Here is a 72,089-nt window from a genome sequence, read left to right as displayed (position 1 = left end):
AAGCACAAACTGGACTCAAGAATGTCCAGTTTGTGGGAGGGAGAAAAATTAATCAGCTCAGATATGCAGATGACACCATTCTATGGCATTAAGCGAAGGGGAAATAAAGAGCCTCCAAATGCCTGCAGGTGGTGACTGCAGCCATGAAAGTAAAAGATGCTTGCTCCTTGGAAGAAAAGCTATAACCAACCTAGACAGCACATTAAAAAGCAAAGACATTACTTTGCCAACAAATGTCCATCTACTCAAAGCTATGGTTTCTCCAGTGGTCATGTATGGATGAGAGAGTTGGACTAGAAAGAAAGCTGAGCACCGAAGTATTGATGCTTCTGACCTCTGGTATTAGAGAAGATACTTGAGAGTCCCTTGGACTGCAAGGAGATCACACCAGTCCATCCTAAAGGAAATCAGTCCGAGTATTCCCTGGACGGACTCGTGTTGAGGCTGAAACGCCAATATATTGGCCACCTCATGCAAAGAACTGACTCATTGGAAAAGACCCTGATGCTGGAAAGAATGAAGGTGGGTGGAGAAGTGGATGACAGAGGATGAGATGGGTGGATGGCATCACCATCTCGATGGACACAAGGTAGAGCAAACTCTGGGAGTTGGTGATGGAGAGGGAGGCCTGGCATGCTGCAGTCCATGGGGCCACAAAAAACTGGGCACAACTCAGCAACTGAACGGAACTGAATGGCAGAAAGAGAAGAGTAACAAGAGCCTCTTGATGAAGCTGAAAGAGGGGAGTGAAAAAGCTGGCTTAAACCTCAACGTTGAAAACACTAAGTTCATGGCATCCATTTCATCACTTCCAGTCAGATAGATGGGGAAGAATGGAAACAGTGACCGACTTTATTTTCTTGGGCTCCAAAATCACTGTGGATGGTGACTGCATCCATGAAATTAAAAGACACTTGCTCCTTGGAAGAAAAGCTAGGACAAACCTACACAGTGTCTTAAAAAACATGTACATCACTTTGCTGACAAAGGTGGACGTAATCAAAGCTATGGTTTCACCAGCAGATCTGTCTGGATGTGAGAGATGGACCATAAAGAAGGTTGAGCACCAAAGAACTGTTGCTTTTAGAACTGTGGTCTTGGCAAAGATTATTGCGAGTCCATCGTGCTGCAAGGAGATCAAACCAGTCAATCCTAAAGGAAATTGACCCTGAATATTCACTGGAAGGACCGATGCTGAACCAGAAGCTCCAATACTTTGGCGGCCTGATGCCAGTAACAACTCACTGGAAAAGACCCTGATTGGGAAATACTGAGGGCAGGAGGAGAAGAGGAGAGACAGAGGGTGAGATGGTTGGATGGCATCATTGGCTCATTGGACAGTGGTTTCAGCAAACTCTGGCAGATAGTGAAGGACAAGGAAGCCTGGGATCCTGCAGTCCATGGGGTCATAAAGGGTCGAACACTTCTGAGCGAATGAACAACAGGACGTTGCTCCAAAGAAGACACGTGGATGTTCAGTAGGCATTTGAAGAGATGTTCAACAGCGTTAATCATCACACACATGCAAATAAAAACCACAACGAGATACAGAATGGCTGTCATCAGAAAGAACACAGTTATGAAGTCTTGACCAGGATGCAGAGTACAGGGAACCTTCACAAACTGTGGTCGGAACGAAAATTTGTGTAGCCGATATGGAAGGCAGTATGGAGATTCCTCAAAACACTAAAAATAAAATTACTGTGTTATTCAGCAGTTCCATTAATGAATATATATGTTTGCATAAAACAGATAAACCAATAAGACAAGACATGCGCATCTGAATATTCATAGCAGCATGACTTTCAATAGCCAAGGCATAAAAACAGTCTACGTGTCCAGCAGTAGATGAATGGAAATATGGGCATACAGTACATACGTATATAATCTTTCTCGATTGAATTTGGATGATGTTTGCTTTCCAGAAATTTACTCACATAGCCTAACATGTTAAGCATATAGAGATGACATTTTTCATTCTCTTTTCTACAATCCTTTCTGGGAAAGCATTTATCTTTTTCATAATAGGCTCATTTTAATTGGCTTGAAAGAGTCCATCTGATTTCCAGATAGAAAGACTACACTTTCATGTTCCAGAACCAGAATTTACTTGACTCCATCAAACATACTGTTTCTATTACAATAGATTAATGTTTAAAATTTCCATATTAAATCCCTCCTCTATGTCCACTGTTTAAAATTTTGTCATCAATTCTCAGGTACAATAAGTGTGGTGTGTAATTTCAGTCTTGAAATCTAAAGAAAAACGTTCAACTTTTACTAAAGGAAAAAGAAAAAGCACAGCTGCCAAAAGTGAAGGAAAAAAAAAAAAAACCCACAGCAGAGATGAAGTGATAGTAAGTGATGGATAGATAGGGGAACTGGGGAAATGAACACATTTTCAGTACGTTTCCCATGTTTGTCTACATTTGCTTCTTTTTGTCCCCCTTCTCTACAACGATGGTGTTTAAAAAATTAATGCCCATTTAATTTTTAAAAGTATGTGTTTCCTACTCTATAAGACAAGGAGTTAAAAGCAGCCACATACAAAGACTATGAAAACCTTTTAAAATACAATAGAAAAAATGAGTGTGTGACAAAAACTCACATTGTACGAACTGCTATGCTTGGTAACTCCCAAAACATACCCCCAAACTTACCGAAACCGAAGACAAAGAGCGTTTTAAATGACTTTCAACCGTTGCTATTATGGAAAGGCTTTTCAATGGTAGCATGCCTTACGTGGTATGAAAGTCACCTTTATAACTAAGAGCCCGTTCCTTGATTGCATAATTGCAGTAACGTGAATCTGATGGAGGAGCCACTTACCCATGTTACCCATTTAACCAAGATGGAAGTAAGGTTTCTCCCAATTAATCCAATGATCTAAGATGCTGGGTGCTGAGAAGACTCCTTCACGGATAGACTCGTGACAAACCTGTGTTATATGGAAGTTACCCATCATGGACTTGTATGAAACACTTGAAATTCAAAGACTTCGCCTGATGATGGTTTGGTCAAGGTGAGGAAAGGCTCGTTCTCGGCTATCACCTATTTGATATGAGGGTTTCCCATTTCCAGAGCCTGAGAATTCCTGGCACCCTTGCAGGAAGCACAACTGCCCTGGTGCATCACAGACACCCTGCATGGGGGACCAGGGGTATGGACTTTCCATGGCACCAGGGGCTTCAATGTCAGCACCAACCGGGGAAATCTATGCTTCATACCCTTCACTCTGTGCTGCTTTTATCACAGCTTTATGGATGTGGTTTAAGAAAAAAAAAAAACCACGTCTAAAACGTGCAGTTCAGTAAGGTTTGACACCTGTATATATCCAGAAAAGCATCAGCAGAATTAGGATTAAGACATACAGACTGCTCCCCACATTTGCTTCATGCCCCTGGTCACCTACGCCTCCCACCCATCCTCAGGCAACCATGAATCTGCTTTCTTGAGAAATGACATTGTTCTGTATCGGGATGCTTTTCCTCACCATGGATATTCTGAGATTTATAAGAAACCTGAGTTGAGCACGGCTGAGTTCCTCCAACTAGGCAGGCAGCAGTCCCTCACCCAGCAGGGGGACCCCGGGGGAGGGATTGCCTATGGGGATGAATGGCTTGGTAAGGAATCAGCAGAAGAGGAAGAGGGCGAGATAGCCACCTTCCCTACTAGGAATCAGACTGCCCCCACAACAGAATCACACTGGGATTCGAACATGGTTACAGGAAGATGGGATCAGAGTCACTTTGTCAGGACTCAAGCGAGTGGGCACTAAGACATTAAACGATGCCCAGTTGACAAACCTCGAACCGGGAGAGAGGGAAGCTCCAGGGAATCCCAGGATGGACTACAGAAGCCTTTTGCAGATTCCCTGAGACTGATCCCAAAAGTGCAGAGGGAGTAATGATCTCAAAAGAGAGAATTCTCACTCAGTTGGATCCAGATATCCTCAGTAAGTTACTAAAAGAGGCGTATGTACCAACCTTCTTGGATAACCGGTTGCGACTGGCTCAGACACTTTGTTATGGCAGGGAGGAAAAGGAGAAGAGGCAGAAAAAGACCAGGGAAGACTGAAGTCCCAGCAATGGCTCTGAGATCCACTCTGAAACAGCTGAAAAAAAATGCCCACAGGAAACCAGGTGGAAGGAAAAGCCTTTCTCTTACTGAAGAAAGCGAGGATACCTGTGAGAGTTGCTCTCAGGCATCTAAGCCGCCACTGTCTCCATGCCCAGTCTGCAGACATCCACACTGGAGAACGCTGCTCTCTGAGGCCTGAGCCCCAAGGATCAGACTCTCAAGGCAATCAGGACTGAAGGTGCCTGGGGCTCCCCACACAGGCTCCTGTGGTAATTCCACCTGAGGAACGCTGGGTCATGACAGCTGTGGGGGCCAATCAGTCGATTTCCTCTTAGACCACAGGGCTACTTACTCTGTATTTACTGAAGCCCTGGACCACTCTCTCCCTGATCCGCTTCCATAACAGGACTGTCTGTATGACCCAAACATTATTATTTTAGTTGTGTTCCAAACGCCAATATCCACTGTCAAGGAAAATATTACTTCTGCATTAAAACACCGTGTGAACTAGAAAGTGACAATTCCTGTTTCGGAGAGATCTCCCCCCGTAGGCAGCATGGGGAAAGATCGCCCGTCTAGTCTGCAGGTCACGTTCGAGCACGTGGTCCATGTCCAAGTCATCTTGTATCGCTCACAGTGCCTCAGCCGTCTGGAGAAACGTTCCTTATCCTTCAGGGCATGAAGTTCAGTGAGTGTGAACCCTCTTCCTCACCGCAGCAAAGAGAGGCCCACAGAGCCATTGGGGGGTGCCTTCCAACCATGAGGGAGGCCTGGGGTTGCTCGTGTCACCCAGCCGTAAACCATCCAGAGACGTGGAAGGCTGGGCAGACTGTGCACAGGCTTTGAAAGCTCCTTGCTTAACCGGTCACTGTCCATTTGGAAAACTGAGGCCCTGATAGGAGGGGGAAACACCAGGGCCCAGGACAGGGACAGAGTCTCAGGCCATCCTAGGCTAGGGCTGCACCACACACGCAGGCTTGGCTTTGGGAATTAGAGAGCCAAGAACCCCAGAACATCTCCACTTACCTGGATTTGATGTCTGGGGATGTCCACACAAATATACACGACACTCACACTAACATCAGAAGAAGTGACAATAGGGCATGGGGTCAAAGAGGAATGGATCTGGGGTGGCAACTAATGAAAAAGCAGCAAGACGACGATCACAGACGGGACCTCACACTGTCTTTGGAGCAGGAACGGACCATGACTCTGCCGGCGGCCTCAGCCAGTCTCCCAGGGGTTTGAGGCTGTGGACTCACCTAGGACACGAGCTGCTTCATTCCGGGGCGGGCCACAAGGGCCTCCTCAGAGGCTTCTTCCCCAGAGTGAGGGACCAGGAGGTGCGAAATGTGGCAGAGAGGACACCGCAACACAGACGAAGAAGGGGAAATGGAAACACTAAAGGTACACTTCGGCCACAGGTCCTCAACAAGGCAACTACACAGAATTCAGTCACCGCCCACATTCCGCTCCTACATCAACACCGGAAAGAAGTAAACACAGAAAGTCCCAAGCCTGTAGACAAGTGTTCAGAGCAGCACAATATACAAGAGCCCAAGGTGAGAGTCCTAATGTCCATCAACAGATGAGGGAGAGTCGAGTAGAGTGCCTTCCCAGACTGCAGGGTTCAGTTCAGTTCAGTTCAGTCGCTCAGTCATGTCCGACTCTGCGACCCCATGAATTGCAGCACGTGAGGTCTCCCTATCCATCACCAACTCCAGGAGTTCAACCAAACTCATGTGTATTGATTCGGTGATGCCACCTAGCCATCTCATCCTCTGTCATCCCCTTCCCTCCTGTCTTCAATCCCTCCCTGTGTCAGGGTCTTTTCCAATGTGTCAACTCTTCGCATGAGGTGGCCAAAGTACTGGAGTTTCAGCCTCAGCACCAGTCCTTCCAATGAACAGCCAGGACTGGTCTCTTTTAGGATGGACTGGTTGGATCTCCTGGCAGTCCAAGGGACTCACAAGAGTCTTCTCCAACACCACACTTCAAAAGCATCAGTTCTTCAGTGCTGAGCTTTCTTCACAGTCCAACTCTCGCATCCATACATGACTACTGGAAAACCATAGCCTTGACTAGACGGACCATTGTGGGAAAAGTAATATCTCTGCTTTGTAAGATGCTATCTAGGTTGGTCATAACTCCGTCCAAGGAGTAAGCGTCTTTTAATTTCATGGCTGCAGTCACCATCTGCAGTGATTTTGGAGCCCAAATTAATAGTTGGCGTCAAATAGGATTCAGATGCTCTGCAACAGACAGTCGACGGGGTCATGTAACGCAGTGAATGTTCTCCATGCCGCTCACAGGTACAATTGAAAAAGTCATAGAATTCCATTTCTATCAAAGTTTACTTTATTTCATAGAAAAAATAAGTTTCTACATGTAATTTTAAAAAAACCCACATATTAAGAGAGGGAATGATCAGGGTGGAGAGACAGGCTCCAGGCCTGGTGGTGTCATGGGGGCAGCACACCATCTGCCGGGCAAGGCAAGGCTCGCTGATGATCTGAGACCGACTCCAGGGATATTGGGGGAGGAACTGGCTCCTGTGCCTGAGCTACTGGAAAAGCTTGGTAGCTGGGGTCTCTAGAACCAAAGCTGGATAACACCGGAGGTACAGCTGATTGCAAAGCACCAAGAGGCTCCAGAGCCCAGGCAGTGCCCTGGCCGAGGTTGGCTTAAGCCAAGGGACTGAGGCTGTAGAATCAGTGCCGGCACAGGATTTCTGGGTGATTCAGGCTCTGAAGGAGCAAGAGAGCTGTTTCTTACATGTTCTCTGGATCTACAACTGGAGCCTGGAGGTACTTTTCCTCTCCTCTCAGCTTAAGTGAGAGCCGGGGCGTGAGCATGCTGTGGCTCTGGGTTTGGAGCTGGCGTGCTTACTTGATGCAGATCTTGAACTTGAATGGGAGCTGGGCTTTGAGCTTGCTGTGACTGTGGAGCTGTGGCAGGGATTAAGGGTGCTGTTGGCATGAGATCTGGTGATGTCTCCAGAGCTTCTTCTCCAGCAGGTGCTGTATTTCCCAGAAGAGAAAACACTGTCAATAAGACTGCCAAAGACAGGAACATACTCGCCACTTGGCCCTGAAATCTCAATCCAAGAGGCTCCCTACCCCCGGGAAGTCCTCCGAGGCTGCAGTCCAGGGAAATAGTGATCTGAGCCTCCTCAATGCTCCTGGCCTAGTTCCAGCCTCAGGAGGCTCTGCTCTGTGTGGCCCAGCCCCTCACTTCCTTATTCGTCCCCGTCCTCTTCACCCAAACTGAGTCCTCCTCACCATGCCCCTCTGCCTCCGTGGGCTCCAGGGTCTCCAGCTGCGCCAGTAGATGGCGGACTTGCTGCTCCAGTTCCGAGCGGGGCATGTTGAGCTCTACGTAAGCCAGGAGCATCTTCAGACAGGGAAATTCTGGGGACTGCTGGAAATCCTCAGGGTAAAGGTGTAGCCAGGTGCCCAGGATGGAGGTCATGGCCCTGGGGAGAGTCACATGGGCAGCAGAGTCAGAGACCTGGCCTTCCCGCCACACTGCACTCCAGGGCCGCCCTGTGGGGACCTGGGCCTCTGCGCCTTCTGCCCCTGCCCATCCAGAGGTCACTTCTCCTCCACGGTCCATCTCACCTGGCAGACCAGGCAGAGGAGGCCTGAACTCAGGGGAGGGGCTGCCAATGAGCCTGCTCAAGTGACAGCCCTTGATCCATGGTGTGACCATGTGTCCGCTTCCTGAGGGCAGCCTGGCACGGCGCCCTGTCCCTTTCCCTGCCCCTCCCCCTGGTTTCACCAGTGTGAGGGCAGCCAAGGCGTCTACTCTGGTCACTGCATCTCTGGAACATGTAGGGTTCCCAGGAATATCTGTCCAAGGAGGGCACACAGACTCTCATCAGCCCAGGCTCTCCACGGGCCTCGTATCACTGCACATGTACCTCCTACATCTACAGGCTGCCTCGTCCGCTAGGGACACACCTGCATCTCCTCCAGCCACTGACACTCATCCTTCCCCAGCGAGGGCTCAGCTGTCCCCTGAGTGTCACTGGGTCCACTGAGCACCAGCTGATCACCCCGCTGAGGTTCCACCAGACAGTGAGCGGGATGATCTCCTCACTCTGTGCTCTGGGTCCCAGGATCGGGGGTAGAGGCAGGACTGGGATGGATAGGGGATGGGTGTGGACTCGCATGGGCGGACTCTGACCTCTGACCTCCCAGATGCTCCACCCAGCACCCCAGACCCCTCCACAGCTCTCTTGGCCTCCTTTCCTCTCTTCCAGGAGAAGCTCCCCAGACCGTGGCGCCCAGCTATGCGGGATCCAGGATTCTGCCAGCCCTGCCCAACCAGCAATCCCATTACTCCAGGCAGTTCTCTGGGATAGGAAGTCACTCCCTCTTGAGTCACAATCCACTCACATTTTCAGCTGGTGCAGGGGTCCACCATCCTCATCGCAGTAAGGGAGGATGCATCCATACCTACAGGAGGTGTCACATGGACATACTGCAGACACGCCTGGATGTGATGGCTAGTGTGACAGGGTTCACCCCATTCCTACAACCCCCACCCCGGAAAACTGAAGCCCTGGGGGTAGGACTGCTGTCTGCTCGATGCATTACATGATGCTTCTTCCTAGAAAAGTGCCTGCACCTCGTGTGCCTTACTCTATATTTCAGGAACATATGAGCCCAACCAGCCGCATCCGAGTGCCTGGGGCAGCACTGATCTCTCCCAGGGACCTTGCTCTCTCTCTCCCAGGACAGGGCACCACTTACACCTCACCTTGCAATTGGGCAAATGCTTTGGGCCCAAGTCAGAGACAATGGAGACAGAGGCTTCCTCGAGGGGAGGAACGTGATGTCTCAGCACAACCGCAGCCATTCCAGGGGCCCAGGTTCCCAGAAACCACTTTCTAGCATGCACACACATAGTTCCCCCAGGGGGCTGCTCCTCCCTGTCCTCTCAAGTGCAGAGGGGGGCCAACTGGAGCTCACAGAGGTGGAGACACATTCCCATGACTCACAGCTGGACAGTGGCCAGGTCTCCCAGAGTATCCAGTGGGGGAGGGGAAGTGCTCACCTCGTGAAGAGAAGGTCCAGCACCTGCTGAGGGGTGCCAAAAGCCCTGTAGGTGCCCAGGAATGTGGGAAGGTAGGCAGGGTCACCGCCCAGGAAGGCAGGCACCAGCTTGCCCACCAACGTCTCCAGTCTGCGTCTCTGGATGCTCCACATCCTGCAGGTCTCATTCCTGTCCCCTGTGGACACACTTTCCCCCTAGGGTGGAACACAGCAGAGACAGGAGTCAGAGGCGGCACCAAAGACTCCAGGAAGGCACGTGCTGGAGCTCAGACTCAGTCCCCAAGCCTCCAGGACTCATGACAGGAGGAGGGGCAGCAGTGCCCTCCACAGAGTAATAGTCCTGGCATCACGAGTGGTCTGGCGCTGGGCCATGGTTACGTGTGTTAGCATCTTGGGGCAATTTGTATTGGACAGCTCCCTGTGTGTTAACTGCATCATCCCTGTGGTGGTGACCACAACATCCCATTCTGGGGATGAGAACTGGGGTGAGAGGGGCTGAACCTGGGCTGAGAGGCATTAGGATTCTCAGGCCCACATGGACACCTGGGATGGAGTTAATACAGGATACACCGTGGAAACATGCAGAGAGGCTCCTTGGGGAACATGAAGTGAAATCCTATTACAATCTCCTGAGATTTCCACATGGAGGTGAACAGTGATTTTGCATCTGGACAAGTAGCGCCTGGCCCGTGAGGGCGCCTTGCAGAGATGACAGTCCCAGGTTCCTTTGGGAGCAGGACTCTAGGAGGGACCCAGGGAAGGGCCAGGGTGGCTCTGGGACCCGACCTCCTGGGTGTAGGTTCGCCTTCCAGCTGGCACTCACCCTGTGCCCGCCCTGGGCTCTGTTGCTGGTGTGGAGCTCCAGCCCTTCGTGCAGGGAGATGGAGCAGAGTGCTCCGTGGGCCGGCTCCTGTCTGCAGTCCCGTGAGGAGCCCTGTGAACAAGTGCCCGGCAGCCAGGCAGAAAGTCTCAGGGCATCGGCCAATTGCCTGTGATGCTTCTCAAACCCCTAGACATCTCCCCTCTAGACACAAAGCCATCACTCTCCCTACTGACCTCCACCAAGGATGCAGACACTCAACCACCTGAGGACCTTATCCAGATTGGCACAGAGAAGAGCACCTCAGGGATGCTGTTTCCCCACTGCCACCCTTCCTCATGTGTGATCATGATAGGACCACCAGGTCACCACAGGCCCACCAACCTGTTCCTGCCCAGAAGGAGAACCTCCCCTCAAGTTCCACTTCCCCCCATATGGAGATGAGGGCAGCTGGCATTGCCCAAGGAAGGCTCAGAGTGGTGGCTTGGCCTGGTGTGGCCAGCTCTAGGTTGCCTGCGGTTACCTTAGGTGACCTCCTGGTAAAGGACCAGAGGCATCCGGGTTGAGCACTGAACCGCCTGAAACATCTGAAGAACCTCTCCCTCCAAGGTTTCCTGAAGCGGAAGCCCTGGTCAGTTGAGACACAATTGGAGAACATCCTTCTGGATGAAGTCTTTCCAGCCGAGTGTGCCCAACTGGCTGTGGCGCTGTTGCTAGGAGGTAGCTGCCTGGTGACAGGGTTCCGAGTTCTGTTAGGATGTGCCCTCAAGGATGTGACTTTGCCTCCGGGTGCCCCTTGCTTGAACAGGTATTGACATCTGTGCACATAGCTTTCGGGATACTGAGTACTCATCCCTCATCCCTGCAGTGCCGGGTCTCACACCGTTGCTCCACACAGCTCTTCACACAGCTCCCAGGCAGGGTCTGTGTGCAGATCTGAGACAGACCTGGGTCCAGTCTCACCTCCCGTTTCCTACCTGTTCTCCATCCTGGATGAATCCTTGTGTCTTCCAAAGCCTGGCCTGGTAGTTTGTGTGTGTGTACCTGCACTCACTATATAGATTCCTGAGGAACCCTGTCCTTAAATAGGGAGGGATGGTAAGAGATTTTTAGGATCTAAGGCTTTCTAATTTCTGATGGATTAAAACCTGAATAAAAGAACTGAAACCATAAACCTCCTAGAAATAAGCTGGCACTCTGTTCCTGTACATCAGGCTTGGCAATGAAGTTCGGATGTAATTCCAAAAGCAAAAGAAGTGAAAGGAAAGCAGAACAAGTGAGACTACATCAAACTAAAAAGCCATCAAGAAAATGAGGGAACCATCAATGAAATGAGAATGAAGGATGAAATGGAGAACGTTTTGGCAATTCTCATCTCTCTTAAGGGTTCTTATCCAACATATGTAAGAAACGCACACAATTCTAAAGTAAAGAAGCACACACAACTAATCTCATTGAGAAATGCATGTAAGTTCTGAGTTGTCTGAGAAGGCCTTACAAATACCCCAGAAATGAAGAGAAACAAAACACAAATGAGAAAAGGAAAGATATACCCACGTTAATTCAGAGTTCCAAAACATAGCAGAGAGATAAGAAACCTTAAGGGAAAAATACAAATAGAGGAAAGCAATAGAATGGGAAAGACCTGATCCATTCAAGAGAATTAGAGACACTAAGGGAACTTTGGTGGAAAAATAGGCACAGTAAAGGACAGATATGGTATGGACCTCAAGCAGAAGATATTAAGAAGAGGCAAAGATACAGAGAAGAATTATACCAAAGGGCCTTAATGACCTGTGCAACTACGATGGGATGGTCACTCACCTAGAGCCAGACATCCTTGAGTATGAAGTCAAGTGTGTCTTAGGAAGCATTACTACAAATAAAGCTTGTGGAGAGGATACTTCCTTCCACTGAATTATTTAAGATGTTGCTGTGAAAGTGCTGCACTCCATATGCCAGCAAATTTGGAAAACTCAGCAGGAGCCACAGGGCTGGAAATGTTCAGTTTTCATTCCAGTCCTGCATTAGAATCTTCAACCTTCCACATAACTGTGCTCATTTCACAGGCTAGCAAGTTAAGACTCGAAAGTCTTCAAGCTAGGTCAACACTAAATGAACCAAGAAATTCCAGACGAACAAGCTGGATTTCGAAAAGGCAGAGGAACAAGACATCCAATTGCCAACATCCACTGGATCATAGAAAAGCAGGCAATTCCAGAGAAACATCTACTTCTGCTTCATTGACTACATAGAATAAAGCCTTTCACCCTGTGCATCATAACAAACTGTTGAAAATTCTTCATGAGATGGGAGTAGAAGAAAATCTTACCTGCCTCCTGCAAAAACTGTATACAGGTCAAGAAACACCAGTTAGAACCGGGCATGGAACAACAAACTGGGTCAAAATTGGTAAAGGGGAACATCAAGGCTGTATATTGTCCCCTGCTGATTTAATTTCTAGCCACAGTACATCATGCGAAATACTGGGCTGGAAGAAGCACAAGCTGGGATCAAGATTGCCTGGAGAAGTATCAGTAACCTCATATGCAGATAACACCGCTGTTCGCACATTGTATGATCACTCACCTAGAGCCAGACATCTTGGGATGCAAAGTCAAGTGGGCCTCAAGAAACATCACTATGAACAAAGCTCACGGAGGTGATGGAATTCCAGGGAAACTATCTCAAATTCTAAAAGACGAGGCTGTGAACATGCTGCACTAAATTTGCCAGCAAGTTTGGAAAGCTCAGCAGTGGGCGCAGGACTGGAAAAGGTCAGCTTTTATTCCAGTCCCTTAGAAAGGCAATGCCAAAGAATGCTGACACTACTTCACAATTGCACTCATCTCACACAGTAGCAAAGTAATGCTCCATATTCTCCAAACCAGGCTTCACAGTACATGAACTGTGAGTTTCCAGATGTTCAAGCTGGATTTAGAAAAGCCAGAGGAATCAAAGATCAGATTGCCAACATCCGTCGGATCATCGAAAAAGCAAGAGGGTTCCAGAGAAACATCTACTTCTGCGTTATGACTATACCAACGCTTTTGACTGTGTGGATCACAAGAAACTGTGGGAAACTCTTCAAGAGATGGGGATACCAGCCCACCTGAAGTGTCTCCTGAGAAATCTGTATGCAGGTCGAGTAGCAATAGTTAGAACTGGACATGGATAAACAGACTGGTTCCAAATTGGGAAAGCAGTATTTCAAGGATGCAGATTGTCACACTAGTTCTTTAACTTATATGCAGAGGACATCATGAGAAATGCTGGACTAGATGAAGCACAAACTGGGGAGGGAGAAATATCAATCACCTCAGATATGCAGATGACACCATTCTCATAGCAAAAAGCGAACGGGTATAAAGAGCCTCCAAAATGCCTGCAGGTGGTGACGGCAGCCATGAAAATAAAAGATGCTTGCTCCTTGGAAGAAAAGCTATAACCAACCTAGACAGCACATTAAAAAGCAAAGACATTACTTTGCCAACAAATGTCCATCTACTCAAAGCTATGGTTCCTCCAGTGGTCATGTATGGATGAGAGAGTTGAACTAGAAAGAACGCTGAGCACCGAAGTATTGATGCTTTTGACCTGTGGTGTTAGAGAAGATGCTTGAGAGTCCCTTGGACTGCAAGGAGATCACACCAGTCCATCCTAAAGGAAATCAGTCCGAATAGTCACTGGACGGACTCATGTTGAAGCTGAAATGCCACTACTTTGGCCACCTGATGCGAAGAACTGACTCATTGGAAAAGACCCTGATACTGGGAAAGAATGAAGGTGGGTGGAGAAGCGGATGACAGAGGATGTTATGGGTGGATGGCATCACTGTCCTTATGGACACAAGTTAGAGCAAACTCTGGGAGTTGGTGATGGAGATGGAGGCCTGGCATGCTGCAGTCCATGGGGTCGCAAGAAACTGGGCACAACTCAGCAACTGAACGGAACTGAATGGCAGAAAGAGAAGAGTAACAAAAGAGCCTCTTGATGAAGCTGAAAGAGGGGAGTGAAAAAGCTAGCTTAAACCTCAACATTGAAAACACTAAGTTCATGGCATCCAGTTCATCACTTCCAGTCAAATAGATGGGGAAAGAATGGAAACAGTGACTGACTTTATTTTCTTGGGCTCCAAAATCACTGTGGATGGTGACTGCAGCCATGAAATTAAAAGACACTTGCTCCTTGGAAGAAAAGCTAGGACAAACCTACACAGCATCTTAAAAAACATGTACATCACTTTGCTGACAGAGGTCGCCATAGTCCAAGCTATGGTTTCACCAGTAGATCCGTCTGGATGTGAGAGATGGACCATAAAGAAGGTTGAACACCAAAGAACTGTTGCTTTTTGAACTGTGGTCTTGGCGAAGACTATTTCGCGTCCATCATGCTGCAAGGAGATCAAACCAGTCAATCCTAAAGGAAATCGACCCTGAATACTCACTGGAAGGACCGATGCTGAACCAGAAGCTCCAATACTTTGGCGGCCTGATGCCAGTAACAACTCACTGGAAAAGACCCTGATTGGGAAATGCTGAGGGCGGGAGGAGGAGAGGAGTGGCAGAGGGTGAGATGGTTGGACGGCATCATCGGCTCATTGGACAGTGGTTTCAGCAAACTCTGGCAGATAGTGAAGGACAAGGAAGCCTGGGATCCTGCAGTCCATGGGGTCATAAAGGGTCGAACACTTCTGAGCGAATGAACAACAGGACATTGCCCCAAAGAAGACACGTGGATGTTCAGTAGGCATTTGAAGAGATGTTCAACAGTGTTAATCATCACACTCATGCAAATAAAAACCACAATGAGATACAGAATGGCTGTCATCAGAAAGAACACAGTTATGAAGTCTTGACCAGGATGCAGAGTACAGGGAAGCTTCGCAAACTGTGGTCGGAACGAAAATTGGTGTAGCCGATGTGGAAGGCAGTATGGAGTTTCCTCAAAACACTAAAAATAAAATTACTGTGTTATTCAGCAGTTCCATTACTGAATATATATGTTCACAGAAAACAGATAAACCAGTATGAAAAGACATGCACATCTGAATAATCATAGCAGCATGACTTTCAACAGCCAAGGCATAAAAACAGTCTACGTGTCCAGCAGTAGATGAATGGAAATATGGGCGTACAGTACATACGTGTATAATCTTTCTCGATTGAATTTGGATGACGTTTGCTTTCCAGAGATTTACTCACATAGCCTAACATGTTAAGCATATAGAGATGACATTTTTCATTCTCTTTTCTATAATCCTTTCTGGGAAAGCATTTATCTTTTTCATAATAGGCTCATTTTAATTGGCTTAAAAGAGTCCACCTGATTTCCAGATAGAAAGACTACACTTTCATGTTCCAGAACCAGAATTTACTTGACTCCATCAAACATACTGTTTCTATTACGATTGATTAATGTTAAAATGTCCACATTAAATCCCTCCTCCATTTCCACTGTTTAAAATTTTGTCTTCATTCTCAGTTACAATACGTGTGGTGTGTAATTTCAATCTTGAAATCTAAGGAAAAACGTTCAACTTTTACTAAAGGAAAAAGAAAAAGCACAGCTGCCGTAAGTGAAGAAAAAAAAAATAGCAGAGATGAAGTGATAGTAAGTGATGGATAGATAGGGGAACTGGGGAAATGAACACATTTTCAGTACGTTTCCCATATTTGTCTACATTTGCTTCTTTTTGTCCCCCTTCGCTACAACGATGGTGTTTAAAAAATTAATGCCCATTTAATTTTTAAAAGTATGTGTTTCCTACACTATAAGACAAGGAGTTAAAAGCAGCCACATACAAAGACTATGAAAACCTTTTAAAATACAATAGAAAAAATGAGTGTGTGACAAAAACTCACATTGTACGAACTGCTATGCTTGGTAACTCCCAAAACATACCCCCAAACTTACCGAAACCGAAGACAAAGAGCGTTTTAAATGACTTTCAACTGTTGCTATTATGGAAAGGCTTTTCAATGGTAGCATGCCTTACGTGATATGAAAGTCACCTTTATAACTAAGAGCTCGGGCCTTGATTGCGTAATTGCAGTAACGTGAAACCAATGGAGGAGCCTCTTACACATGTTACCCATTTAACCAAGATGGAAGTAAGGTTTCTCCCAATTAATCCAATGATCTAAGATGCTGGGTGCTGAGAAGACTCTTTCACGGATAGACTCGTGACAAACCTATGTAATATGGTAGTTACCCATCACGGACTTGTATAAAACACTTGAAATTCAAAGACTTCGCCTGATGATGGTTTGGTAAAGATGAGGAACGGCTCGTTCTCAGCTATCACCTATTTGATATGAGGGTTTCCCATTTCCAGAGCCTGAGAATTCCTGGCACCCTTGCAGGAAGCACAACTGCCCTGGTGCATCACGGACACCCTGCATGGGGGACCAGGGGTATGGACTTTCCATGGCGCCAGGGTCTTCTACTGTCAGCACTGACCGGGGAAATCTATGCTTCATATCCTTCACTCTGGGCTGCTTTAATCAAAGCTTTATGGATGTACAGATGTGGTTTAAAAAAAAAAAAAAAACCCACGTCTAAAATGTGCAGTTCAGTAAGGCTTGACACCTGTATATATCCAGAAAAGCAGCGGAATTAGGATTAAGACATACACACACCTCCCCACATTTGCTTCATGCCCCTGGTCACCCACGCCTCCCACCCATCCCCAGGCAACTACTAATCTGCTTTCTTCAGAAATGACATTGTCCTGTATCTGGATGCTTTTCCTAGCATGGATATTTTGAGATTTATAAGAAACCTATGAGTTGAGCAAGGCTGAGTTCCTCCAACTAGACAGGCAGCAGCCCCTCACCCATCAGGGGCACCCTGGGGAGGGATTGCCTATGGGGATGAATGGCTTGGTAAGGAATCAGCAGAAGAGGAAGAGGGTGAGATACCCACCTTCCCTACTAGGAATCAGACTGCCCCCGCAACAGAATCACACTGGGATTCGAACATGGCTAAAGGAAGATGGGATCAGAGTCACTTTGTCAGGATTGAAGCGAGTGGGCACTAAGACATTAAACGATGCCAAGTTGGCAAACATAGAACAGGTAGAGAGGGAAGCTCCAGGTAAATCCCAGGATGGACTACAGAAGCCTTTTGCAGATTCCCTGAGACTGATCCTGAAAATGCAGAGGGAGGAATGATCTCAAAAGAGAGATTTCTCACTCAGTCAGATCCAGATATCCTCAGTAAGCTACTAAAAGAGGCGAATGCACCAACCTTCTTAGATAACCTGTTGCGACTGGCTCAGACACTTTATTATGGCAGGGAGGAAGAGGAGAAGAGACAGAAAAAGACCAGGGAAGACTGATGTCCCAGCAATGGCTCTGAGATCCACTCTGAAACAGCCGAAGAGAAGCGCCCACAGGAAACCAGGTGTGAGGAACAGCGTTGCTGTTACTGAAGAAAGCGAGGATACCTGTGAGAGTTGCTCTCAGGCATCTAAGCTGCCACTGTCTCCATGCCCAGTCTGCAGACATCCACACTGGAGAATGCTGCTCTCTGAGGCCTGAGCCCCAGGGATCGGACTCTCAAGGCAATCAGGACTGAAGGTGCCTGGGGCTCCCCGCACAGCCTCCTGTGGTAATTCCACCTGAGGAACGCTGGGTCATGACAACTGTAGGGACCAATCAGTCAATTTCCTCTTAGACCACAGGGCAACTTACTCTATATTTACTGAAGCCCTGACCCATTCTTTCCCTGATCCGCTTCCATAACGAACTATCTGCATGATCCAAACATTATTATTTTAGTTGTGCTCCAAACTCAGTACAATATCTGCTATCAAGGAAAATATTACTTCTGCATTAACAAACTCTGTGAACTAGAAAGTGACAATTCCTGTTTCAGAGAGATCTCCCCCCGTAGGCAGCATGGGGAAAGATCGCCCGTCTAGTCTGCAGATCACGTTCGAGCACGTGGTCCATGTCCAAGTCATCTTGTGTCGCTCACAGTGCCTCAGCCGTTCTGGAGAAACGTTCCTTATCCTTCAGGGCATGAAGTTCAGTGAGTGTGAACCCTCTTCCTCACCGCAGCAAAGAGAGGCCCACAGAGCCATTGGGGGGTGCCTTCCAACCATGAGGGAGGCCTGGGGTTGCTCGTGTCACCCAGCCGTAAACCACCCAGAGACGTGGAAGGCTGGGCAGACTGTGCACAGGCTTTGAAAGCTCCTTGCTTAACCGGTCACTGTCCATTTGGAAAATTGAGGCCCTGATAGGAGGGGGAAACACCAGGGCCCGGGACAGGGACAGAGTCTCAGGCCATCCTAGGCTAGGGCTGCACCACACACACAGGCTTGGCTTTGGGAATTAGAGAGCCAAAATCCCAGAACATCTCCACTTACTGGGATTTGATGTCTGGGGATGTCCACACGAATATACACGACACTCACACTAACATCAGAAGAAGTGACAATAGGGCATGGGGTCAAAGAGGAATGGATCTGGGGTGTCAACTAATGAAAAAGCAGCAAGACGACGATCACAGACGGGACCTCACACTGTCTTTGGAGCAGGAACGGACCATGACTCTGCCGGAGGCCTCAGCCAGTCTCTCCCAGGGGTTTGAGGCTGTGGACTCACCTAGGACACGAGCTGCTTCATTCAGGGGCGGGCCACAAGGGCCTCCTCAGAGGCTTCTTCCCCAGAGTGAGGGACCAGGAGGGGGAATGTGTGGCAGAGAGGACACCACAACACAGACAAAGAAGGGGAAATGGAAACACTAAAGGTACACTTCGGCCACAGGTCCTCAAAAAGGCAACTACACAGAATTCAGTCACCGCCCACATTATGCTCCTACATCAACACCCCAAAGAAGAAAACGCAGAAAGTCCCAAGCCTGTAGACAAGTGTTCAGAGCAGCACAATATACAAGAGCCCAAGGTGAGAGTCCTAATGTCCATCAACAGATGAGGGAGAGTCGAGTAGAGTGCCTTCCCAGACTGCAGGATTCAGTTCAGTTCAGTTCAGTCACTCAGTCGTGTCGACTCCTTGCAACACCATGAATCCAGCATGCCAGGCCTCCCAGTGTCCATCACCAACTCCCAGAGTTCATACAAACTCATGTGCATTGAGTCGGTGATGCTACCCAGCCATTTCACCCTCTGCCGTCCCCTTCTCCTCCTGCCCCCAATCCCTCCAAGCATCAGGGTCATTTGCAATGGGTCAACTCTTCCTGGCCAAAATATTGGAGGGTCATCCTGAACATCACACCTTCCAATGAACACCCAGGAATGGTCTCATTTAGGATGGACTGGTTGGACCTCCTTGCAGTCCAAGGGACTCACAAGAGTCTTCTCCAGCACCACAGTTCAAAGCATCAATTCTTCAGTGCTCAGCTATCTTCACAGTCCAACTCTCACATCCATACAAACCACTGGAAAAACCACAGCCTTGACTAGATGGACCGTTGTGGGCAAAGTAATATCTCTGCTTTAATATGCTATCTAGGTTGGTCATAACTCCTTCCGAGGAGTAAGCGTCTTTTAATTTCATGGCTGCAGTCACCATCTGCAGTGATTTTGGAGCCCAAAATAATAGTTGGCGTCAAATAGGATGCAGACGCTCTGCAACAGACAGTCGACGGGGTCATGTAACGCAGTGAATGTTCTCCATGCCGCTCACAGGTACAATTGAAAAAGTCATAGAATTCCATTTCTATCAAAGTTTACTTTATTTCATAGGAAAAATAAGTTTGTACATGTAATTAAAAAAAACACACACACACACACAGTAAGAGAGGGAATGATCAGGGGGGAGAGACAGGCTCCAGGCCTGGTGCTGGGACAAGGGCAGCACACCTTCTGCCAGGCAAGGCAAGGCTTGCTGATGATCTGAGACCGGCTCCAGGGATATTAGGGGAGGAAATGGCTCCAGCGCCTGAGCTGCTACAAAAGCTGGATCTGCTGGGGTCTCTAGAACCACAGCTGGATAACAGCAGAGCCACAGCTGATTGCAAAGCACCAAGAGGCTCCAGAGCCCAGGCAGTGCCCTTGCTGAGGTTGGCTTAAGCCTGGGGACTGAGGCTGTAGAAGCTGTGCTGGAATAGGATTTTCGGGTGATCAGGTTCTGAAGGAGAAAGGAGCTGTTTCTTGCACGTTCTCTGGATCTACAACAGGAGCCTGGAGGTACTTTTCCTCGCCTCTCAGCTTAAGTGAGAGCCAGGGCGTGAGCATGCTGTGGCTCTGGGTTTGGAGCTGGCGTGTTTACTTGATGCAGATCTTGAACTTGAATGGCAGCTGGGCTTTGAGCTTGCTCTGACTGTGGAGCTGTGGCAGGGTTAATTAAGGGTGCTGATGGCGTGAGATCTGGTGATGTTTCCAGAGCTTCTTCTCCAGCGGGTGCTGTATTTCCCAGAAGAGAAAACACTGTCACTAAGACTGCTTGTCCATGGATCCCAAAGACAGGAACATACTCGCTACTTGGCCCTGAAATCTCAATCCAAATTGCCCCCTACCCCCAGGAAGTCCTCCGAGGCTGCAGTCCAGGGGAATAGTGATCTGAGCCTCCTCAATGCTCCTGGCCTAGTTCCAGCCTCAGGAGGCTCTGCTCAGTGTGGCCCAGCCCCTCATTTCCTTATTCGTCCCCGTCCTCTTCACCCACCCCGAGTCCTCCTCACCATGCCCCTCTGCCTCTGTGGGCTCCAGGGTCTCCAGCTGTGCCAGGAGATGGCGGGCTCGCTGCTCCAGGTCCGAGTCGGGCATGTTGAGCTCTACATAAGCGAGGAGCATCTTCAGGCAGGGAAATTCTGGGGACTGCTGGAAATCCTCAGGGTAAAGGTGCAGCCAGGTGCCCAGGATGGAGGCCATGGCCCTGGGGAGAATCACGTGGGCAGCAGAGTCAGAGACCTGGCCTTCCCACCACACTGCACTCCAGGGCCGCCCTGTGGGGACCTGGACCTCTGCGCCTTCTGCCCCTGCCCATCCAGAGGTCACTTCTCCTCCACGGTCCATCTCACCTGGCAGACCAGGCAGAGGAGGCCTGGACACAGGGGAGGGGCCACCAACGAGCTTGCTCAAGTGACAGCCCTTTATCCATGGTGTGACAGTGTGTCTGCTTCCTGAGGGCAGCCTGGCACGGCGCACTGTCCCTCCCCCTTCCCCTCCCCCTGGTGTCACCACTGCCAGGGCAGGCAGGGCATCTACTCTGGTCACTGCATCTCTGGAACACGTAGGGGTCCCAGGAACATCTGTCCAAGGAGGGCACACACAGACTCTGTCATCAGCCCAGGCTCTCCGCGGGCCTCGTATCACTGCACATGTACCTCCTACATCTACAGGCTGCCTCGTCCGCTAGGGACACACCTGCATCTTCTCCCGCCACTGACACTCATCCTTCCCCAGCGAGGGCTCAGCTGTCCCCTGAGTGTCACTGGGTCCACTGAGCACCAGCTGATCACCCCGCTGAGGTTCCACCAGACAGTGAGCTGGATGATCTCCTCACTCTGTGCTCTGGGTCCCAGGATCAGGGGTAGAGGCAGGACTGGGATGGACACGGTACTGGTGTGGACTCGCATGGGCGGACTCTGACCTCTGACCTCCCAGATGCTCCTCATAGCACCACAGACCCCTCCACAGCTCTCTTGGCCTCCTTTCCTCTCTTCCAGGAGAAGCTCCCCAGACCGTGGCGCCCAGCTATGCAGGATCCAGGATTCTGCCAGCCCTGCCCAACCAGCAACCCCATTACTCCAGGCAGTTCTCTGGGATAGGGAGTCACTCCCACTTGAGTCACAATCCACTCACATTTTCAGCTGGTGCAGGGGTCCACCATCCTCATCGCAGTAAGGGAGGATGCATCCGTACCTACAGGAGGCATCACATGGACATACTGCAGACACGACTGGATGTGACGGATAGTGTCACAGGGTTCCCCCAATATCCACAACCCCCACCCCGGAAAACTGAAGCCCTGGGGGTAGGACTGCTGTCTGCTCAATGCAGTACATGATGCTTCTTTTTAGAAAAGTGCCTGCACCTCGTGTGCCTTACTCTATATTTCAGGAACAAATGAGCCCTACCATCCCCATCCCAGGGCCTGTGGTGCCACTGATCTCTCCCAGGGACCTTGCTCTCACTCTCCCAGGACAGGGCACCACTTACACCTCACCTTGCAATTGGGCAAATGCTTTGGGCCCAAGTCAAAGGCTCAGAGACAACGGAGACAGAGGCTTCCTCGAGGGGAGGAGGAACGTGATGTCTCAGCACAACCACAGCCATTCCAGGGGCCCAGGTTCCCAGAAACCACTTTCCAGCATGCACCCACGTAGTTCCCCCAGGGGGCTGCTCCTCCCTTTCCCCTCAAGTGCAGAGGGGGGCCAACTGGGGCTCACAGAGGTGGAGAGACATTCCCATGACTCACAGCTGGATGGTGGCCAGGTCTCCCCGAGTACCCAGTCGGGGAGGGGAAGTGCTCACCTCATGAAGAGAAGGTCCAGCACCTGCTGAGGGGTGCCAAAAGCCCTGTAGGTGCCCAGGAATGTGGGAAGGTAGGCAGGGTCACCGCCCAGGAAGGCAGGCACCAGCTTGCCCACCAACATCTCCAGTCTGCGTGTCTGGAGGTTCCACACCCTGCAGGTCTCATTCCTGTCCCCTGTGGACACACTTTCCCCCTAGGATGGAACACAGCAGAGACAGGAGTCAGAGGAGGCACCAAAGACTCCAGGAAGGCACGTGCTGGAGCTCAGACTCAGTCCCCAAGCCTCCAGGACTCATGACAGGAGGAGGGGCAGCAGTGCCCTCCATAGAATAATCGTCCTGGCATCACGAGTGTTCTGGTGCTGGGCCATGGTTACATGTGTTAGCATCTTGGGGCAATTTGTATGGACAGCTCCCTGTGTGTTAACTTCATCATCCCTGTGGTGGTGACCACAACATCCCATTCTGGGGATGAGAACTGGGGTGAGATGGGCTGAACCTGGGCTGAGAGGCATTAGGATTCTCAGGCCCACATGGATACCTGGGATGGAATTAATACAGGATACACTGTAGAAACATGCGGAGAGGCTCCTTGGGGAACATGAAGTGAAATCCTATCACAATGTCCTTCTGAGATTCCCACATGGAGGTGAACAGTGATTTTGCATCTGGACAGGTGGGGCCTGGCCCGTGAGGGTGCCTCGCAGAGATGACAGTCCCAGGTTCCTTTGGGAGCAGGACTCTAGGAGGGACCCAGGGAAGGGCCAGGGTGGCTCTGGGACCCGCAACCTCCTGGGCGTAGGATCGCCTCCTGGCTGAAACTCACCCTGTGCCTGACCTGGGCTCTGTTGCTGGTATGGGGCTCTGGCACCTCGTGCAGGGAGATGGAGCAGGGTGTTCCATGGACCGGCTCCTGTCTGCAGTCCCGTGAGGAGCCCTGTGAACAAGTGCCCAGCAGCCAGGCAGAAAGTCTCAGGGCATCGGCCAGCTGCCTGTGATGCTTCTCAGACCCCCAGACATCTCCCCTCCAGACACATGCACACCATTCTCCTCACAGACCTCCACCGAAGATGCAGACTCCTGACCACCTGAGGGCCTTGGATCCACACTGGCACAGAGAAGAGCACCTCAGGGATCCTGTTTCCCCACTGCCAGCCTGTCCTCAGGTGTGACCGTGACAGGACCACCAGGTACCCACGGGCCCACCAACCTGTTCCTGCCCAGAGGGAGAACCTCCCCTCAAGTTCCACTTCGCCCCACATGGAGATGAGGGCAGCTGGCGCTGCCCAAGAAAGGTTCTCAGTGGTGGCCAGGCCTGGTGTGGCCAGCTCTAGGTTGCCTGCGTTTACCTTAGGTGACCTCCTAGTAAAGGACCAGAGGCATCCGGGTTGAGCACTGAACCGCCTGAAACATCTGAAAAACCTCTCCCTCCAGGGTTTCCTGAAGCAGAAGCCCTGGTCAGTCGAGACACAGCTGGAGAACATCCCTCTGGATGAAGTCTCTCCAGCCAAGTGAGCCCAACTGGCTGTGGCGCTGTTGCTAGGAGGTGGGTGCCTGGTGACAGGGTTCCAAGTTCTGTTAGGGTCTGCTCTCAAGGAAGTGACTTCACCTCGGGGGGCCCCTTCCTTGAATTGACAGTTGACACCTCTGCACACAATCCTCGGGATACTGACTGCTCATCCCTCATCCCTGCAGCCCCGGGTCTCACACAGTTGCTCCACACAGCCCTCCACACAGCTCTGGGGCAGGGTCTGTGTGCAGCTCTGAGGAGACAGACCTAGGTCCAGTCCCGCCTCGTTTCCGACCTGTTCTCCATCCTGGATGAATCCTTTTGTCTCTCAAAGCCTGGCCGGGTCCCCACCTGCGCACCGGGGATGATGCCCACATGGACTTTAGGGAGGTCCTCAGACATCGGTGGGACAAGACCTGGAAAATGTGGGAGTCCGTGTCTCAGGCAGGCAGTGCCTCCAGCCCCCGTATATTCTTATTACCTTCCTCATATCTGTCCCTCTTTTGTTCCCACCTCCCAGTCCTTTTCATATTCACTGTGCTCCGGCATGTGTGTGTATAACCTGCGCTCACTCTCTAGAGGCCAGAGGAACACTAAATAGGGAGGGATGGTAAGTGATTTCTAGGATCTAAGGCTTCCTAATTGCTAATGGATTAAAATCTTGAATCAAAGAACTGAAACCATAAAATGATGCCATATTCCTGTACATCAGTCTTGGCGATGAAGTTTGGATGCAATTCCAAAAGCAAAAGAAGTGAAAGGAAAACAGAACAAGTGAGACTACATCAAACTCAAAAGTGTCTGCAGGGGAACCATCAATAAAATGAAAACTGAAGTAGGAAATGGAGAAAATATTGGCAATTCTCATGTCTAATAAGGGTTCATATCCAAAATATATAAGAAATGCACACAATTTAAAAGCAAAGAAGCACACAAAAGTAATCCCATTGAGAAATGGCTGTAAGTTCTGATTGTCTGAGAAGGCCTTACAAATACCTCAGAAACGAAGAGAAACAAAACACAAATGAGAAAAGGAAAGATGTAACCATGTTAAATCAGAGGTCCAAAAAATAGCAAAGAGAGATAAGAAACCTTAAGGGAAAAATGCAAAGAAACAGAGGAAAGCAATAGAAGGGAAAGACCTGAGATCTATTCAAGATAACTAGAGATACTAAGGGTACATTTCACGCCAAGTTGGGCACAATAAAGGACAGAAATGGTGTGGACCTAACAGAAGGAGAAGGTATTAAGAACAGGCAAGAATACAGAGAAGAATTGTACAAAATAGGTATTAATGACCTGGACAACTACATGGGATGGTCACTCACCTAGAGCCAGACATCCTTGAGTATGAAGTCAAGTGGGTCTTAGGAAGCATTACTACAAATAAAGCTTCTGAAGGGGATAGATCCCTCCACTGAGGTATTTAACATGATACTGTTAAAGTGCTGCACTCAATATGCCAGCAAATTTGGAAAACTCAGCAGTAGCCACTCGACTGGAAAAGTTCAGGTTTCATTCCAATCCCACAAAATGCAATGCGAAAGAATCTTCAAACTACCACTTAACTGTGCTCATTTCACAGGCTAGAAAGTTAATGCTCAAAGTTCTTTCAGCTAGGTCAACATTAAATGAACGAAGAAATTCCAGATGAACAACATGGATTTCAAAGGCAGAGGAACAAGAGATCCAGTTGCCAACATCCATTGGATCATAGAAAAGCAGGTAACTCCAGAGGAACATCTACTTCTGCTTCAGTGACTACACAAAACGAAGCCTTTGACTCTGTCAGTCAAATTTTCTTGGTCGTTTCCAAGTCTTTGTAAGAACATGAACTATACGGTCCATGCATTCTCCAGCCAGAACACTGGAGTGGGTAGCCTTACCCTTCTCTGGGAGATCGTCCCAAACCAGGGATCAAACTCATGTCTCCCACATTGCAGGCAGATTCTTTACCAGCTGAGCCACCAGGAAAGCCTGGTGGATCACAACAAATTGTGGAAAATTCTTAAAGAGATGAGAATAGCAGAAAACATTACCTGCCTCATGAGAAAACTGTATACAGGTCAAGAAGCAACAGTTAGAACTGAACGTGGAACAACAAACTGCATGGAAACTGGGAAAGGAGAACATCAAGGCTTGTATTGTCAGTCTGCTTATTTAACTTCTAGGCACAGTACATCATGCGAAATGCTGGGCTGGATGAAGCACAAGGTGGAATCAAGATTGCCTGGAGAAATATCAACAACCTCATATATGCAGATAACACTGCTCTAATGGCAGATAGTGTGATCACTCACCTAGAGCCAGACATCTTCGGATGCGAAGTCATGTGGGCCTTAGGAAACATCACTACAAACAAAGCTAGCGGAGGTGATGGAATTCCCGGGGAGCTATTTCAAATCCTAAAACATGATGCTGCGAAAGTGCTGCACTCAATATGCCAGCAAATTTGGAAAACTCAGCAGGGGCCACAGGACTGGAAAAGGTCAGTTTTCATTCCAATCCCAAAGAAAGGTAATGCCAAAGAATGCTCAAACTACCGCACAATTGCACTCATCTCACACACTAGCAAAATAATGCTTCAAATTCTCCAAGCCAGGCTTCAACAGTATGTGAACCGTGAGCTTCTAGATGTTCAAGCTGGATTTAGAAAAGCCAGAGGAATCAGATCACATTGCCAACATCCACTGGATCATGGAAAAAGCAAGAGAGTTCCAGAAAAAAACATCTACTTCTCCTTTATTGACTATGCCAAAGTCTTTGACTGTGTGGATCACAAGACACTGTGGGAAATTCTTCAAGACATGAGAATACCAGACCACCTGACCTGCCTCTTGAGAAACCTGTATGTAGGTCAGGAAGCAACAGTTAGAACTGGACATGGAACAACAGACTGGTTCCAAATAGGAAAAGGAGTATGTCAAGGCTGTATATTGTCACCCTGCTTATTCAACTTATATGCAGAGTACATCATGAGAAATGCTGGGCTGTGCCAGAGTCCAGCTCCAGCAGCCAGGGATTCAACCTGAAGGGATGGGCAGTGTCGGTGAGAAACTGAGGCAGCCTCTCAGTTTTTTTGGACTGCCTGTTTATTTCAAGCTTATGATTCTCTTTTATACTTTTACAAAAGCATTAGGTCAGAGGTTTGATATTTTTAGTTCCTATTGACCCAGATTTATTTTATTCCAAAAATCATTGTTGCCCCTCAAAAGGAGTTTCTTCCTCAGTGATTCTCGCATCTACTTCTTCTCATGTGTCCTTGTGAATACACTGTAACTCATGCTAATGTCTGGGCTGCATACCACATCCCTCAGTTTATTTCTTATCTTTCTAAGTCCTGTTTGCCCCTAGTATCCTAAGCTCACTATTTCTTAGAAAGGGCTTCTAGCTAATAATATCTCTAAAGTCCCTAATTTTTATACGCTATAGTAGAATATTGTAACATTACAGCAATCCTTAAGTCTTTAGCTTCTAACTATTTTAATTATTCCTAAGCCCTAAATTCAGCAAACTCTTTTGCCATAAACACTTTTCTCACAAATAGGCTTCAGATAGGAATCCCTCCCATGGTCTCAAGCTGCGGCCTCCATGCTCACCCTGGAACACTCTTTTGTAAAAGTCCTTGAACAAATGTCAGTGATTAACTTTATGAATTATTCTTTGAGCACAGCTGCAGAAGCCTTTATGCCTTCTCATGCTCCTCTCAAAAACAATAAGCACCTTAATATTCTCTTCAGTCAGTTCAGCTGAGGAAAGGAAAAAACAAGTCAGAATCACAAAGCCTAACTCCTTCATTCTGGGTCCATGCCTACAGAACAAAGGGAGGGGGTTTAGGGCCATGCCTCTATTTTGTCAGTAATGCCTAATGCGGCTCCCAACAGGGCTGGAAGAAGTACAAGCAGGAATCAAGATTGCCGAGAGAAGTATCAATGACCTAAGATACGCAGATGACACCACCCTTATGGCAGAAAGTGAAGAACTCAAGAGCCTCTTGATGAAACTGAAAAAGAGAGTGAAAAAGTTGGCTTAACGATGACCATTCAGAAAACTATGACCATGGCATCTGATCCCATCACTTCATGGCAAATAGATGGGGAACCAGTGGAAACAGTGGCTGACTTTATTTTGGGGGCTCTAAAATCACTGCAGATGGTGATTGCAGCCACCTAGATAGCATATTAAAAAGCAGAGACAGTCTTTGTCAACAAAGGTCTGTCTAGTCAAAGCTATGGTCTTTCCAGTAGTCAGGTATGGATGTGAGAGTTGGACTCTAAAGAAAGCTGAGCGCAGAAGAATTGATGCTTTTTAACTGTGGTATTGGAGAAGACTCTTCAGAGTCCCCTGGACTGCGAGGAGATCCAACCAGTCCATCCTAAAGGAGATCAGTCCTGGGTGTTCATTGGAAGGACTGATGTTGAAGCTGAAACTCCAATAATTTTGCCATCTGATGCGAAGAGCTGACTCATTTGAAAATACCCTGATGCTGGGAAAGGTCAAAGGCAGAAAGAGAAAGGGACGACAGAAGATGAGATGCTTAGATGGCATCGCTGACTCAATGGACAAGAGTTTGTGTGAACTCTGCGAGTTGGTGATGGACAGGGAGGCCTGGTGTGCTGCATTTCATGGGGTCACCAAGAGTCGGACATGACTGAGTGACTGAACTGAACTGAACTGAAATTGCCCCATCTTTCAACACCTGAAATCTGTTCAAGTATTTTGATGTGACCCTTGTACTCTGAATGCTTCCTGTTATCTGGTTTGGCAAGATGCTTCAAGTTACTCTTGTGAATCTCCTGCTTAGGACTAGAATCAGTCATTTTTCCAATAAGCTTTGGTTTCTTTTATTGGAAAATGGCATTGAATATTAAATATGGAACAGTAGGACATTTGGAATCCTTACTTCTGATTTGATCATTGTTTTCTAGGTCTTCTCAGTGGGAAGAGCTAGATATCACACGTATGCGAAAATGTTCTGGTAGCTGTCTACAGATATATCCAATCAAACTGAGAACTTCGACATTTCTACTTAACTTCTCTGTGACATCTTTTCTCCTTTCTTCCACAATTAGAAACATAATTTTCAAGGACACAGATCCTTGTCACACCCAAAGATCCAAATCACACAAAAAAGGGCAATGTGATTGAAAAATATATCTAATAAACTATATAGATTGTGAAATATGATATACCTATAAATAGCTGTATATAGACATCGAGAGGAAGGGACAAAGGTGGACAGAGAAAAGGGGTGAACACATAAAATTAAATGCTTGTATGTATCACAAGAAACAACTTTCAGTCAGTTGTTCAATTTATCACTAGATGCGATTTTAATTAGCTTCCAAACGAGGTTGAAGACAAAATCAAACAAAAATACCTTAGAGAATTCCCCTAAGTTCATAAAAACTGTTTTGATGAAGGCTATATTGGAAAGGTTTTCACCTGGAATCAAGAATGACAGGAGAAACGTTAAACCTCAGATATGCAGATGACACCACCCTTATGGCAGAAAGTGAAGAGGAACTGAAGAGCCTGTTGATGAAAGTGAAAGAAGAGAGTAAAAAACCTGGCTTAAAACTCGACATTCAAAAAGCTAAGATCATGGCATCTGGTCCCATCACTTCATGGCAAATAGATGGGGAAACAATGGAAACAGCAACAGGCTTTATTTTCCTGGGCTCCAAAATCACTGCAGATGGTGACTGCAGCTGTGAAATTAAAAGATGCTTGCTCTTTGGAAGAAAAGCTATGGCCAATCTAGACAGCATATTAAAAGTAGAGACGTTACTTTGCTGACAACGGTCCATCTAGTCAGAGGTGTGGTTTTTCCTGTGGTCATGTATGGATGTGAGACTTGGACTATAGAGAAAGCTGAGCGCCGAAGAATTGATGCTTTTGAACTGTGGTGTTGGAGAAGACTCTTGAGAGTCCCGTGGACTGCAAGGAGATCCAACCAGTCCATCCAAAAGGAAATCAATCCTGAATATTCATTGAAAGAACTGATGCTAAGCTGAAACTCCAATACTTTGGCCACCTGATGTGAAGAACTGACTCATTGGAAAAGACCCTGATACTGGGAAAGACTGAAGGCAGATGGGGACGACAGAAGATGAGATGGCTGGATGGTATCACCCACTCTATGGACATGAGTTTGAGGAGGCTAGAGGAGTCTGTGATGGACAGGGAAGCCTGGCGTGCTGCAGTCCACCAAGTCGCAAATAGTCAGACAGGACTGTGCGACTGAACTGACTGAACTTGGAAAGGAACCACTTTCGAATGGGACAGTGTGCTTGTCAGAAGCAGCTACACACCACCCTCTGGTGGTCTTCTGAGGAATGGCAGGAACCGCTGCTGGGATCTAGGGCATCGTGGGCAAAAGCAGTCAACCTTCACACTTGCCACCTTCACAGTCTTACAGTTACAAGAAACCAAATTCTGTATGATTCACTGTTAGGGCTTACAAACTTATGGTAAGTGAGAGAAGTCATTCAAGAACACCACATATTGTATAATTCCATTTATGGAGTAGACAAGCTCTCCACTGTGGAACAAGCAAACCCACAGTGACAGAAAGTAGATTCATCGTGTCCACAATTAGGAGAAGTTGGACGGTAGTGGGAATTGACTGCTATGAGTAAAAGGTGTGTTTTTGGATGATGACAAGACTCTAAAATGATTATGATGATGGTTCTACAACACTGAATTTCCTGAAAGCTACTGCTGTTTACAATAAAAATTGGTGAATTGCACAGCCATGAATTATGCCTCAATAAAGCACTTGAAAATTAGGCCTCCAGCCTTTTGAATTAAAAAAAATAATGTTTGGAGATAATGTATATATGTTAAGTAGTCAAATTCTACAGGTAGAATTATTAGGTCTGATTTTGCATTAGTGTTCACTCAACAATTTGTATTAAGCCTCCAAATGTTATTTCTCTGTCTCTCTGGTTTCTACCAGCCAAGGCATGGTTTTTCTTAACGTGAAGAGCTTCAAAATCTACCTGCTACAGTGTTCAAACCCAGGGGCATGGTTGGTGTCAAATATGAATCCAGGGTGAACTATTCAGAACTAGAACTCCCTTTCTAGGGTTCTTAACTGCTCACTAAGAGGATTTTTCACTAGTCATGTATGGATGTAAGAGCTGGACCATAAAGAAAGCTGAGCGCCGAAGAATTGATGCTTCTGAACTGTGCTGTTGGAGAAGACTCTTGAGAGTCCCTTGGACTGCAAGGAGATCAAACCAGTCCATCCTAAAGGAAATCAGTCCCGAATACTCATTGGAAGGACTGATGCTGAATCTGAAGCTCCGATACTTTGGCACCTGATGCAAAGAACTGACTCATTGGAAAAGACCCTGATGCTGGGAAAGACAGGAGGAGAAAGGGATGACAGAGGATGAGATGGTTGGATGGCATCACCAACTCAATGAACATGAGTCTGAACAAGCTCCAGGAGTTGGTGATGGACAGGGAGGCCTGGCGTGCTACAGTCCATGGGGTCGATGGGGGTCAAAGAGTCGGACATAACTGAGCGAATGAACTCAAGAGGAGGATAAACATCTTATTAACCAGAAAGAGGACATAAAGGAAAACTGAATATGGCTTGAGCTACCCACCACCTCCTTTCCCTATCAAAGGTCCTACAGAGAAGCATCCTAAAATTGTTACCAGAAAACCTTAGATGCTTCCCCTCACACATGAAATATAGTCTTAACATTTTAATTTAAACTAAGTTTTATCCCAGACTTTATGACACAAAGTACTATCAACTGTGAGTATTTGACACACGGGCTCAAGGAGAGAATTAGGCCCTATTGATTGAAGGCCTCCATGGTCTAATTGGTTCTACTTAAGTACTATTCTTGAAGAACCAAGACTTCAATAATTTTTCTGTGTTTTGACTTCAGATAAAGATCTTTGTTGAGAAAAATAACTATTTACTAGCTTTTTGAGGTATGACCATACAACTTTTGATTTTCCTGAAAGAGGCTTGTTTTATAACAGGTAATACAATACATTTCTTGGGCTCCAGACAGTGACTACAGCCATGAAGTTAAAAGATGCTTGCTCCTTAGAAGAAAAGCTATCACATACTCAGACAACATATTAAAAAACAGAGCCATCACTTTGCCAACAAAGGTCCATATATTCAAAGCTATGGTTCCCGTAGTCATGTACAGATGTGAGAGTTGGACCATAAAGAAGACTGAGTGCCAAAGAACTGAGGCTTTCAAATTGTGGTGACGGAGAAGACTCTTAAGAGTCTCTTGGATTGCAGAGATCAAACCAGTCAATCCTAAAGGAAATCAGTCCTGAATATTCATTGGAAGGATGGATGTTGAAGCTGAAGCTCCAGTACTTTGGCCACCTGATGCAAAGAGCTAACTCACTGGAAAAGACCCTTATGCTTGGAGACTGAAGGCTAAAGGAGAAGGGGGCAACAGAGGATGAGATGATAGGATGGCATCATTGACTCAATGGACATGAGTGTAAGCAAACTCAGGGAGACAGTGAAGAACAGGGAAGCCTGGTGCCTTGGTGTCCATGGGGTCACATAGCATTCTACTATTGCAACTGAACAACAAAATATGATCCAGCAATTCCACTTCTGTGCATATATCTGGATAAAAACTATAAAAACTGTACTTCCAAGGGAACTATGTTTGTTTTTATGACAAATCAAAGAAAGAAGTCAGGATGAGGCTACTTTTGAGGACAGGAGTAGTAATAGAGAGTGGTCCCTTAAGAGGGACTTCAGGTGTTGATAATATTTTGTTTGAATTCTTGGTGTTTATATGGTTATCTTCACCTTTTTTTTTTCTTGTTAAGTCATCTGTTACTACAATTATACCATGTACACTTTCATATAGTTTGGTGAAAGGTGTCAGATCAGGGTGATGTCTTCTAGGTGGTCCTCCTCGTTTCAAAAGAGTAGTTTCAGTCCTGTGGTGTGCAGTTGGTACCTGAGCTCAAAGCAAAAGTTCACTTTATCTAAAGTCTTCACCAACGACCCCAAACTGCCACTTATCTTGAATTTTACTGACTTCTAAAATATGAAGCTGGGTTTTCAGTAAACTTGGGCCAAATTCACAGAATAGGCACAAAACATAGTTTAAGAAGATCTGGATACTGGAGAAATGCAGAGAAACTCAAATGCTCTTAAGAGACACCAAAAATTCCTGACCATAAAATGGCCACATAAATAGTATCATTCTACAAATTTACTCTACCATCATTTCCTGGGGCCTGTCAAAGAGAAATCACTGGGCTAAGTGGTATGAAGAAACTAAAATTTGGGAAATTTCTGTGTGGGTTTTTACTTAAGGCAGTAATTTCTAAAAGGAATGAAACTTGAAACCTGTAGACAAAATAGTGTTTCATGTTCATTTTAAGGTTTCCTTGATGTCTGGTGATGTTACAAAGTTTTTATATACATAGTAACTAATTGTATTTTCTTATGATTACATTTCAGTGTTTCTAAGACATGCTTTTTGTCATATTTTAATAGCTTTGAAATTGGATTTGTAATGCATCTTAAAGTGAATGGCCTGTCATAATTTAACTGTCCATATATTTTCTTTTGCAATAGTAAATAGAATACTGAAGCATCTGGTAGTCCACTGCATCGTAGATTGTATGAAAATCTGCAACAGGATATTCTTTTTCTATTTTTATTACATATTGGATGTTCATCTTTCAATTAATTTGTGAGTAGTTTATGCACGAGTGTTAAATCTGTATCTCATAATCATTCAATATATTTTCTCAGTCTGTGATTTCACTTTGTTATATTCTTTGTTGTTTCTGCTTTTTGTTTCATGCTATATCAAATTATGTCCTTTAAAACTTTTTATTTATATTCTAAGTAATTGATGGTTTGCTTTTTAACTTTACATGCTGAATTCATGTACAATTAATAACCCTATTTTCTCAAATCATTAACTGAATATTCCAAACTATTTTCAGTTTTAAATAACAATTTTAACACATATTCAGTTCTTATGTATTTGGATCTGTTTCTATTCTCCTTTGAAGCCAGCACCAAATTTTAAATTATGTTTACAATAGTATGCATTTCCAATAAAATTTCGTACCTATTCTTTTGAAATTATGCATTTCCTGATAAAGGTGAAAATTACTTGTCAAGGAAAACAAAACCAAACTCTCAGAAAAAAAAAATTGTCATTTGACTCAAATTAAGTTTTATCGAGTTTCCTGTTAAATACAAATATTAAAAACTTGAATTTTCCCTGGTTCAAAAAGGGGGAAGATTTTCCTCCCCTCTTTTCTTAGAGCATTTCCTTGTTAAAACTTGTAATTGAAATCCTTTTTCTGTCCCTTTGAGATGCATGCAAATCTTTTTAAAAAGTAAATAAACCTCTTGTTAGTTTTACCACCCAGGAATACCTTCAAAGGCCTTGGAGCCATGTCTTTGAAATGTAAACAAACATCTAGGAAGATAGCACCCCACCTCCCCCTGCCTGTGGTAAACTCCCAGGCTCTTCGTTTACAAGTTGTAACTACTTGTTAAGCTTTACTTTTCATCTGGACAAAAGCAATTTACTGATAAGAGATGGCCACCCCAATTACCACGTGAATTTAATATAAAAGATAAAAGTGAGAAAACTTGACACCATTTACTACGCATTGTTCATCCCCCTAGCTTCGAGTACTATCTTTAAATATTACTATGGCTATTCATCGCACTACCTCACGGTAGTTTCCCGTTTTCAAGCCGCACACTGGGGATGGCCAGCTCTAACCCGTCTCCATTGAGAGTAAAGAAAGGACCAGCTCGGATCGCGGGAAGCCGATCCTCGTGACGTCACCCAAAGTGGAAGCGCAATTCCCGAGTGGGGCGCAGAAGCCTTCCGCGCATGAGCAATTCCACCTCCGTTCAGTAGTCGCCATTGTCCACCTAACGCCCCCGGGGGGAGAGGACTCAGGAGCCTCCAGGTCCGCTCGGCGCCGCAGAGGGCGGGCCTGGAACCTGCGCGGGCCAGGAGCGAAGGCCGAGCCCCTGCAGGTGTGTCGGAGGCCTCACTACGGGCGCTAGGCCGGGTTGGGGGGAAGCTGGGTTTCCGCGGCTGCGCCGAGTCGGGAAATCTGGCAGCCGACGGCCGCCCCATTCTGCGCGCCGGACTGCTCTTCGAGGAGGCCTGGGGAGGAGGCCAGGCAAGGGGCCTGGCGGAGGGACGGTTGGCTGCAGCCCCGTTCCTCCCCAGGAGCCACGTTTCTCGACCTGCGTGAAAGGGTGGCTGGAGGAGGCCCGGGGCGCGCGCGAGAACGGCCGATTGTGACGTGTATCCCAAGCCCGTCACGTCCGCGCCGGCGCGTGGGCGGCGCTGGCTGCTGGAGACGTGGCGCTGTGAAACCAGGCGGACCTGGGCTCAACTCCAGGGCCCGGCGGTAAATGGGCAGGTTAATCCGGTAGGACTCTGATACTCATCTGTAAGAGTACAATAGCCGTTAGGGTCGTTTCTTGTATTAAATAGGGTAGTGTATATGAAGTATGAAAAGGCTTCAATAAAGGTGAGCTGCTTTTCTCATTATGCTGTTCTTTTCATTATTGGCTCATTTAATAATAACCATCCTTTGAATCGGTATTAACCACCTCCATTTAATAAAAACAGATCCTAAAGGTTCAGAGAGAGAAACTGGTTTAGCCATCATTAGCAGGTGGGATTTAAATTGATTTGTTTTACTCCGTATTCATGCTGTTTCCCACCCTGAAGTTTTATTTAATACAGTGATTGTCCCTGAGTACCACCAGCGTGTCGTGGACCTAGTCTTACCTTAGTGTTAGTCGCTCAGTCGTGGCTGACTCTTTGGGAGCCCATGGACTGCAGCCCACCAGGCTCCACTGTCTATGAGATTTTACAGAAAAGGATGCTGGAGTGGGTTGCCATTTCCTTCTCCAGGAATCTTACCTTACAGTATTCTATTTTCCTTAGAACCCCAGTGTAAAAGGTTAATTAAGGCCCTTCTGCATTCTCTGACCTGTGTATTCTCAGATGGCTGTTAAACATGTAAATTTAAACCATAGTTGAAACCCTGAATTTTAAGTTTTACTGGAGAAGCTAAGAATCGTATCCAAGCCAGGTCGGAAATGGGACAGACTTTTTAAAAAGATGAAAACTGCGATTTCATCCATGCTGCATATTATGAAGGTGATATCATACGGCCTCTGATTGGATGGTGCATCTAGACTTAGTAAGTAGATGTTTTGTAAGTACCAGGGCAGCTGGAAGTGGTATCCTCTGCATATGGGAAGGACCTCACATTATGGCATCTAGTTAACTTTTGCTCGCTACATGAAGTGCCTGTTTGGGGATTATGCTGCCAAATTGTTGTTTTAGAAGTTAAATTTGTGTCACTGTGAAGAGATTAGATGGCTATGTCAGAATTCATCAAGGCCTATCTGCACTTATTTGCTCTAGGCCCCAGTCCAAGGTTGGAGGGGACAGTGCCTTCCCCGGTTCTATTGCATCTGTGGTGTTGAATTGAAGATTTACAGAATTAGAATAGTACATGATTGTTTAAAATTACCTAATTCCGTCTCATGTTAAAGATAAAAGCATAGAACTAAGACCATCACTAGGTTTGTTAATAGAGCTTAGCAGAGCTGGAGCCTCCCTGTCACTATACCATTTATAGTCAAAGTTTTTGAAAAAGTGATTTTGGAGAAAATGAAATTTAGGAAGAGGAAACATCCTATTTTTGAGAGCTTTGAAGACTTTCTAACCTTGTGGGGTTTATAATATTGATAGGCAAAATGGTTATGTAACTTAAAGATTTTCCATATTAATAGATATTTCTCTACAAACATTATTTGTAATGCCAGTATAGAGTTCCATACTTTGGATATATGTTATATACCTTGATTAATCTGCTATTATTGGACATATAAGTTTTCAGTTGTTTGTATTATTTAGTAATGGACACATAATTTTTGAAACAGCCAATAGGAAAAACATGTTTAGATTCAAAAATGTCCAGATTCATCAAGATTATATGAGTCACCAATGGACAGGTGGGTACTCCTTTATTGTGGTCCTTCCTATTCCTTCTCGTGGCTCAAAGGGACATTTTCCCAGAGGTTTATCTTTTACTAAAATGTTGTATGTAAATTTCTCACAGGTGATCCTGACTTCAAGATAAGGTCTCTTAGGACTTCTGTCTTTCAACTTTTCCTGTCCTGACTTCATAGTTTCTATACTTTCCAATAGCAGCAGAAAATGAACAAGTACAGGGTGAGTCATTTATTTACCTCTTTCTTTATTTCACTCTGTGTGTAAGTTTTCGGTGAGTTTTATGAAAGAGAGCCCATATATTAAATTAGAAAAGTGGAAATCATTAAAAATCACCTTTGGGGAAGATATTGTTTGAATACAGCAACAGTTACAAGGTGTGTTCTGGGAACCCCAAGACCCTTCAGTGAGTCTGTGAGGTCAAAACATAATGTGTGTGCTCAGTCGTCCCTGACTCTCTGCAACCCCATGGTCTGTAGCCCGCCATATTCCTCTGTCCATGGAATTTTCCAGGCAAGAATAGTGGAGCAATTTGCCATATCCTTCTCCAGGGTTTTCTCCAACCCAGGGATCGAACCCAGATCTCCCACACTGCAGGCAGATTCTTTACCATCTGAGCCAGTAGGGAAGCCCCTCAGAACATAATGCTGCTGCTGCTAAGTCGCTTCAGTCGTGTCCGACTCTGCGCGACCCCACAGACGGCAGCCCGCCAGGCTCCCCCATCCCTGGGATTCTGCAGGCAAGAGCACTGGAGTGGGTTGCCATCTCCTCCAACGCATGAAAGGGAAAAGTGAAAGTGCAGTCGCTCAGTCGTGTCCAACTCTTCGCAACCCCATGGACTGCAGCCTACCAGGCTCTTCCGTCCGTGGGATTTTCCAGGCAAGAGTACTGGAGTGGGTCGCCATTGCCTTCTCTGTCAAAACATAATACCAGGATACAAATTGGCTTTTACACTGATGAAATTAGCACTGATAGTGTAAAAGCACAGCTGCCTGTTGGCATAAATCAGGATGATGACACCAATGACATTATATTCCTCCACAATAGGTTGCGTAGTTAAAAAAAATTGCCACCTTTACTTAAGGATGTCTTTGATGAAACAGTAAAAATTATTAATTTTATTAAATCTTGACATTTGAGTACACATCTTTTTCTTACCCAGTGGGATGAAATGGAAAGTTCATAAATTTGCTGCATACTGGTATATGATGGTTGGTTGTCTTGAGGAAAAGCACTTAAAGTGATTGATATGTGAGCTCACCTAGCCACTTTTTTTCATGAACTCTCGTTTTTATGTGAAAGAGCAACTGACAGAAAAACTATGGTATTCACGTGGTATTCATACATTTTCTCAAAAATGAGTGAAGTGAGCCTGTCAAATGATGGAAAATACCTGTTTGTATTTGTTGCTAACATTAACAGTGCTTTCAAGTGAAAACCAGAATGTTGGAAAACTTGCCAAGTTAACAAATGCTAATATATAAAGATTTTTCTGATGAGATTGATAAGAGTATTAATGAATGTGATTTTTAATGTTAATAAAGTGTGTCAATATTTGAGCAGTATTTCTGATGTATGTGCTCAAAGGTAAACTCAAGCAATGTAAGAGAACAGCATGTTAAAAGTGAGGAAGAAGGAGTAAGCTGATTAGGGAATGCCACTCTAAAAAGTAATATTTGAGGAGTATCTTGAATTAAATGAGATATCCAGGTAGAAATCTGGAGGAAAAGCATTCTTCATAGATGGAAAAGCAGATGCGGACACCATGAGGCATGTTCCAGAGACAGTATTTAGGACATTGAAACTAGAGAGAGGTGAACTTGGGAGACAGCAGTGAAACTTAAGGCCTAAGAGGTAGAGGGAGTAGGATATGTAGGATTTTATTGGCTATAGAAATTAATTTTTTATTCATTAAATTATTTAAAAATCATACTTTATGCAGTCAAAGTAATATACATAACATATCAGTATAATTAGGGAATACTAATTAAGTAATACCGCTCTATGTCCTGTCTGACTTAAGCAATGAAAATTACCCTGTGTGCCCTTCCCTAAGATCTCATCCTACCATTAACCAGAGAAAATTCTGAATTCTGTGGTAACCATTTCTTTGCTTTTTGAATGTAATTTTTAAAAACAAAACAGCATACTTAGCAATTAATGAAATTCCTGGCCCTTTGGTAAGTGCTTGATGTAGTTTGTCTTACATAATCCTCTCAGCCAACTTGGGAAGTGTTATTACCACCATGCCATAAATTTTCAGTGTGGAAATTTTCTTTTATTGACTAGAAATCATAGCCTTTGGGCTTGAATGTGGGAAAAATAGAGACTCTAGAAAGAGGGAAAATTTTAACCTATTCTACAGTTCTGCTTTGGTCAGTATTGAACACATTTAAAATTTTTCCTTATAGTATTAATTCAGGGGTGGCACATGACATTTTTCTTACCTTAGTCTCTGTAACTTACTGCTGAACGGTCAGTTTGGGACAACAGAAATAACTGGTAACCTTTTTATTTTCTGAAATAATTTTAAGTGCAGTCATCACTACAAACTCTTGGAAAAGTTTATTTATGCAGAGAGTTTGATTTTTTAAGGCATTTTGGCCAAATTAGAAGATCTTTAATTATTTCTTGCATCTCTCAAGTTCTACTGGCATCAGCTTTTATGTTTGAAAATAGCGTTTTTAGTTATTGTTTTTATTCTGCTTGCCTGTTGTTTTAGTGAGGGTCTGCTGGTAGAAATTCTCAGTTTTCTCTATATGAAATATCTACAAAGAGCTTTTTATTGTGTGTGGAAATCTTGATTGACAGTTTTTACCTTTTAAACATTGAAAAGCATTCACTGTCTTCTACTACTAGTACTATTGAAAATTCACCTGTTAACTCTGAAGTAAATTTGTCTGTTTGGGGCTAGCTGCTTTTTAAGATAACTTTTATTCTAGTATGTTTTATGTATATTTCTTTTTATCCTAATGAGATTTATTGTACTTCCTTTGGATTGAGTATTTGAGTATTTTGAGTATCGCATTGTATCTTCTTTATTGACTTTGAAGCTTTATGTGTTATTTTGTTTACTCCTTAGTCTGGAGATTACAACATGCACCATTAAAATAATGGTGTCTTCAAATACTATACTCATGAACAGTGTAATGAACTTTTATCAGTATAATTCTCTTTATACCCTCACACCTTATGGTCCTTATATCTCACTTGTATATTTTTTAACCCCAAATACTTGTTATTTTGCTTTAAACAATATTAATATTCTAAAGAAACATGTGTGCACATGTGTAAATAACTCTTACTGTTTATATATATATCTGCTTTGGGAGCTCATTATTCCTTCCTACAGGTCTACGGTTCTCTCTGGTATATATTCCCTTCAGTCTAAGCAACTTATTTTATTATTTCATGTATTACTTCTGCACTGATGGTGACAAATCTACTTAGCTAGTCTTTATTTCACTGTGGTTTCTGAGTGATATTTTGCTAGGTATAGAACTGTGTTGAGAGTTTTCTGTTTCTGCATTTTTAGGATTTCTTTGTCTTCTGGCTTCTGTTGTTTTTGATGAGAAACTTGTCTTCATCTTACTTTTATCCACCTGAATATAATGTGTTTTCTCCTCTGTGCTTCAGATTTTCATTCTATCTTTAGGTTTCAATAGTTAGACCATAATGTACATAGGCATGATTTGTTCTGTATTTATCTCTTTTGAAGAATGACAACAATTTATGGGTTGTTACCTTTTATCATTTTTTTTAATTCTCAGAACTCACTCTTCAGATATTTTCTTTGCCTCATCCTCTTTTTCTTTCTAAAATTCCAGTTACACAAATGTTGAACTATGTACATACTGTCCCAAATGTTCAGATGGTCTATCTAGTTGAGGTTTGTTTTGTGTGTGGGGTCCCTTGGGTTGGCTATTTTTATTCAGCTGACTTTTTTCAAGTTTATGGCTTCCTTCATTTGCTCTGTCGGAGTTCTTCATTCATAAGCCTGTAAAATCCACACCTGATATTGTGTTATTCAGTTCTAAAAATTCCTGTTTTTTTTCTCTTTGTTTTTCTTTATCTGCTAAGATTCCCCATTATTTCATTTGTATTTTCTGTTTTTTTTCAGTAGGTCATTTAATTTTATTTATTTTGTTTTATTGTAATTACTTTAAAGTCCTTATCTACTAATTGCAACATCCAGGTTAATCTGTAGGTCTGTTTCAGTAGGCTCCCTTGTTCAGTATGAATCAAAATTTTCTACTTCTTTGCATGTCTCCTATTTCTTTATTTTGTGCCAGACATTATGTGTAAAAGTACAGTAGAGACTGAAGTAAATAATACCTCCAGAAAAAGGCACATCCCTTCCTCTGCTTGCTAAATCACATATGTAGTTGAGCTGGTCCTGGGCTTTAATTAGACACAGTTCTTCGCCAACATCAGATGATTTGAGGGCAGTATCAAGGCTTTCCCTTCAGCAGGGCTTGGGTGGTGAACACTACCAAAGCTCCATTGATGTGCTTTATAGCCTAGAATTCAGCTTTTCTTTCAGGTGACTGAGGAGTTCCTGCCCTGTAGAGCTTTTAGCACCTGAGACATCTCTTTCTGCCCCAGTGCTCTGCTCCCAACCTTTGGAGGGTTGTTGCCATGTACTTAGAGAAAAACATCTACTTCTGCTTTATTGACTACACCGAAGCCTTTGACTGTGTGGATCACAACAAACTGGAATATTCTTAAAGAGACGGAAATACCAGACCATCTTACCTGCCTCCTGAGAAATCTGTATGCAGGTCAAGAAGCAACAGTTAGAATTGGAAGTGGAACAATGGACTGGTTTAAAATTGGGAAAGGAGTACATCAAGGCTGTGTATTCAGTTTGGTTCAGTTCACTCACTCATTCGTGTCTGACTCTTTGTGACCCCATGGACTGCAGCATGCCAGGCCTCCCTGTCCATCACCAACTCCTGGATATTACTCAAACTCATGTCCATTGAGTCGGTGATACCATCCAACCATATCAACCTCTGTCATCCCCTATGTATTGTCACCCTGCTTATTTAACTTATATGCGGAGTACGTCGTGCAAAATGCTGGGCTGGATGAAGCACAAGCTGGAATCAAGATTTCAGGGAGAAATATCAATAACTTCAGATATGCAGATGACACCACCCTTATGGCAGAAAGTGAAGAGGAACTAAGCCTCTTGATGAAAGAGAAAGAGGAGAGTGAAAAATCTGGCTTGAAACTCAACATTCAAAAAACTAAGATTATGGCATCCGGTCCCATTACTTCATGGGAAATAGATGGGGACAGTGGCTGACTTTATTTTGCGGGGGGGGGGGGGGGGGGGGGCGCTCTAAAATCACTGCAGATGGTGACTGCAGCCATGAAATTAAAAGACGCTCCTTCGAAGAAAAACTATGACCAACCTAGGCAGCATATTTAAAAGCAGAGACATTACTTTGCCAACAAAAGTCCGTCTAGTCAAAGCTATGGTTTTTCCAGTAGTCATGTATGGATGTCAGAGTTGGACCATAAAGGAAGCTGAGCGCCAAAGAATTAATGCTTTTAAACTGCCGAAGAATTGATGCTTTTGAACTGTGGTGTTGGAGAAGACTCTTGAGGGTCCCTTGGACTGCAAGGAGATCAAACCAGTTAATCCTAAAGGAAATCAGTTCTGATTAGTCATTGGAAATACTGATGCTGAAGCTGAAACTCCAATACTTTGACCACCTGATGCAAAAAGCTGACTCATTGGAAAAGACCCTGATGCTGGGAAAGATTGAAGGCAGGAGGAGAGGGAGTGAAAGAGGATGAGATGCTTGGATGGTATCACCAACTCAATGGACATAAGTTTGAGCAAGCTCCGGGAGTTGGTGATGGACAGGGAAGCCTGGCAGGCTGCAGTCCATGGGGTCACAAGGAGTCGGACACGACTGAGCGACTGAACTGACTGATGGGGGGAGATAGTATTTGTATTTCAGAGCATCCATATAAATTATGCTTTCCTTTGGTTCCAGAAACTGCTTCCCCAGCTTAAAATAAACATTACTTTGTGACATTTGATAGGAAGTAAAGATAGGAAGTAAAGATAGGAAGTAAAGATTTGATAGGAAGTATCTGTTCTGCAGATACAAAGCTTCTGTTTGGGGACCTCTTGAATATGAAATCCCCATTCAGTTACCAGGTAGTGTCAACCGGCAAGTTGGTGTTGTCTTGCTTTGTGACCAGAGTCCTTAGGATTCTGATCATCACACAAGATCATAAGCAAACATTAAATGTTTATTAAAAGTTGAACAGTTTCCTCTCTTACCTGCTTGCCCTGAAGAATGAAATAAACTGTGGTTTTCTGTTCGCTTTTGAAATATTTGTCTCTTCTGAATTTTTTCCTTTGTTTACCTTTAGATTCTCAGATCTCTGACTTTAGAAAACAGTTTTCTAGGTTAGGGGCTTGTTCTCATTGTTAAGGTAAGATCAGTTTCTCTTTTGCTCCTCTACATTCTATTAAGGAATTGTTTCTTTATCCTTATTTTAGAGATGCTAGCCCTGAGGTGCTCTTGCTTTACATTTTTATCCTGACTATGAAATTTGAAAATGCCCTGAAAATTCTAAGCAGGGGTAGGACTTATCTCAATTAATTTCACTTTTTTCTTGAATCTTTTAAAAAATATTTATTTTTGGCTGTGTTAGGCCTTCATTACTGCGCAGACTTTCTCTAGTTGCAGCAAATGGGGGCTATTCTCTAGTTGAGGTGTGTGGGTTTCTCTTGCTGCAGAGCATGGACTCTAGGGCATGTGGGGATTCAGTAGTTTTGGTTTCCAAGCTCTAGAGCACAGGCTAAAGAGTTGTGGCATGTGGGCTTAGTTGCTCTGAGGCACGTGGGATATTCCCAGATCAGGGATGAAACCCGTGTCTCCTGCATTGGCAGATGGATTCTTTATCATTGAGCCACCAAGGAAGCCCTTGGATCTTTACCCTTCAAATTCTAGTGCTTAAGTTAATATTTGATGCTTTCAGATAGCTGCTTTTATTGTGTTTGTGGTGGGTTACTTTTTGCTTCTTTTTCTTTTTTAAAATTGAAGTGTAGTTGATTTATTTATAATTGTAGTAAGATACACACAACAAAATTTACCATCATAACAAATTTTAAATGTGTAGCTTTGTGGCATTAAGTATATTCACATTGTTGAGCAACTGTCACCACTATCCACCTCCAGAACTCTCTTCATCATCCCAAACTGAAACTCCACACACATTAAACTATAACTCTCATTCCCCCCATACTTTGGGAAACACCATTCTACTTTCTGTCTGTATGAATTTGACTATTCCAGGTGATTCATATAAGTAGAATCCTATAGTATTTGTCCTGGCTTATTTAACTCAGAACAGTGTCTTTAAGGCTCATCCATGTTGTAGCATGTCACAGGATTCCCTTCTTTTTAGGGCCAAATAATATTCCATTGTTTGATACATATTACATTTTGCTTATGTAATATACATAATTTTGTTTGCATTTGTTGGTGGACATCTTGGTTACTTGTACCTTGTAGCTATTGTGAATAATGCTTTTATTATGAACATTGGTGTACAAATATCTGTTTGTGTCCCTGCTTTGAATTCTTTTGTATACATAACTAGAAGTGGGATTGCTGGATCATATGGCAATTCCCTGGTGGCTCAGCAGTTTTAAAGAATCTGCCTGCCAATGCAGGAGACACGAGTATGATCCCTGGTCAGAAAGATCCCCTGGAAGAGGAGATGGCAGCCCATTCCAGTATTCTTGCCTGGGAAATCCCACAGACAGAGAAGACTGGTGGACCACAGTCCATGGGGCTGCAAAAGAGTTGGATATGACTTGTTGACTAAACAATAAGGATTCAGTTGTATGTGTGTACCCCATATACCAGTTGAAAAATATATAGGTTGTTTTGGTTTGGGGGGGCAATTACAAAAAGAACTGTTATAAACATTTGCATTCAGATGTTGTGTGTACCCAGATTTTAATTTCTCTTTGGGTAAATACTTCAGCATGTGCTTACTTGGTCATATGGTATTGTTATAATTAACTTTATAAGAAACTGCCAAATTGTTTTCTTGAATAGCTTGTGCTCTTACTGCAATGTATCAGAGTTCCACTTATTTCTATTGTTGTCAGCACTTGGTATTTCAGTTTGCTTTTTTTCTAAAATTATTTAGATAGGTGTGCTTTGCTATCCCGTTGTGGTCTTAATATGCATTCTTCTAATGACTAATAATACTGAAAATCTTTTGATGTGCTTGTGTTAGCCATATATCTTCTGTTGTTAAGTGTCTCTTCAAATCTTCTGTTCATTTTTAAATTGTGCTGTTTTCTTAATGAATGTTCAAAATTCTTTCTGTATTCTGTATACAAGAACAATACTTTGTTAGATTTGTGATTTTCAAATATTTTCCTCACTATTTGTGGCTAATCTTTTATTCATCTAACAGTGTATTTCATGAAAATGTGATGAACTCCAGATTTTTCTTTCTAATTTCTTTTGGTATCATGTCTAAAATGTCTTTAAAGTCAAAAAGACTTTTCTTCTAAAAAATTTTTGTAGTTTAACATTTTATATTTAGATCTATACTTGATTTTTCTATGAAGAATAAGTTACTGCCTAAGGTTCATTTTTGTGTATGGATCCTCATTTTTTTCATTGCCATTTATTGAAAAGCAAATGATATATGTTATCTTAACACATATTAACTTAGCATGTATATGATACAGAAAAATTTAAAGATGTGTATGTACATGAGTTAATATGCAAACTTACATGTACTTACTATCTGCTGAGAGGGCCTATAAGCAGTGACATCTCAGTAGCCATGAGCAAAACTTGCACACAGATCTTTGTTTCTAAATATCATTCTACAATAAAACGAACCAGAATTTCACAGAGAAAACGATTGACTCTAGGGCAAAGGCAAGGCTAACATAAAATAAGCCCAGAGCATTTTGTAGTATTAGAAATTAAGGACTTCTCAAAAGCACAGTGATGGGAACATGTCAAATGGACATAGGCACCAACCCCAAAGAGCTTCTCATGGCAAGTCCAGTTCAGTCATTCAGTAGTGTCTGACTCTTTGCGACCCCATGAACCACAGCACGCCAGGTCTCCCTGTCTATCACCAACTCCCGGAGTTTACCCAAACTCATGTCTATTGAGTCGGTGATGCCATCCAACCATCTCATCCTCTGTCATCTCCTTCTCCTCCTGCCCTCAGTCTTTCCCATCATCAAGGTCTTTTCAAATGAGTCCACTCTTTGCGTCAGGTGGCCAAAGTATTGGAGTTTCAGCTTCAACATCAGTCCTTCCAATGAACACTCAGGACAGATCTCCTTTAGGATGGACTGGTTGGATATCCTGGCAGTCCAAGGGACTCTCGAGTCTTCTCCAACACCACAGTTCAAAAGGATCAGTTCTTCAGCACTGAGCTTTCTTTATAGTCCAACTTTCACACCCAGACATGACCATTGGAAAAACCATAGATAGCCTTGGCTAGACAGACCTTTGTTGACAAAGTAGTGTCTCTGCTTTTTAATATGCTCTCTAGGTTGGTCATAACTTTCCTTTCAAGGAGTATGCGTCTTTTAATTTCATGGCTGCAGTCACCATCTGCAGTGATTTTGGAGCCCCCCAAAGATAAAAGTGAGCCACTGTTTCGCCATCTATTTGCCATGAAGTGATGGGACTAGATGCCATGATCTTAGTTTTCTGAATGTTGAGCTTTAAGCCAACTTTTTCACTCTCCTCTTTCACTTTCATCAAAAGGCTCTTTTGTTCTTCTTCACCTTCTGCCATAAGGGTGGTGTCATCTGCATATCTGAGGTTATTGTTATTTTTTCCAGCAATCTTGATTCCAGCTTGTGCTTCTTCCAGTCCAGTGTTTCTCATGATGTAGTCTGCATATAAGTTAAATAAGTAGGGTGACAAGATACAGCCTTGACATGCTCCTTTTCCTATTTGGAACCAGTCTATTGTTCCATGTCCAGTTCTAACTGTTGCTTCCTGACCTGCATACAGGTTTCTCAAGAAGCAGGTCAGGTGGTCTGGTATTCCCATCTCTTTCAGAATTTTCCACAGTTTATTGTGATCCACACAGTCAAAGGCTTTGGCATAGTCAATAAAGCAGAAATAGATGTTTTTCTGGAACTCTCTTGCTTTTTCGATGATTCAGTGGATGTTGTCAATTTGATCTCTCGTTCCTCTGCCTTTTCTAAAACCAGCTTGAACATCTGGAAGTTCATGGTTCATATATTGCTGAAGCCTGGCTTGGAGAAGTTTGAGCATTACTTTACTAGTGTGTGAGATGAGTCTAACTGCAGTAGTTTGAGCATTCTTTGGCATTGCCTTTCTTTGGGACCAGAATCAAAACTGACCTTTTCCAGTCCTGTGGCCACTGGACTTATAACAAAGCTGGAACAATTTGAGCAACAAAATAAATAACATGGTATTGTATTCTAACCCTAAGCAATAAATATTTGAGACCCATAGTGATACAAGTAAATGATTGAATAAATAAATGGGAAGAAGAGAGCTCTCTGAAGAATTTCAAATAATATATCTAGATTCTACCCCTTCTTGGACATGGGGCCTATTCTGTCCTTTCCTGAATATGGGCTAGACTTAGTGATTGCTTTCAAAGAATAGGGTATGAAAAGGAGATATAGTTACTTTACAGTGGAGAAAATTGGCAACCACTACCTTAGAAAGTGATCCAGGTTAACGTCACCTGTGATATGATGTATCCCCTGATATACTGTGATAAGAACGGCTCTGGGTTATTCTCCCAGAGAATCTCAGTCTAATCTCAGTCTAATCAAACAGAAAAACACTAGACAAAATCCAAATTAAAAGGCATTCTAAAAAGTATCTGTCTAGTATTTCTCAAAGTTGTCAAAGTCATAAAATACAGGAAAGACTGTCACAAACCATAAGAGATATGACAACTAAATGCAATATAGTATTCTGAATTAGATCATGGGATAGAAAAAGGGACATTAAAGAAAAGACTGGTGAAAGTCTGCAGTTTGATTAAGCGTTCATTGTTCCAGCACTGTTTTTTGAAATGACTGTTTATCCACTGAATTTCTTTTGAACCTTTATCGAAATTATATGTGTGGTTCTATTACTGGACACACTATTTTTGTTCCACTGATCCTGAGTGTTTATCCTTTTGCTAACAACACAATTAATACAGCTTTGTGATAAGTCTTGAAATCAGGTACTGGATTTGCTGATATTTTGTTGAAGATTTTTGTATCATAATCATGAGAGATACTGGTTGGTAGTCAATATGCTGGTAAGTGTTTAACGATCAGAGTTTTGGATACTGAGAGAGAAACCTGGTTTTGTATTGTTTACCAACTTCTATGGTATAAACACCCCTGCTGTGGCTAATTTCAAGCTACAAAATAATTTTAATTAATTGCTAAAAATTTAACAACCAGCACTCTGATCTGGTACAAACAGGTGCCAACCTCCACTGTAGTTTTCTTTTATGGTAATGTTTCTGTTATTTGGGTATCAGGGTAATATGAGCTTCATAAAATGAATGAGAACGGTTCTCTCCTCTTTGTTTTATGGTAGAGAGAAAAGAGAAAAGTCACTTAGTCATGTCCAGCTCTTTGTGACTCCATGGACTGTATCCTACCAGGCTCCTCTGTCCATGGAATTGTCCAGGCAAAAGTACTGGAGTGGGTTGCCATTTCCTTCTCCAGAGGATCTTCCTGACCCAGGGATCAAACCCAGATCACCCACATTGCAGGCAGATGCTTTATTGTCTGAGCCACCGGGAAAGATTATGTATAATTGGTATTGTTTCACCATCAATGTTTGGTGGAATTCACCATTGACACCATTTGGGCCTTAAGATTTGTTAGAAGGTTTTATTGGTTTTAATTGAAGTGAAATTCACAGAATATTGACCATTTTAAAGTATACAATTGGGTACAATTTAGTATATCCTCAATGTTGTGGGACCACTACAGCATATAGTTCAAAAACATTTTCATCATCCCAAAAGAAAACCCCATTCCCATTAAACAGTTGTTAACCTATTCCCTCTCCTAGCCCTTGCCTGGAAAATCCCATGGACAGAGGAGCCTGGAAGGCTGCAGTCCATGGGGTTGCTGAGGGTCAGACACGACTGAGCAACTTCACTTTCACTTTCATGCATTGGAGAAGGAAATGACAACCCACTCCAGTGTGCTTGCCTGCAGAATCCCAGGGACAGGGGAGCCTAGTGGGCTGCCGTCTCTGGGGTCGCACAGAGTCGGACACGACTGAAGCGACTTAGCAGCAGCAGCAGCAGCAGCCCTTGTCTCTGTGCATTTACCCATTCTGAATATTTCATATAAGTGGAATCATATAATATGTACCTTTTCTGTTTGGCTTCTTTCATTTAGCATGTTTTCCAAGTTCATTTACCCTATACCTTGTATCAGTACTTTATGAAAAATAATATTCCATTGTATGTTTATACCACAATTGTTTATCAGTTCATCCATTGATTGAGATTTAGGTGGCTTTCACTTTTTGGCTTTTGTGAATAGTGCTACTATAGCTTTTGTGTACAAGCATCTGTTTTCAAATCTTTTGGGTATGTATCTAGAAGTGGAATTGATGGGTTGTAGCCTTTGACTGTGTGGATCACAATAAACTGTGGAAAATTCTGAAAGAGATGGGAATACCAGACCACTTGACCTACCTCTTGAGAAACCTGTATGCAGCTCAGGAAGAAACAGTTAGAACTGGACATGGAACAACAGACTGGTTCCAAATAGGAAAAGGCGTACATCAAGGCTGTACATTGTCACCCTGCTTATTTAACTTATATGCAGAGTACATCATGAGAAACGCTGGGCTGGAAGGAGCACAAGCTGGAATCAAGATTGCCCAGAGAAATATCAATAACCTCAGATATGCAGATGACACCACCCTTATGGCAGAAAGTGAAGAGGAACTAAAAAGCCTCTTGATGAAAGTGAAAGTGGAGAGTGAAAAAGTTGGCTTAAAGCTCAACATTCAGAAAACGAAGATCATGGCATCCGGTCCCATCACTTCATGGGAAATAGATGGGGAAACAGTGGAAACAGTGTCAGACTTCATTTTTTGGGGCTCCAAAATCACTGCTGATGGTGACTGCAGCCATGAAATTAAAAGATGCTTACTCCTTGGAAGGAAAGTTATGACAACCTAGATAGCATGTTCAAAAGCAGAGACATTACTTTCCCAACAAAGGTCGGTCTAGTCAAGGCTATGGTTTTTCCAGCGGTCATGTATGGATGTGAGAGTTGAACTGTGAAGAAAGCTGAGTGCCGAAGAATTGATGCTTTTGAACTGTGGTGTTGGAGAAGACTCTTGAGGGTCCCTTGGACTGCAAGGAGATCCAACTAGTCTATTCTAAAGGAGATCAGTCCTGGGTGTTCTTTGGAAGGACTGATGCTAAAGCTGAAACTGCAATACTTTGGCCACCTCATGCAAGGAGTTGCCTCACTGGAAAAGACTCTGATGCTGGGAGGGATTGGGGGCAGGAAGAGAAGGGGACAACAGAGGATGAGATGGCTGGATGGATGGCATCACCAACTCGATGGACGTGAGTCTAAGTGAACTCCGGGAGTTGGTGATGGACAGGGAGGCCTGGCATGCTGCAAATCATGGGGTCACAAAGAGTTCGGACACGACTGAGCGACTGAACTGAACCAAATGGTGATTGTATATTTAACTTTTCGAGTTACGAACTTTTCCATAGCAGCTGTACCGTTTTATAGTCCCACAAGCCATGTATAAGGATTACAATTTCTCCACATCCTCCCCATTACCTGTTATTTTGTTTTGCTTTTTTTTTAATTTTTATTTTTTACTTTATTTTACTTTACAATACTGTATTGGTTTTGCCATACATTGACATGAATCCGCCACGGATGTACATGAGTTCCCAAACATGAACCCCCCTCCCACCTCCCACCCCATATCATCTCTCTGGATCATCCCCGTGCACCAGCCCCAAGCATCCTGTATATAATGAATGGGAAGTGATATCATCGTGGTTTTGATTTGGCTTTTCCCTGAAGACTAATGATGATGTTGAGCATCTTTTCATGTGCTCATTTGTATAACTTAGAGAAATGTCTGCTCAATTTCTTCACTCATTTTTTGCCGGGGTTATCTTTTTTTGTTATTGAATTTTTAAGTATATTTTATATATTCTGGATAATATACCTTTATCAGATATATGATTTGCAAATATTCTATTCTGTGAGTTATATTTTTTTCCTATTTTGGTACTATTCTATGATGCATGCAGATTTTAATTTATTTATATTTTCTTGGTTGCCACACTGTGTGGAATATGGGATCTTAGGTCCCAAACCAGGGATCAAACCCATGCCCCTTCTATTGGAACTACAGAGTCTTAATACTAGATCACCAGGGAAGTCCCTGTAAAAGTTTTAAAGTTGATAAGGTCAGTTTATTTTTCTTTTAATGCTTGTACATTTTGGTGTCATATCTTGAATCTGTTGTCAAATTCAAGATAAGGAAATTTATTCCTATGTTTTCTTCTGAGTTTTATATTTTTAGCTCTTAATATTTAGGTCAGTAATCTATGTTGAATTAATTTTTTTTAAATGCAGTGAGGTAGAGGCCAAGTTTTCTTCTTATGCATGTGGTCATCTAGTTGCCAGTGTCATTTGTTGAAGAAATTATTCTTTCTCCATCAAATGGTTTTGACTTCCTTGTTGAAAATGAAGTGGCCATAGATGTATGGTTTTATTTTCAGACTCTCATTTCTATCTATTGGACAATATGTCTGTCTTTATGCCAGTCACACTGTTTTGATACTGAGGCTTTAATAATAAGATTTTATTTTATTTTTTAGTATAATTTATTTATTTTAATTGCAGGCTAATTACTTTAAAATATTGTATTGGTTTTGCCATACATTGACATGAATCCGCCACGAGTGTACATGCGATCCCCGTCCTGAATACCCCGTCCACCTCCCTCCCCATACCATCCCTCTGGGTCATCCCAGTGCACCAGCCCTGAGCATCCTATATCAGGCATCGAACCTGGATTGGCAATTCGTTTCACATATGATAATATACATGTTTCAATGCCATTCTCCCAAATCATCTCACCCTTGCCCTCTCCCAGAGAGTCCAAAAGACTGTTCTATACATCTGTGTCTCTTTTGGTGTCTTTCATACAGGGTTAACGTTACCATCTTTCTAAATTCCATATATATGCATTAGTATACTGTATTGGTGTTTTTCTTTCTGGCTTACTTCACTCTGTATAATAGGCTCCAGTTTCATCCACCTCATTAGAACTGATACAAATGTATTCTTTTTAATGGCTGAGTAATACTCTATTGTGTATATGGAGAAAGCAATGGCACCCCACTCTGGTACTCTTGCCTGGAAATCCCATGGACGGAGGAGCCTGGTGGGCTGCAGTCCATGGAGTCGCGAAGAGTCGGACTCTACTGAGCGACTTCACTTTCACTTTTCACTTTCATGCACTGGAGAAGGAAATGGCAGCCCACTCCAGTGTTCTTGCCTAGAGAATCCCAGGGATGAGGGAGCCTGGTGGGCTGCTGTCTATGCGGTTACACAGAGTAGGACACGACTGAAGTGACTTAGCAGCAGCAGCAGCAATACTCCATTGTGTATATGTACCACAGCTTTCTTACCCGTTCATCTGCTGATGGACATCTAGGTTGCTTCTATGTCCTGGCTATTATAAACAGTGCTGTGATGAACACTGGGGTACACGTGTCTCTTTCAATTCTGGTTTCCTTGGTGTGTATGCCCAGCAGTGGGATTGCTGGGTCATATGGCAGTTCTATTTCCAGTTTTTAAAGGAATCTCCACACTGTTCTCCGTAGTGGCTGTACTAGTTTGCATTCCCACCAACAGTGTAAGAGGGTTCCCTTTTCTCCACACCCTCTCCAGCATTTATTGCTTGCAGACTTGCATAGCAGCCATTCTGACTGGCATGAAATGGTACCTCATTGTGGTTTTGATTTGCATTTCTCTGATAATGAGTGATGTTGAGCATCTTTTCATGTGTTTGTTAGCCATCTGTATGTCTTCTTTGGAGAAATGTCTGTCTAGTTCTTTGGCCCATTTTTTGATTGGGTCATTTATTTTTCTGGAATTGAGCTGCAGGAGTTGCTTGTATATTTTTGAGATTAACTCTTTGTCAGTTGCTTCATTTGCTATTATTCTCTCCCATTCTGAAGGCTGTCCTTTCACCTTGCTTATAGTTTCCTTTGTTGTGCAGAAGCTTTTAATTTTAATTAGGGCCCATTTGTTTATTTTTGCTTTTATTTCCAGTTATTCTGGGAGGTGGGTCATAGAGGATCCTGCTGTGATGTATGTCAGAGAGTGTTTTGCCTATATTCTCCTCCAGGAGTTTTATAGTTTCTGGTCTTACATTTAGATCTTTAATCCATTTTGAGTTTATTTTTGTGTATGGTGTTAGAAAGTGTTCTAGTTTCATTCTTTTACAAGTGGTTGACCAGTTTTCCCAGCACCACTTGTTAAAGAGATTGTCTTTAATCCATTGTATATTCTTGCCTCCTTTGTCAAAGATAAGGTGTCCATAGGTGCATGGATTTATCTCTGGGCTTTCTATTTTGTTCCACTGACCTATATTTCTGTCTTTGTGCCAGTACCATACTGTCTTGATGACTGTGGCTTTATAGTAGAGCCTGAAGTCAGGCAGGTTGATTCCTCCAGTTCCATTCTTCTTTTTCAAGATTGCTTTGGCTATTCAAGGTTTTTTGTATTTCCATACAAATTGTGAAATTATTTGTTCTAGCTCTGTGAAAAATACTGTTGGTAGCTTGATAGGGATTGCATTGAATTTATAGATTGCTTTGGGTAGTATACTCATTTTCACTATATCAATTCTTCCGCTCCATGAACATGGTATATTTCTCCATCTATTAGTGTCCTCTTTGACTTCTTTCACCAGTGTTTTATAGTTTTCTATATATAGGTCTTTTTTTTTTTTTTAGGTAGATATATTCCTAAGTGTTTTATTATTTTCATTGCAATGGTCAATGGAATAGTTTCCTTAATTACTCTTTCTATTTTCTCATTATTAGTGTATAGGAATGCAAGGGATTTCTGTGTGTTGATTTTATATACTGCAACTTTACTATGTTCATTGATTTGCTCTAGTAATTTTCTGGTGGAGTATTTAGGGTTTTCCATATAGAGGATCATGTCATCTGCAAACAGTGAGAGTTTTATTTATTTCTTCTTTTCCAATTTGGATTCCTTTTATTTCTTTTTCTGCTCTGATTGCTGTGGCCAAAACTTCCAAGACTATGTTGAATAGTAGTGGTGAGAGTGGGCACCCTGGTCTTGTTCCTGACTTTAGGGGAAATGCTTTCAGTTTTTCAGCATTGAGGATAATGTTTGCTGTGGGTTTGTCATATATAGCCTTTTATTATGTTGAGGTATGTTCCTTCTATTCCTGCTTTCTGGAGGATTTTTTTTTATCATAAATGGATGTTGAATTTTGTCAAAGGCTTTCTCTGCATCTATTGAGATAATCTTTTATTTTTCAATTTGTTAATGTGGTGTATTACATTGATTGATTTACAGATATTGAAGAATCCTTGCATCCCTGGATAAAGCCCACTTGGTCATGATGTATGATCTTTTTAATGTGTTGTTGGATTCTGATTGTGCTAGAATTTTGTTAAGGATTTTTGCATCTATGTTCATCAGTGATATTGGCCTGTAGTTTTCTGTTTTTGTGTCATCTTTTAATGGTAAGATTTTAAATAAATAGGCGTCCTTTGACTGTTTCTTTCCCAATTTTGTTTGACTGTTAGAGACTCTTTGCAATTCCGTATAAATTTGAGGATTGGCTTTTCTATTTCTGTGCAGGAGTCATTGAGATTTTAATAGTGATTTCATTGATTCTATAAATTCCTTTGAGTAGTACTGTCACCTGAACTATATTAAGTCTTACAGTCTATGAACACATACTATCATTTCTTTTATTTAGGTCTTCTTTAATACTTCCAGTGATGTTTTGCAGTTTTCAGTGTGTAAGTCTTATATACTCCTTGAGTAGATTAATCCCTAGGTATTTTATTCTTTTTGATGCTACATTAAATGGAATTGTCTTAATTTCTCTTTTGGATTTTCATTACTGGTAAATAGAAGCACAACTGATGTTTGTGTGTTGATCTTATAATTCTGAAATGTGCTGACTTTGTTTATTAGCTCTATTTTTGTGGATTCTTAGGGATATTCTATATGTAGTTTTGACTTTCACTATTGAGTATAAAGTTAGCTGGGATAGAGGTGGATTAAAAATATTATCATTTTGAAGGAGTTTCCTTCTATTTCTAGTCTACTAAATGTTTTTATCATGAAAGTGTTGAATTTTGTCAAACGCTTTTTTGCATCATCTGAAATGATCTATTTTTCCCCCTTTGCTCTGTTAATGTAATTGATTGACTTTAGTATGTTGAGCCATTCTTGCATTCCTGGGATAAATCACACAAAGTCACGGTGTAAATTATAATCTAATTTTTTTATTTTGCTCGATTTGACTTACTAGTAACTTGTTAAAGGTATTCATAAAAGATATTGTTATTGGGTAGAATGCTTTCTCAACTTCATTTAGTCCTTTTTCTGAGGTTTTGTCTTGTTCTTTTCTGTGGAACATGTTTTTCTTTTTGTTTAATCCTCTGTTTTTATATCTATGCATTTGGTAAGTTAGTTACATTTCCCAATCTTAGAGAAGTTATCTTAAGTGGAGATGTTCTGAGAAACCCAGCAGTATATGCTTCTCTGATCATCACAGCTATAAGCTCTAAGGGCTCCTTATGTATGGGCTACATGAATCCTTCCTTATTGTGGGCTTGACTGTTATGGGCAAACTAGCAGCCAGGGTTGACCCTCAGCCCTGTTGGAAGCCAGATCCTGCCTCATGCAGTGGCTACTGGCCCACTGTTGGGAGAGGCTGGGTCCCTGCCTGGCTGGCTGCATGTCCTATGGGGTTCCTGGACTGGGACCCAATGCAGCTGACAGAATAGCCTGAAGTGTACTGGGATTGGTGATGGCTCACTAGTCGGCCAGTAAGCCTTCAGCACTAACAGGCTAGAGAGAGGATTCCAAAATGGTGCTTATTAGAACCAGTGTCCTTACGGTAGAACAAGCTTCCAAAGTGGCTGCTACCAGCGTCTGTGTCTTCAAGAGAAGTTCCAGTTGCCTGCTGACTCTCCAGGAGGCTCTCCAAGATCTGTAAATGGGTCTGAGCCAGGCTACCTTCAGATTACTGCCTCTGCACTATGATTTGGACCATGTGAGATTTTGCATATGTCCTTTAGAGTGGAGTATCTGTTTTCTATAGCCCTCTGGCTCTCAAGTTTTACTGGCCTACAAAGCCAGGTGTTCTGGGAGGTTTGTCTTCCTGGTGCAGGACCCCTTGGCAGGGGAGCCCAATGTGGGGCTTGGACCTCTGACTCCTTGGGGAAAACCTCTACAGTTTTGACTAGCCTCCCATTTGTGGGTCACCTACTCAGGGATGTGGGTCTTGACTACTAGAGGGGTGTCTCCACCCCTCCTATCTAGGTCATTATAGTTCCTTCCTTACATCTTTAGTTGTAGGGAATCTTTCTTGCTACTCTTCAGATCATTTTCAAAGATAGTTGCTCTGTAAATAGTTGTAATTTCAGTGTGCCTGTGGAAGGAGGTGAGCTCAGAGTCTTCCTTCTCCACCATCTTGGCCATTCTTTTTGACCATCTTTTATCTTGTACATACTTCTGTCATAGCACCTGCTATGCATATTGCATTTATGAATTTAATCTTTGCCTCTCTGTTGGAATGTAAGCTCCTTGATGACAAGAATAGTTGCTTTCATTCATCTTTGTATCTATAGCAGAGTTCTAGGCATGGAGTGATATCTTAGTAAATATATACTGAACAGATATTTTATATATGTGTAAAACAGGGTACAGAGTAGCAGTATATCTTAACTCTCCAGAGTAAATCCTGTAGTTAACACATTAACAGCTAGTTTACCTGTCTTTTTAATGGCACTCTATTTTGATCACTTCAGTTTGAATTGAAATATGTTGTTTCAGGGACCAGTAACATTTAAGGATATTACTGTGGAATTCACCCGGGAGGAATGGAAGTTGCTGGACACTGCTCAGAGGACCCTATATAGAGAAGTAATGCAGGAGAACTACAGTCACCTCATCTCAGTGGGTGAGGAAATCTTCTGCATCTGTAACTCCCAGTAGTTTGCATTTCCTTTCTCACTTACTGGAATTTGTAAATCCCCTGTAGGGTTGAATATTGGCATGGTTTTCAGGGTCAAAGTTGATGAATCCATTTTAGGTACCAGAAAAATATTTGTGTCCCCATGCACTCCCCTAATAGAATAAATTTGCCAAATCTATGTGAGACCTTCATTGTTCTGATCCTAACCTGCACTTCCTTATCCTTCAGAGTTGCTGTATTCCAAGTAATTTGTGTTATTTTATCTTTTCTATTAATAGGCTATTGTGCAAATAGACCAAATGCAATCTTCAAGTTGAAGCAAGGAAAAGAACCATGGATATTAGAAGTACAATTTCCACGTCAGAACAACCCTGGTAAGTTAGAAAGTATAACTTGTATAAGTGAAGTGAAGTCGCTCAGTCGTGTCCAACTCTGCGACCCCATAGACTGTAGCCTATCAGGCTCCTCCGTCCATGGGATTTTCCAGGCAAGAGTGCTGGAGTGGATTGCCATTTCCTTCTCCATAAGGGGGTTGGAAGTGGTGCCTTTGACTTTTTGAAATTTTTTTTTTAAGAATCTCTTTTTTAAATGCCCTAAACTTTTGGAAATGATTGAGGATACTTGATCTGCATATGTAAGCAACATAAATCACATCTCCAGTTTTTGTTCTCCCCATCTAAATTCCCTCTTGTGTGTGGGGCAGATGGAGATAGTTGATTTTTTGTTTAAAAAAACATTCCCTCTTTTGCTTGACATTTTTAAAGTAGATATATTTCTCTTTCACTTAAACTCTCATTTTGTCTTTTTGCTAGAATTTCCAGTTACTCCTTGCCATTAAAGTATGCAGCTATAATCTTAAAGTGTCTATAAAATCTACCTTATAAAATTTTCAAGTACCATTTTTCCTCCTTTCATTAACAATAAAATGTCTTAGATTTTCAGCACCCATTTTAATTTACTATTCTCTCTTTAATCTCTGAAATTGGATTATAAATCATTATGCCTTTCATCAGCTATATTATTTCAGAGCTGATACAAAATACACCTAATTTTCTGTCAAGAACTAGTCTGGCCCTTCATTGCCTGCTGCATCTTATTTTTCCTTCTGGCCCCAAAACATGTGCTAATCTTCATTTTATCTGCTCTCTTAAATGCTTTTTATACATAAGATCTTATTTCATGACTATTCCAAGTTAACCTTGCACACATCCCTATCAAATAACTATGTTTTCCTTACAAGTGCCATGAAATTCTAACCCCAAATCTCTACTCATAAGCTCACTTTTCTTTCAAGCATTTAAAAATGAATAAACATGAAGGTCTGTAAAGATTCTAGAATGACATTGAATAATTACCCTTTAAAGATCATGTAGAAAATTGAAGCATAGATGTGGGAGCTAAGATGTAAAAGCAGAATAAGACTAGTGTTGAGTCACAGATGCAGTATTTGGCTGTATTGAAAATCTCTGGTGCTACAACTGAGAATTCATTCTGTGGGATGGCTTGTACTCTGCTTTTTCTTAAATCTTTCCTTTTGGATGTGTGTGTTTCTGGGTCTTCTGAACCAGCCAACTAGAAAGAGAAGAATTTTCCTCTAAACATGAGGAAATGGATGTTCTGAGAAGGTCACTTTAGTGTTGACATCTAGATTGTTGGGTATGGGCAAAGAGGAATAAAGTGGAAGTTTATAGTCTAATTACTAGAAATCCTAACACTGTAAACTAAGTTTGAGTGGGTAAAGACCTATACTTAGCTCCTTCATCTAATGTAGTCTTTCCTTTGATATTTCCAGTGAACACAGTTGTCTACTAATTTCCCTTATCACCTTACTTACTATTCATTGTCCTTAATGGGCTCACATCATGCACTATGAGTCTCACATTCTTGTTCAGCAGCACTTTGAATACCTTTTGTTTTCTGCTCCCTATTCTTTGTGGGTTTTTTCTTTCGTCTTCACTTTCTCCTCCAAGTTTTTAAGGTCATATTTGTAGTGTCAAAGTTACTTGAATTTATAACTAGATCTCTCCCTCTTTGCTATAGCAGGTTTTAGTGTTATCTATATGTTTTTTCTAAGCCCCTGAGATAGAGGAAGTTTGCACTTAAGAACTCCTTCATTTGAGAATAATAGCCTGAAACCTAAGAATCCACCCTATGACCATAATAATGTGTTAAGATGTATAAAGTATTAAATTTTGGATTCCTTTGTAGAAGACCTATGCAATACTCATGACCAAGGAGCAAGATGCCCAGAAAGCCAAGCTGAAAATTCAAGGCAAGTTCAAGAATTCAATTTTGAGATTAGAAGCTTTTTAAGAAGGAGTCTTAATAGGGGTACTGGAAGTGGAACAGCACTGCTGCTGCAGCTAAGTCACTTCAGTCGTGTCCGATTCTGTGTGACCCCATAGACGGCAGCCCACCAGGCTCCCCCGTCCCTGGGATTCTCCAGGCAAGAACACTGGAGTGGGTTGCCATTTCCTTCTCCAATGCATGAAAGTGAAAAGTGAAAGGGAAGTCACTCAGTTGTGTCCGACTGTTAGCGACCCCATGGACTGCAGCCCACCAGGCTCCTCTCTCCATGGGATTTTCCAGGCAAGAGTACTGGAGTGGGGTGCCATTGCCTTCTCCACTAGTTAACGATAAATGAGAAAACTGAAGCAAATTCCAAAGAACATAATCCAAATGGGAAAGCCCTCTTTCATAATAGAGACCTTTTATAATTCAAGATCAGGAGATTAAAACTCTTAAAACAGCCTTTTGATTCTTCTTATTTACATAATAATAGAGGCTTTATTATATAAAGTCAAGTTCAGGCAGTTGAGAAACCTGGAGAATATAATGCAAGTGAAATACCTTCTACCAAATGTTAAACCACAGTATATGTCAACATAGAATATTCACAGTGGAGAAACCCTATGAATCTAATGAATATTGGAAAAACCTCTAGAAACCAGTTCTCAGAGTTACTTGGAAAATATACACAGCAGACCCAACCCCCACCCTCTCACCCCAAAGTCTTATACGTTAACAAATTTGGAAATTTCTCTCTAGGAATGGAGAACTCAAGAAACATCAGAAAACTCATACCAATGAGAAAACCTATAAATGTAATGAATGTGGAAAGTCCTTCTACCAGAAGTCTATCCTCATAATACATGAGCATACTCATTCAAAGGACAAACCCAGCGAATGTGAGAAATCCGACTCTCAGAATGGAGACCTCACAAGACAACCAAAAACTCCTACCAGAGAGAAGACCTATGAATGTAAAGAATGTAAGAAAACTTTCTACCATCTGTCATCTCTCAGTAGACATTTGAGAACTCATGCAGGAGAGAAACCCTACGAATGTAATCAGTGTGAGAAATCCTTCTACCAGAAGCCACACCTCATGGAACATCAGAAAACACACACAGGAGAAAAACCCTTTGAATGTACTGAATGTGGGAAGTTCTTCTATGTTAAGGCATACCTCATGGTACATCAGAAAACACACACAGGGGAGAAACCATATGAATGTAAGGAATGTAGGAAGTCCTTTTCCCAGAAATCACACCTCACAGTACATCAGAGAACACACACAGGGGAGAAACCCTATAAATGTAAGGAATGTGGGAAATTCTTCTCTAGAAATTCACACCTCAAAACTCATCAGCGAACTCACACGGGAGAGAAACCTTATGAATGTAAGGAATGTGGTAAATGCTTCTACCAGAAGTCAGCTTTAACAGTACATCAGCGAACTCATACAGGGGAGAAACCCTTTGAATGTAATAAATGTGGAAAAACCTTTTACTATAAATCAGACCTCACTAAACATCAGAGAAAACACACAGGGGAGAAGCCCTATGAATGTAATGAATGTGGTAAATCTTTCTCTGTGAATTCAGTCCTCAGATTACATCAAAGGACTCACACAGGAGAGAAACCCTATGAATGCAAGGAATGTGGGAAATCTTTCTCTCAGAAGTCACATTTTGTTATACATCAGAGAAAACACACAGGAGAGAAACCCTATGAATGTAAGGAGTGTAAGGAAACATTTTTTCAAAAATCAAAACTCACTGCACATCAGAAGACACACACAGAAGGGAAAAGCTTATAAACAATATCAATTGGAGGAGAATTCTGTCTGAATTTGTCCTTCAGAATAATCAGATAACTAACACAAGACAAAGACATATCATCAATATGAGAAAATTTCAGCCAATTCTTTCATCATGGGGAGAAATTCTATAAATCTGTTAGGGAGAAATTTTCACCATATGTCAGACTTTTACTAAATTTCAGACAACATACATGGTAGAAACACTACAAATGGTAAAACATGAGGGAAACCTCTCTTTCAGAAGTCATACTTCATTGTACAACATTTAAACCATACAAGAGAAATCCTGTGAGAAAAATGAATATCAGGAAATTTGTCAGGGTAGCCATCATAAATGAGGAATTTCTATCAGTATCCTGAGCATTCAGAAATCTTTTTATACCAGTTGGACTCATTAGCACATTCTAAAAGGAGATAATCACAAAGATTACAACATACATGGAAGGCTTTATCAAGAAGTGATGTTTCAGTGAATGTCAGATCAGTGATATAAAGTATAAAACCTTTTTTAAAAATATTTTAAATGTGTGAAACCTTTTAAACAAAAATTCTGAGAGAATATGTACAAGGGAACTACTTATACTAGGAGTCATGTTGCAGAAATCTGATTACAAGGTTGTTTTAAAGAAACCTGCAAATGTCAGGTATATGAAGTTTTGTAAAAAGCACAAATAAATTGAAAAGTGTGACATCATTAATACATGTGAAAAGTCCTTTAGTATGTAGGACTTATGTGTGAATGTCAGTGTGCTACAGAACACAGACTGTGGATGTTTGATGTGCATGTGAACCCATCCATAATTGTACACAGTGAAATATGTAGCCTTATTTAGTTCAGTAACTTTTATGTGTATAAAGATATCTCTCATTTAGTCTCAGCAGGGACTCCTGTTGTTAACAGAATGTATATTTAAGTGTAGTATTCTTTTAAAATTATAATGTATCTTTTTTGCCCCTATTTCTGAATGGATATGGATTTTACTGAACTAATCCTTCAGAAAGAATATAAAAATGTTTCTGTAAAATTTGCAACTCTCTTATGGTTGGCCAAATTTTACACAAGGGATACATTTACAGGAAAAAGGCTTCCCTGGTGGCTCAGTGTAAAGAATCTTCCTGCCAGTGCTGAAGATATGGGTTCAGTTTCTGGGTTGGGATGGCAACCCACTCATTCCTGTATTCTTGCCTGGGAAATGTCATGGACAGAGGGGCCTGGAGGGCTCTGGTCAACGGGTTCACAGAAGAGTTGGACATGACTTAGCAACTAAACAACAAGTTCATTTTTAAAAACAGCTGAAAATCCCTACACAATAAAAAATAATACTATGTGAAGAAATATCTATGTTAGTGTTGTTTTAGCAAGTTGCAGAGCTGTCTGAATTTATATTTTGTATGAGAGTCATAAATGTTCTTCACTACCTTTTTCTTTCTACTAGAAGCAACATGACATAGAGGTTAAGAGTATGGACTTTTGACTCCTACTGCCCAGGCTGTTTCTAGTATGAGGCACACACCTAACCTCTCTGTGCCTCAGTTTCCTTTTTCATAAAAAAGCGATAATAGGATTGCTTTGAGTTGTAAATGAGTTAATATTTTTAAAGCACTTAGAATAGTGTCTGAAACAAAGGAAGAGCTATATGTTAGATACTATCATAATAATTTGTATTTCTTGAATTATTCTGCAAAATAAAAGGTTGGCTACCAGCATTCGCCCCTCACTTTACTGCTGCAGTGCCTTGCTTTGATTTGGTTGTACATTTTTCTGCAAGTGATTCAGATCTGGCCCACTGCCTGCAATGTTTTACCTTTCTGAATGGTTGAAAAAGATTATTTTGTGATGTGAAAACTATACGATATTCAAACTTATGTGTCTGTAAATTCAACTTTTGTTAAACACTAATAAAAAATGTTTGTTTTGCCTGTGGCTGCCTTCACATTACAGTAGCAGAGCTGAGTAGGCTGAAGAAGACCATATGCCCCACAGGGCCTAAGATAACTTTCTGGTACCTTACAAACTCAAGTTTCCTTAGAGCTGAAAGCATCACAGCCAACACAGAGGTATATTTTTATATATGGTATGTGTTTCAGAAATTATGCATATATCAGTTTGTGGGTAGATGGAGGTTTTTTGCAATATCTTTGTTATGTGCATTTTATATATATATATATATATATATATATATATATATATATATATATATATATATATATAACAAGACTATAAGCATTAGAATTGTTTTTCAAAGGTATGTTTTAGCTGCTGGACTGTCATAGCATCAAAACAGATACCCTGATGGAATGTAGCAGTAAATTATGAAATAAACATTGTCTAAATTAATTGATCCCTACTCACAGTATTCCTATATTTTATTCTATGTCCATGGCCAGTTTTCCCTGTATCATTTTTTAATTTTCTATCACATAATAAAATACATCTTTATGTCATACTTAAGTAGTGCAACCGAACAACAACAAAAAGAATACCCAACTCCACCAGCTACATAACTAGTAAAATTACTTTATTGCCCATACTTCATAGAATTGTCAAATGCTGCTGCTGCTGCTGCTAAGTTGCTTCAGTCGTGTCCAACCCTGTGCGACCCCACAGATGGCAGCCCACCAGGCTCCTCTGTCTCTGGGATTCTCCAGGCAAGAACACTGGAGTGGGTTGCCGATTCCTTCTCCAATGCATGAAAGTGAAAAGTGAAAGTGAAGTCGCTCAGTCGTGCCCGACTCTTAGCGACCCCATGGACTGCAGCCCACCAGGCTCCTCCGTCCATGGGATTTTCCAGGCAAGCGTCCTGGAGTGGGGTGCCATTGTCAAATGCTTCTCCAATCTAAATCCTGCCATCTTATTTCCCCGTCCTAATAAAATGGACTTTTATGATGTTCAGCTTCCATTTTGATTCATCTGATGCTTAATATTAATGAACACCTAGTATATTTAGTGATTGCTTACATCTTATGTATACTTTGTGCTTATATAACATCTGAATACTCCATGGTAAACTACTGTTACCAGTATTCCATTCAGCTCTTACATGAGCATACCATCTTGATATATGTTTAAGAGGAAACAATCTCTTTAGTGTTCTTTATTTCAATGTGAAAACAAATACATTGTATAACTTCCTTGGGCCTCTCAATCAAAAATAAAAATTAGTACTTTCTGGGGACAGTCCAATAACTGACGCAAATGTGCCTTCAGAATAAAGCCTGTACTAATAAAAATACTTTTAAAAACTAATACTTTGGTAAGAGTAAAATGTTGCTAGTCTCCAAGTTGAAGAAAACCTGAGACACTGTTGGCCATAAGCCCCAAGACATGAACTAGTAACCACCAAAATTGATAATCAGAGACAAGCGATCAGACACTAATAGCAATTAACTGGAGAATTTTCTCACTAGTGCACATACTTATGAAAGTCAGCTGGTTGTGACAACTCATTTCTGAAAGTCAAGCAACAGCTTTCACTCTGACACACTCTGGAAATTCAGCAAGTCAGCTATGGCCTACTCCAGTGACTACTACACTTTTTGAAAGAGCCAGTCAGTCCCTCAACATACCTGCTTTGGAAAGTCTACAAATCCCTGAATCCCCCATTTCCCCAAACCTTGTATCATTTTTTTTCTCTGACTGATTTACAAATATAGGCCTCTTTTGGTTAGTTTGATGGTCAAAGATGGACAGTATCAATTCCTTCCCTCATGCTAGTCTATGCATAAGAGACAGATTCATTTCCCCATCTTCTTGAATCTGGATTGGTCTTGTGACTTGTTTTGGCTTATTAGCATATTATAGAAGTGTCAGGCCTCCCCTTTAGGAAGTGCGGCAGCTTCCACTTTACTTCTCAAAGCTAATAACATGGAAAAAGTACAACTAGTCTGAGATCGCCAATTTGTGAAGAAACTCAAGCTACTGGGGGTGAAACCCCACAGTGCTGGACATACAAGCGAAGTTTTTCAGACCTTCCAGCCTAGCCCCATCACTGGCTAAATGCTAGCTGAATGAGAGGCTACAGATATTAACTAGTGGAGAAGAAAAATCACCCACTCTTATCTATAGAGAAATAATAAGTTGTTATTTTAAGCCTTTTAGGTGTTTTTGTTACACAGTAATAGATGGCTGAAACAGAAAAGCAATAAGTCAAGCTTTTGGTTTCAAATGTTGGTTAGACTCGTCTTTCACAGTAATACTTATGCAGTATAATTATCCCTTAGAAGTTTACCACCATTAATACTGTGACAGTTATTTAGTCTAGTTTCTAAAAAGGACTTACCTCCCAAACACCACCCTGTTTCCATGAAAGAGAAGCAATCTTGGCTAAATTAGACTATTTCATACTGCATGGTGTCATCCCAACTATATCCAGACCTTGAAACTTATATAGCAAAGAATAAACCCCAATGGAAGGGGGGAATTATCCATACTTTTTTTTTTTTTTACAATACTCTACTCAAGAAATTCAACAGGTGATAAGATCTTGCCTTATCTGTAAAGTTCAGATGTTGTTGGACACTCCTTCATAGAGTATTATAGCCATGGGCTATAAAGTTGTATGTAGTTGACTGGTACATGGTCTCATGATAATTTAGGGCAGAGAAAATACTGGGTTGATGTGAGAGATTGGTTATTTTGTATAGGAAAGATATGCTCCAGGCCTGGCTCTATCCCTTTGCTATCTCTAAGAAATGGCTAGCCCTAGGAGACAAAGTCTCTCCCTGGTCAGCAAGCTGCATAAGATGTCAAAACATCATAAGATACATAAAATTTAAAAATATGCTTAATACACTATGCTTTGAAAAAGCTTAATATTTCTCAGAGCTAAAGTTCTACAGCTTTTATGATGATAAAGACAATGTGATTATATCTTAAAATCTCTATAAATTCTCATGAAATTGTTATTGAATGATCTGAAACTTGGATTGAATTTTCTCCCCACAGATTCCAAATTGAGATTATCGAATATCTAATAACACGTACACAGTCATATGCCCAACAGGTGAAAACTGCATTTCCAAAAGTGGTCACCAGAAACATTTATGCTTATATAATGAACAGATTAAATATGTGAAAAGAGACACCAACCAATGTAAGCCTTAAAATCACACTGAAAAGGATCATTTTCTGTATTTACATTCTTAATCACAAATAAATGCTACAAGAATAAAACCATGGCTGAATATTACCAGAATGTGTGATCCATTATTTATGTCTGACTTAGGGACAAATAATAAAGCAGCTTAAACTGTACAGGTCTTACAGACTAAAAATTCACTTGCTAGAGAATGAATGCTAAGAATACTAAGAAATAAAATTGATGTTGATTATTACACAGAAAGTGATGTGTCTGATTTAAGTTGGCTTAAAACTCAACATTCAGAAAACTAAGATCATGGCATCCAATCCCATCACTTCATGGCAAATAGATGGGGAAACAATGGAAACAGTGACAGACTTTATTTTGGGGGGCTCCAAAATCACTGCAGGTGGTGACTACAGCCATGAAATTAAAAGACACTTGCTCCTTGGAAGAAAAGATATGACCAACCTAGATAGCATATTCAAAAGCAGAGACATTACTTTGCCAACAAAGGTCCATCTAGTCAAGGCTATGGTTTTTCCAGTAGTCATGTATGGATGTGAAAGTTGGACTATAAAGAAAGCTGAGAACTGAAGAATTGATGCTTTTGAATTGTGGTGTTAGAGAAAACTCCTGAGAGTCCCTTAAACTGCAAGAAGATCCAACCAGTCAATCCTAAAGCAAATCAATCCTGAATATTCATTGGAAGGACTGATGCTGAAGCTGAAACTCCAATACTTTGGCCACCTGATGTGAAGAACTGACTCATTGGAAAAGACCCTGATGCTGGGAAAGATTGAAGGTAAGAGGAGAAGGGAGCGACAGAGGATGAGATGGTTGGATGGCATCACCCATGTGATGGACATAAGTTTGAGTAGGCCCTGGGAGTTGGTGATGGACAGGAAGCCTGGTGTGCTGCAGTCCATGGGGTCGCAAAGAGTCAGACACGACTGAGTGACTGATCTGAACTGACTGATCTGCAACTAAGATAAGTTTTCAGTTTGAGTCTAACCAAGTTAAATTGCCTACTAAAACAAAGTCATCCAGAGGAATTTAACAGAATCTAGAATCTCCACAAACAACATTTTAAATGTTCAGGATACATTATAAAATTACTCAACATATGAAGAACCAAAAAAAATGTAACTCATTCTGAAGGAAAAATATGACTAACATAGGCCAGTATCAAGATTACTCAGTGTTGGAACTGTCTGATAAGAACTTTAAAGTGTCCATTATAACTAATTCAATGACATAAAGGACAATATACTCATGATGAGTGAAAAAATAAGAAATTCTAGCATATAAATAGAAATGATGAAAAAGTACAAATTGGAAAATTTAGAACCGAAAAACAAAATCAGAAATAAAAAATTCATTGGATGGATTTAATAGCAGGAACAAAATGGAAAAGCAAAGCATCAGTGATTTTGGAGAGGAAAAAAATAAAAGAAAATGAAGTATTTAAAGAAGAGGTAGGAAAAAAAACACTGAAAAAAATAAATAGAATACTAGACCTGTATGACATCCAAAAGTCTAACATGCAAAATTTGAATCTAGAAATAGAGAAATGTACAAAAACAATATTTAATTCCATATGGGATAAATATGAAGAAAATCAAATCTAGATATTTGAGAGTCAAACTTCTAAAAACATGAATAAAAAGAAAATGTTTAAAATATCCAAGACATATTACACTCAGGGGAGGAAATAATCTGAATAACCAGAAACCACAGGCAGAAAACAGGGAAGCAACATCTTTTAAGGAAAAAAAAGTCAACCCAGCAGAAGTATCCTTAAACAATGAAAGCTAAAAGCAGACATTTTCAGATAATGGAAAACAAATAGAACTCCTATATACCAGGCTTAAAGTGTAAGAAATGCTAAATGAAGTTCATACAGATGAAAGAAAATGATACCAGAAAAAAAAAAAAAAAAAACTCAGATTTTTTAAAAACAAATGAAGAGCACCAGAAATGTAAATAACTGGATAAGTATTAAAGAACAGTTTTTCTCTTAATTTCTTGAAGATACAAATAACAGATTAAAGCAAAAAACATGACATTGTACTGGGTTTATCCTATAAATTTTGATAGGTCATATTTTCATTTAGTTAAAAATATTTTAAAATTTCTTATGAGATTTAATCCATGTATTACTCAGAAGTGTATTTAATCACAAACTACTTTAGAATTTTATAGCTATCTTTGTGTTATTGATATCTAGCTTTATTTCATGTTCTGAGAGCATACTTTGATATCTATTCCTTTAAATTTGTTAAGGTACATTTTAACGGCCCAGAGTGTGATCTATACAAGCTTGAGAAGAATGTGTATTCTGCTGCTGTTAGATGAAGTATTCTACAAATGTCAATTCGATAGTTATATTAACTATAGCCTTACTGATTTTCTGACTATTGGAACTATTAACTACTAATAGAGGAGTGTTGATGTCTACAACAATTAATATAGCTACTTTAGCTTTCTTATGATTAGTGTTAGCATGGTATATCTTTCTCCACTGCTTAAAAGTGGGCTTTCTGTAGAAAACATTTAGTTGGGTCTTGCTTTCATTATCCACTCTGATAGTTCTTTTTCATTGGTGTATTTAGGTCACCCACATTTAAATTTATTGTTGATATAGCTGAAGTAATAGTCACCACATTTTTGACTGTTATCCCTTTTTTACCCTATTCTTTCTCTTGTCTTCCACTCTTTTATGTTTTCTCTGGTTTTTAGTATTTTATATTATTCCATATTCTCTCCTCTCTTTGCATATCAGTTACACATATTTTTATTGATTTCATAACTTTTTTATAATTTATAGACTTTTTAAGAGCACATTTAGGTAAACAGCACAATTGAATATAAAGATTTTCAGTATATTACCTGCCTCTACGATATACCACCTCCCTCACCGTCAACGTTCCCTGCTTCCATCTGCACAGAGTGGTGTAATTGTTACAATTCATACAGACATCATTATTAACTAAAGTCCAGTTTATATTAGGGTTCACTACTGGTGTTGTACCTTCTGTGGGTTTTGACAAATGTATAATGAAATGTATCCACCATTACATCATATAGAATAGTTTAACTTCCCTAAATATCCTCTGTACTCCGCGTATTCAGCCCTCTGCTTCAATCTGTGGCAACCACTCATTCTTCTATGGTTTCCACAGTTTTGCATTTTCCAGAATTTTATATAATTGGGATCACACAATATTTAGTCTATTGGGTTCTTTCACTTAGTAGTATGCATTTAGGGTCCCTCCATGTCTTTTTATGACTTGGCACCTTCCCCCCCGCCCCCCTTTTTAAGCAGTGAACGAAATCCATTGTCTGGATATACCAGAGTTTGGATATTCAGTTTTTCTTGTTGAAGGACATTTTGGTTGCTTCCAAGTTTTGGAAATTATGAATAAAGCTATTATAAACATCTGTGTGCTAGTTTTTGAGTAAGCATATGTTTTTCAGCACCACTGGGGAAATACTAAGCACCACAATGGCTGGATTATATAGTAAAAGAAGTATATTTAGCTTTGTAATAAACTACCAAAGTATCTTCCAAAGTTGTACCACGTTGGATTCCCACTAGTAAGGAGAGGGTTAACTTAGGCACTTTATAAGGTATCCAAGCCTAAGGCCCCTTTTAGGAGGAGGTGAACATCTTTCTTTCTCACATTCTTTTGCTTTAGACACATAGGCCTTGTAGGCAGCAGTAAGTCTTGTTCAAGGACATACCTTTTTTGAGCTCAGAATGTGTGTTATGGGAGAAGTTCTGGGTCCACAGCCTTGAGCTCTGGGTTAACCCTTCCTTCTGGCTAGTCTTGTGCTGATGTCATCCCAGGATGTATGTTATGGGAAATGGTCTGGGCAAAATTTTTAAAGCCTTGAGATATTTTTTTCTATTCTCAGCAGCTGGCAGAAAAGTATATAATTTCCTGCTTAAAACTAGCAAGGCAGATCATCTTTCTACCCCCATCTGATGTCTATGTAAGAAGCTTTTTTCTGCCATTATCACTTTAACAAAATTTATAATACACAAAGCTCTGAGTGACAGTGACTGAGACTGTCTTTGGTCCCAGAGTTAAATCTTCTCCTTCAGAGGCAACGAATGTGGTGGAACACTGTAAGTTTTTATCTATCGTCTTGGGGCTCGCTCAGGATCCCAAGACAAGGTGTAAGCTATCATCATGGCGGCTAAGCATAAACCTTCCATCCTGGGGGCTCATCCGGGATCCCAAGATAAGCTAAAACTTTCAGTAATGAAGAAGAGTTCTTGTTGCTTGACATCCTTGCCAGAGTTTGCTGTCAATGTTTTGAATTATGGCCATTCTAATAGATGTCCAGTGTAGTTTGAGAATAGTTTGAATTTACAATTCCCTTATGATACATTTGTTGAGTGTCTTTTCATATGGCTATCTGCCATCTTTATGTCTCCTTTAGTGAGGTATCTATACAGGTCTTTTGCCCATTTTTAAATAGGGTTTCTTGATTTCTTATTCTTGAGTTTTAAGAGTTCTTTGTATATTTTGGATAACAGTCCTTTATCAGACATGCCTTTTGCAAATAATATTCTCCCACTTTGTGACTTGTGTTCTCTATCTCAAGATACTTCTTGAAAATTTTTATACTCGTTGTCCTGGAATTTGAAATGCACATGTACGACTAATTCAAGTCCACTTTCAGACAACACTGTATCACTTCACAGGTGGTGCAGGTACCTTATAACAGAGTATTCCCAATTCACCTCTCCAACCCTTTATAATATTGCAGCCATTCACTTCATTTACACAAATCTATAATTACTGAGACTACTGGTACTAGTATTAAGTTGAACAAATTGTTATTTGTTAGATTAATTAAGAATAAGAAACATGGAAGACATTACTTGGCCTTTAATAATTCCTGTTCATATCTTCCTTTCTTTACACAGGTAGAGCTTTCTAATATCATTTTCCTTCTCTCTTAAGAATCCTAATAACATGTTTTACAAGGTTTACTGGTGGAAAATGCCTTCAATTTTGTTTACTTGAGAAAGTTTTTATTTCTTATTTACTTTTGAAGGACAGTTTCACTGGATATAGAAATCTAGATTTTTTAATATTTAAATATTTTGCTCCACTCTCACATGCATAGTTTTTGAAGAGAAGAACAATGTAATTTTTATCCCTACTCCTCTATAGCTATGATATATTTTTCCTCTAGCTTTGTTCAAGATTTCTTCTTTACCTCTTATTTTTCTGTAGTTTGAATATAAGATACCTATGTGTAGATTTTTCCCCCCATATTTATCCTGCTTGGTGTTCCCTGAGCTTCCTGGATCTGTGGTTTTATATTTCTTCTGCTTCTTTCTCTCATTCTTCTCCTTCTGATATTCCCATTAAAATGTGTTAACTTTTGTAAGTGTTCCACAGTTCTTCAAAATTGTGTTCCTTTATTCTTTTTATTATCCTTTTTCTAATTTTCAGTGTGGCAAGTTTCTATTGACATCACTGAGATCACAGATTCTTTCCCTGTTATACTCAGCATACTGCCTTCATTCTTACTGAGTGATTTTGATTTCTAGCATTTCCCTTTATTCTTTATTATCGTTTCCATTCCTTTGCTTACATTAACCTTCTGTTATTAGCTCTTAATATATTAATCATAATTATTTTAAATTTCTG

General features: G+C 42.2%; 1 protein-coding gene across 1 annotated transcript; it reads left to right on the top strand.

Annotated features, from left to right (window-relative positions):
* Window positions 1–37,128: 37,128 nt before the first annotated feature.
* ZNF25 (zinc finger protein 25) lies at window positions 37,129–61,380 on the top strand. The gene is made up of 5 exons (XM_052639350.1): window positions 37,129–37,168; window positions 57,087–57,213; window positions 57,507–57,602; window positions 59,437–59,500; window positions 60,277–61,380. Exons 1-5 carry the CDS (start codon window positions 37,154–37,156, stop codon window positions 61,328–61,330), a joined length of 1,356 nt encoding a protein of 451 aa, XP_052495310.1. The 5' UTR covers window positions 37,129–37,153; the 3' UTR covers window positions 61,331–61,380.
* Window positions 61,381–72,089: the final 10,709 nt, after the last annotated feature.

Source organism: Budorcas taxicolor, chromosome 5, assembly GCF_023091745.1.
Source record: "Budorcas taxicolor isolate Tak-1 chromosome 5, Takin1.1, whole genome shotgun sequence".
NCBI classification, from domain to species: domain Eukaryota; kingdom Metazoa; phylum Chordata; class Mammalia; order Artiodactyla; family Bovidae; genus Budorcas; species Budorcas taxicolor.
The sequence above is the reverse complement of the archived record's forward strand: the minus strand, read 5'-3'. Positions and strand labels throughout refer to the sequence as shown.

What these genes read in the sequence shown, in the direction of transcription:
- ZNF25 (XM_052639350.1), top strand. An exon ending in CAGTCACCTCATCTCAGTGG is followed by an intron (nt 57,214 to 57,506) that starts GTGAGGAAATCT and finishes TTCTATTAATAG; the next exon opens with GCTATTGTGCAAATAGACCA. An exon ending in AGCCAAGCTGAAAATTCAAG is followed by an intron (nt 59,501 to 60,276) that starts GCAAGTTCAAGA and finishes ATTTCTCTCTAG; the next exon opens with GAATGGAGAACTCAAGAAAC.